The sequence below is a fragment of the Phoenix dactylifera genome, chromosome 3, assembly GCF_051530095.1.
Source record: "Phoenix dactylifera cultivar Ajwa chromosome 3, Ajwa_hap1_PhDact_Kaust_v1.1, whole genome shotgun sequence".
Taxonomy (NCBI): domain Eukaryota; kingdom Viridiplantae; phylum Streptophyta; class Magnoliopsida; order Arecales; family Arecaceae; genus Phoenix; species Phoenix dactylifera.
In genome coordinates, this window is record NC_143192.1 from 32,798,255 (window position 1) to 32,859,202 (window position 60,948).

General features: G+C 37.0%; 3 protein-coding genes and 1 non-coding gene across 12 annotated transcripts in view; 2 read left to right on the forward strand and 2 right to left on the reverse strand.

The window, feature by feature from the left end:
* LOC103717439 (uncharacterized) overlaps positions 1–7,230 on the reverse strand; it is a 15,442-nt gene extending 8,212 nt beyond the window's left edge. Inside the window, exons 1-4 of one of the 4 annotated variants that reach the window (XM_088718025.2) lie at positions 6,837–7,219; positions 5,882–6,276; positions 2,881–3,112; positions 157–224 (exon numbers count right to left, since the gene is read on the reverse strand). In XM_088718025.2, coding sequence (XP_088574151.2) covers positions 157–224; positions 2,881–3,031 — 219 coding nt within the window. In that variant the 5' untranslated portion in view covers positions 3,032–3,112; positions 5,882–6,276; positions 6,837–7,219. Of the gene's footprint in view, positions 1–156; positions 225–2,880; positions 3,113–5,881 lie in introns of all 4 variants that reach the window. The other 3 variants (XM_088718027.2, XM_039123720.3, XM_088718026.2) reach the window with 3 other exon arrangements.
* Positions 7,231–25,362: 18,132 nt separating this feature from the next.
* Positions 25,363–25,434, reverse strand: TRNAW-CCA (transfer RNA tryptophan (anticodon CCA)). The gene has a single exon. It is a non-coding gene; the product is annotated as a tRNA-Trp (tRNA).
* Positions 25,435–34,137: 8,703 nt separating this feature from the next.
* Positions 34,138–45,886, forward strand: LOC103717440 (UDP-N-acetylmuramoyl-L-alanyl-D-glutamate--2,6-diaminopimelate ligase MurE homolog, chloroplastic). 6 transcript variants are annotated; one of them, XM_088718030.1, is made up of 7 exons: positions 34,138–36,134; positions 37,479–37,595; positions 37,745–37,920; positions 41,523–41,615; positions 43,076–43,221; positions 44,345–44,561; positions 45,682–45,886. In XM_088718030.1, the coding sequence occupies exons 1-4, from the start codon at positions 34,217–34,219 to the stop codon at positions 41,547–41,549; spliced, it is 2,238 nt and encodes a 745-aa protein (XP_088574156.1). In that variant the 5' UTR covers positions 34,138–34,216; the 3' UTR covers positions 41,550–41,615; positions 43,076–43,221; positions 44,345–44,561; positions 45,682–45,886. The 6 variants fall into 6 exon arrangements, with proteins under 6 accessions (XP_088574156.1, XP_088574157.1, XP_088574154.1 ...); XM_088718031.1 differs by lacking the exon at positions 45,682–45,886 and adding an exon at positions 44,783–45,191; XM_088718029.1 differs by lacking the exon at positions 41,523–41,615 and having other exon boundaries at positions 34,142–36,134; positions 44,345–44,412; positions 44,497–44,561.
* A 5,437-nt stretch (positions 45,887–51,323) lies between these two features.
* On the forward strand, positions 51,324–59,260 carry LOC103717427 (U-box domain-containing protein 33-like). The gene is made up of 9 exons (XM_008805808.5): positions 51,324–51,918; positions 53,941–54,062; positions 54,293–54,414; positions 54,565–54,669; positions 55,631–56,105; positions 56,649–56,789; positions 56,981–57,508; positions 57,660–58,427; positions 58,875–59,260. Exons 1-9 carry the CDS (start codon positions 51,711–51,713, stop codon positions 59,061–59,063), a joined length of 2,658 nt encoding a protein of 885 aa, XP_008804030.4. The 5' UTR covers positions 51,324–51,710; the 3' UTR covers positions 59,064–59,260.
* The last annotated feature ends 1,688 nt before the right edge of the window (positions 59,261–60,948 follow it).

The window sequence follows — 60,948 nt, forward strand, 5'->3', positions numbered from 1 at the left end:
ATACTTATGGCTTTTACAAGAAATACAAAATAAATAGCAAACTTTTTTAGGTTGAAACCATTGACCAAGAAGAAATCTATATATTTTCAATCAATTAACAAACTCATAAAAAAATTCAAGTACTGTTGGAATTCTTAATAAAATGACTAAACTTACATCTTCAATTTCTTGTTTTTCCTTGGAATTGCTACAAGAATCAGGTACACTTTTCGAATATCTGGTGCCTGTCAAAAATATGAAAAGTAATTATGAGGATGACAATAAGAAAGAACTAAAAGAAAACTGAATAAGGTACTGGTATGATACAAGGCTTGATACAGCACTGTACGGACACATGGTATAATTGCTGTCCCATCTCTAACAGCATATGATGTGTCGGTACAGGGGAGACTGGACCAACCTGACTTGTGCCAATACCCAATAGGTATGAGGTCAGGTACTGAGACTGAAAACCTTGATGTGTAAAAACCATGACCAACATGCACATATACATTTGAGAGTAAGAGCATAATGGTCAAGTAAAGTCCAGAATGGACCATATTTGCCAAAAGAGTAAAAGCGACCACTTTCTGCAAATGTACGAGTACAGTGAATTTTTATTTTTTCTGCAAAATTCTCTTGCAGCTTCAGCCCCTCTAAAAACTATTGGTCTTCTGGAATTCAGAAGAGCACCATCAAGCTATTAGTAAATATCAAGAGGCAGCATGTATTACTAACCATACAATGCCGACTTTTCTCAGTAAGAGATATATGTTCATTCTTGGATTCAATATCTGATTTCTTAACAGCAGCCTCTTTATATATAGATTTACATATGGGGAGCAATTATGACAACTAAGAAAACACAGAAATCAACATCTTCAATATGCATGTCTCCTGCAAATATTTCAACATATTTCCAAAAAAGTGAATGGAAAACCGTTGTATGAGTTGACTGGTTCCAAATGAAATGTTTATCATGTCTTGAATATGCAGGTGTTAAACTTGGGGCACACCAAATGAAAATAATTCGTCCATGGCTTTGAACAATGTTATCTAAATTTTCAACTGATGGTGGTGCTAGTTTTAGAAATGCAGAGGGAAAGAAAAAGCAGATGCCAATAATAAAATATTTCACTGTTTATCAGGGATCCAACTTCTTGCTGGAGCAATAGAAGATCATTGTCTAAATAGTGGTCTATGCAGTTGAAGATGTGGTTATGGATGAATATGCAGCCATTTGGCCAGCCCATGTCAGGCTCAAATGTCAGTTCGATGCAAGTGGCAGTATACTTGGTACTCAAAAGCATCCAACAAGCTTAGGCACTCACATACGCAGCCCAGTCCAGGTCAGGCAAGATGGTGTGTGGGCTAGGCAGTTCCAAGTAGGGGATATGGCAAACCAGGCATGAGGTATAAGATAAAGTGCATTGCTCTTCTTTCTTTGAAGGTTCTGGTCAAACAAAACTTTAAAAGCAATAATGGGTGTTTTTGAATAGCAGAAGCAAGAGCAGGTAGAAGTGAGAGACAATGTGGGATGGCAAATGGGTGAGACTATTTTCCTACCCTCAACACCTCTTCCTCTACCTTCTCTTCTCCTCCTCCCCCGACACCCACCTTCTATTTAGTTTTCATATTTTTCTGAATATTTACTGATTTCTTTCTAATTTTCTACTCCTTTTTTATTTTTAATAATTTTCTTTATTTATTTGAATATTTTTAAAACAAAATCCACCTAAGCACCCACTTCAGTGGCCATATACCATTTTTCAATACTTTGTAGAGGATGAACCTTTAGAACTATAAATACCTTGAGAAAACTTATTATAGAGGTATCTCCATGTCATATACATACATACATAAGAAGATAGACAAAAGAATACTCTCCTTATAGTAGACTTTACTCTTCAATTCAACCAGTGGAAAATAAAGACATACACCGAGCTACCTAGAAAATACAAAACTATGCGTCATGGAGGTTATTCCCTAAGTCACAAAGGGGTCCAAAAAGAGATCATTATAGTAGCTCAATACAGTGTTTTATATAATTTATGGTTCACACTTGTTCTAAGATGTGTGTATCATATGATTAATAGTGTGCATCCAAAGGCTATGCACTTCTTTCTAGTTTATCATAATATAACTAATGGCTGCCTCTTCTTTGTGCCCACTTGATACATAGGTAAATGACCTCCAAAGCACATGATTTTCAATTTGTAGATATTTTTAGATGTTAGATCATGATCAGCAGATTTGGATCCTCAATCTGAAACACCTGTCACAATTTTTGCACCATTATGATTGAAGCCTAAACCCTAGTAGAAGAGTAGTCTGCAAGCATGTATATCTAGTAAATATTTGTGCATGCAGGTAATGTCAGCAGAAGGAATTTGTCTTTTTCTGTCTAATAGTACAAATTTTACTGTCATTTCTATAAACAGTAATGTACATCTAGAATTACAGTAAACTGTTTGAACCACACAAAAATCAAAACATATTTGACTATCAGAATCCATCAAATGCCCAGTTGATGATATGCATGTTAGCGACAAACAAGATCCAAAATGCCAATTACACCGCCTATGCAACCTAAACCTTGATTTGGGATATCAACAAAAAAAATACTCCAACAAAAATGAATAAGAGCCTTAAACTTCTTTTCTACTCAAATTGCAGCTAAAGTTGCATATAAAAGAGCATCTTCAAGTAATATAACAAATTATAATTGTACTGTTATCGATGTTAAATGAGCACTAAAGAAAGAAAAGGCATAAATCCACAATTTTCAAACAACTAGAGTAAATTCAAAATAGAATGGTGTTCAACTTTATAGATCTCTGCATAACTTAAATATGGAAACCAAACATTATACAAGCATGACTACCCAGTAAAAGATCTTACCAAAATGTCTACCACTCCCATGTTTCCCATCTGAAAGTAACTTCTGACTTGAATGACCCCGGTGGAAATCAAACATGCTAATCAAACCCCGCATACAGCCTGCTTTGTCCCTTTCAGATCGTGCAGCTCGCTTGTAAGATCTCTTTGCCATCGTGGACAAGTGGGGCCTTAGCTCCTGCTTTTATTGAGAGGTCATGCCAAAATATATGGAACCATCAAACAAGATCGGAATCTGAAAGAAACCACATAATGAGATTACAATATAGAAAAGATTTAGCCAAATATCATATTTAGCCAAACATACCCATTGGATAAACAAAACATGTTGGATTCTGCACAAGCATATGCTCATATTGTTTCTCAGAAAGAAAGTTTCTCAAGGGTTTCGAACACAAAGAAATATGGTGGTCACAAGACAAACCAGCCACCATGCACCAGTATAAAATATAAACATACTTATAGTTTTGTAGATCCAAACCATATGGATTAGTGCTTCAACCAGCTTGGTTTTGAATCGATGCTTTTTAAGTTTGATTGCCCTTGTTTCAATGACATGCCATCAAATAGGCTTGAAGATCATATATATTTAATACTACTCCTTTTCCATCTTTTTTAGGATTTCCCTTTATGAATTTTAAAGAGGATATGTAACATGGTAAACTGGTTCAAAGTCCTTTATGGATATAAAAACAGCATCTTATGTTTGCTCTAGTGTCTTTAAATATGGTCTTTATGGAGTAACAAATTTACATCAACTATATTAGATGAGTCTGGTAAAATATTTTTTCAGAAGTATCTTTTTTCTGTGGTTGAGTGTGTATCTTTCTTTCCTTGACTTCCTTTTTACCTTCTTTTTCATTCACCATTTTTAGAAGTTTAAATTCATTATGGCATACATACAATTCGTACTCAGAAATCCACATCAAAGTGTAGCAGTTTATTTTATTTCCAAAAAAAATTAGTATTATCTAGTAAAGTAATAATATGATTAAATGCTAAACAAGAATTATAGAGAAATCTTTAGTTGCAAAGTCTTAACTACCATTTGCAATTAAACACAGAAAATGGAAGGTAATCTAGTGGGGATAGAAACAAAAACAAGGCCTCAACAAAAGTGGTGGCATATAACGGCTTTAGTATCCTTTATCTATTAAACAAATAAAAAGGAGACAAATATATAAAAATATGAGAAATAACTAAAATGTGATGGATGAAGTGAAGTGATTTGTGAATGTGGTGTGATACTCACAAGGTTAAAGGCTTTAGGTCAAGGGGTGCTAACTAGTTGAGTTAAGCCTAGTATCAGGCTGCTCGAGCTGCCTTGTTATATACTTGGATTGCTCATGCTTGGCTTGAGGTCCTGCCGAGCTTGGCTTCAGGTGTTTAAGGTCAGCTCGTATAAGCTATGAGCTGAGCTTTTATCTACCCAGACCGAGCTTCCCTAAAGTTTTACAAGCAGGCTCATGTTCAGACTTGGCTCGTTTATGAGTCAAGCTTTCAAAATTTGTGCTCTGCTCATTTATCGACTGAGCTGAGCCTGAATGAGCTCAAGCTGAACCAATCTTGAGCTGCTCATGAGCAGCTGCAGACCTAAAGGGGTCAGAGCACACAAGATGAAAATCATAGAAATAGTGACAATACATTAACAGAAGCATCATAGCTATACCATTTGAGGATAAGCAATGGATAACCAACTTAAAATGGGTTATCAAAAATCTGAAACCTTAGTAAGGAGAGCAGCATGGAATAAACATAAGGGTCAAGAAAGAGGGGTTATAGATATGAAAATCTAGTCAGTAAAAAGTATCATAAAGGCTTGCATTGTTAAGATGTAAACCTTGATAGGCATAAATAGAAAGGATCCATATAGCTGCAGATTAGGGATAGGCTTGATGCCTACAGCTTTGAATTTGAGATGCAATGTAATGGATATAAACCTTTTTAGCCACTTTATGTGATGAAGAATGATCAAATCCTTCATCACTATTTGGCACTATCAACAACAGGTAGTCCCTTCACCTTGACAGTTACAGGCAGATAGGGAGCAGAATTTGGTTCCAGACTACAATCTATAGCTAATCCATCCTAATTTTGATCTGACTGCTGACAAATTTGATGAATATGTGTGTATATATACATATGCACACACACACACACACACACACACACACACACATATATATATCAATTTATATAAAGTGCAAATTTCTTTTTTCTTTTACTTGTTTCTTGATAAATTTTGCCTGTGATTGACAGAATTATCAAAAGAATAATACCAATTCTCAGAGAAAAGGAAAAGCAAATTTTATTTCCTGAAGCTGATCTTGCAAAAATTCATTTGCAAGATAACAGGCTGTGCACAAGTATATTAGCCTTAATGCATCCTTTTAATTGTTTTTATATCTGTCATCAGGAATGTACTGTGCAACATCAAATTTATGTTTCTGCAAGATTTCTAATGCTAGCAATACACAAGGACAATTACAGATGCTACCAAGCACATATCCTTATCCATCTAAATAAGCCATTGATATCATTTTCCAAAAGATAATAGAATAATATAGTATAACATAAAAAACAAGGATGGGAGAATGAACTCTGCATTAAATTCCCAGTAATGCCAAAGAAAAAAGAAAAGGAAAAGGAAAGAAAAGGAATCTTCAATTCCAACAACTCTTATATCCCATATTTCCATTAATTACTCATATATACAGGTTCCATTTAGGCCATCAATATGTTTTAATGGTAAGTTAAGGACCCTAGCAAGCGATTGGTATTATTTTTTTCTTTTTTAACCAGCTTTTAATATTTGCTAGACCTTGCAAGCATGAAAAAGAATATGATAGTAGATTCAGTTATATGATCTAATTTCAGGTATTCATTCCATTACCCAAAAAATCAAAAACGAAGAATATAGAATTGCATGACGAAAATAACACTACATTGATTAGAACAGAGAAACAGGAAAGAGGATTATGGAGCACATGAAGAAAAGAAGTACCTTGGACTATGAACGCGATCAGAATGGCAAGGAAAAACTGTTCCAATGGCAAGTCTGGCAGAAGAAGGACAAGAAGGCATCAACTTCTAATTTCAAGACGTTTCTCTCATCCCAACAGCTAAAGTTATGGAATCTGAGCTGTTTTTTGTTCTCTGATGGGGAAAGGAATCGAAACTTTCTTCCACCGTAGACACAACTCCACACGTTTCTCCCTTTCCTTTAATCAAATAAAAGCCACCGCAGCCGATGCAGAGCTTTCGGCAGCTGCACCTACCCTTCAAAGTAAAAGCAATGGCCTCAAACAAAACCTCCAGTACCCATGGCAACAGAGGTACGAAATCCAAATCCCAATTCCACTCTCTCTGAATCTTTAGAAGAAAATTACGAATTGGAACCTTCAAAGAAAAGCAAGAAAGCTAATCAAAGCAAGATCTTTTACACTCAACATTTAAAGGGGTCCTGTAAATGACCTCTATACATGCAGTTTGACTCCAAACAACAACAAAAGCTCCTCTTTTTTTTTTTTTGTTCAATCGATTTCAAGCCATATATGCCATCAATCACTATTAAAAACACAGAATTCAGAGAACTACTACTCTGTTTCCTCTGATTCCCATATATGAAGACCAATTATTGATGTAGAACTCACAAATAAGGGAAGAAATCGTCTTTTTAACTAATTACAAGCATCGACATCATCAAAAACTTTTCAAAGTCATCAGCTTTCAGGCTTTTATCCATTAAGAAAGGAGATCCAAATACGCTCCTCCTCCTTTTCCCTCCCTTGAACTCACCTGAATCCCAGCCCACAAACTCTTAACACTAAAACTACCCATCAGGCTCGAAACTTTTCTCTATTTTTTCCTCCAATCTGGAGGCTAAGAAACGGACAGTGGCCCAATGATCCAAGATATCTATCAAAGAGTCAAAAGAGAGACGAAAAAAGCTCTTTTACCCGCCCTTAACGACGCCTTTTTATCTAGTGACGCCACGCAGCCGCCATCAAGGAAAGAGGATGGGAAAAGGTGGGCAGGAAACGTAGGAAGCCTCTGCGCTGCTGCTAATTGCATTCTGGAAGGTGCTTCTTCGTTAGATAAAAGTTCCGAGGATTTCCACCATCTCTTCCTCTCCTATCTCTCTCTCTCTCTCTCTCTCTTCTTTCTCAGAGAGCTCCAAGCCTCCAACGGCTCTCTTCTCTCTCTCTGTCTTCTCTCTCAGAGAGCTCCAAGCCTCCAACGGCTCGGGTGGCCGAGCGTTTGGACTTTTTTGGGTGGGTATTCTCTTTCTTATTCCTTCTGCGCTGTTTCTCTTGCTTCCCATTTTTTATTTTTGTGGTACAACTCTTGTTCTCTTTTTCAACGTCACTTCAGTGGCGTTTTGGGGGGGGGGGGGGGGGGGGGGGGGGGGGGGAGAGAGAGAGAGAGAGAGAGAGAGAGAGAGAGAGAGAGAGAGTTTGGTCCAGACTTGGATTTTATTTTGTTCCTGAAATGCCCTTAATGAGAGGTAGGAGGGTCTTTTTAGAGATTTACTTTTCCAAAAAAAAATATTGATCTTACACCCCTGTTAGCTGTAATTTTGATATTATTTTTTTTTCTTTTTGGAAGAATGCAATATCTTTCACATTGGCATATTCATAGTTTCATATGCTACCAACCTAATGGTTTAAAAATTGCCTAACCAAAAAGTAGTTACAAAATTGGATAACTTATATTTAAATTTTATATAATTTCTATAAAATTACTCACTTTAAATTTCACAATTTTTTTTCATAAGTTTACGCAATTGGATTTGAAAACTTGTGCAAAATCAGATCAAAGTAGGTAAGTTAGCATAACATAGGTTGAGAGCATTCACATTTGATAGTTTTCTCTTCTTTTGTTTAGAAATTAGAACGGCATGTTTCCAATCACATTCATTAAGACACTAAAATTTGATATAAAGAAATAAAATTTATCAAAAATATAAATAATAAATTTAATTTCATCTCAAAAATAATTATATATGTGTGTGTATGTGAATTAAATTATGTAGTTGGATGCATGCTCGGTAAAAAAGTAGAAAGGTCATTTGGGGATGGCGGGCTCCTCGCGGTCGGCGTTTATGACTCCAAATAAGAGACCAAGAGCAGAGATACAATACTACAATTGCTTCGAACTAGCTGATTTAGTTGAAACATAAAATGTTAAGCTCTCTTATATGTCGCAATTTGGATGCATACCACAATCCTCTTTGTTGTGCATGCTGTGTTGCCTTTTTTTTTTGATAAATTGGCATTTCACGAGGTATTGCGAGTATGCTCTGAAGTATCAAAATACAAAATACGGGCTAAGTCCTGCAGAATGAGGTGTCGCCCTCCCATAAGGAAGCTCCGATATGATGTGTTGTAAAGGAGGCGACCCAGTCTGTCATCCTGTTTCTCTTCCGTAATACATGTGTAACTCCAAATGAGCCAAGGCATGATGTGTTGCCTCTAGAGTAGGGCTACTGACATGTCTCAAGTTGGAGTCATAAACTGGTTTCAAGATTTGGTTTTCAGCACATGAGATGCATGTGTAAAAGATCTCTACACTAGATAGTTGGGAGTCATAAAAGAAAGAAAAAAAAAGAAACGAAAAGAAAAGAATAAAAAGCTTAATTCAACCAGAGAGCAAGTATGTTAGGTAATCTTTTTGCTTTCCAACGATAAAAGATTAATCACATGGATGAGTAAAGAACCATCAAGAAGTCGTGGTTAAATATTATAAATAGAAGCAGATGTAAACATAATGCATATGAATGAAAGGAGGATAGCTGCAATCCTCTATGAACTCATTAGGTTCATGGAAAACAATTTATTTAATTAGAATATTTTTTGAAAAGCTGATACTTAAATATATTATAGTGATTTTGGCATATTTGGTTAACCATAGAAAATGGCAAAGGAAGCACACTTTCGAAATAACTTAAATTTGGTTGAGTTTTTTTTTTTTTTGCTGCATAAAATATCTTTTATGCCTTTAATAAATTGATAAGTAGAAGAAATGACATAAGTTAAAGTTAAGAATATTTTCAAAAAAAAAATTTACTTTGATTTTCAGCTCATAGTAAAGTAACTTTTTCTATATCACATAGGTTCTACTTTACATGGGATGTGAAAAATTTATTCAACTTTTCCATCTCTCTTCTTTAAAATTAAAGGAGTGTTATATTCAATCTTTGTCCATTCTTAGGTAATTCATCGGATTTGTTTCATCCTTCTCTCTCACACACGCACACATGCACATAAAGAAAATAAGATCTAAGAATATTTATTTATCACCTGTATACAACTCGAATCCCATACATCCTCCACATGAGGAGGAAGACTCAGAGGTGAGGTGGCTTTGGAAGTCTAGAACGCTTTAGGCTCCTGTTTTTGACTAAAAATAGAGTACGGTATGCAATGGGAAAGCGAGAAGTATGAGTTAGGCTGCTTTTAAGCGAGATGGCCCCCAGAATTTCAGGCATGTGTCCCAGCTTTGCCTTTGATTCTGCTCCTTTTTCTTTGTTTTCTTTTTGTTTTTCTTCTAGTTTTCTTCTGCAGCTTCTCATCTCACCTTGTAGTTCCATGCAACAGCAGATAAGCATAAATAGTGGGAACGTTTTGACAGTAGATTATAGGGGCATTTCACTATAGCTTCACTTTTAGCCCAAGTGGTTCATCTTGGTTCACCTATTGGCATCCCTGAGAACTCCTATGAGTTGTTGGTGCTGGAACTCTGGCAGTGATCAGACTGCTTGATCCACAGGCCATTTTTTCAGGTCATGCACCCATGATAGGGTGCATCTAAACACCCAGACTGAGTCTGTGGCCAGTCGGCATGATCGGAGGAGAACCGGAGGCCAATACTATTCCTGTTCCTACAAATGAAGATTAAGGTGGTTAACACTTCACAATTGAGGTCCAATTCTAATATTGATCACCAAGTGACATCTCAACCTCCAATTATATGTTGTTAGTGCGATGACTGCCGGCCTACCATGTTTGATAGATTTAGTTGATTGTTTGACGTGGGAATTAAGATGCAGATTAGATTAGTAAGAGTGGGAGTGAGGCATCAAAAAGGTTCTTTTCATTGATGTTGGCTTGTTTGCAGGAATTTAATTTATAGACGTAGAACTTGAAACCATATTTGTTCTTGGAATAATGTTGAATGCCGTCATCAATAGGTGGTCCTCCTTGGTTGACATCACCTATCCACAAATCCAACCGAAGCATCAATTTTAAACTAATTAAACATATCTTATGCTATATCGGAACATATGATACATTGGTAGTATGAAGTGATAAAAGTGTGGATATTATAAACTTCACAATTACTAAGCTCGGTCTTGACTCTTTTGTCACAAAGGAGAAGGTTTGATCTTTTTTCTCCCAGCTCTATGCCTCTATCCAAGATGAGGTCATGGCGAGACGAGATATTTATCATTGCAGTAGGTGTCAAGTGAAAGCGTAGTAATGTATGCAGTTGAGACATCCTAACAAACCGAAAGATTTTAATTTTGTTCCTATACGACTTGATCAATTCAATTAGACACTTACTATTTATTTTTATTTTTCAACTGTTTGACAATATGAAAAAAACCAAAAATTCTTTATCCTCTTCTTCCATCTATCCAAGGGATGGAAATTGCTCGCCGTTAGCTGTGAGGGGATGGATCTATCTTATTATACTTTTCACAATGCATGTTGCCACCTCACTGGTGCTTCTTAATTCTTTTGTCTTTTGCCATGATTGGATATTGGTGTGGTAAACTTTTTTATTTGAGAAACATGGATGTGGAAGACTTTATACTAAGAACCCATTAACAAACCATGGTTCCAGTAATGATGCCGCTATTCATAAATATCCTTATCTCCATGTCCCTTTGTGAAGTCAGAAAAGAACATAAACAGAAATTTAAAGATGGCACTGCAATCTTAAAATGGCCAATGGTACACTATTACCTGCTATAGAACTTCAAAAGGTTGTTATGAACATTTATTATAATTATAATAGTAAAGTTGCAGTACATACTTCCAAGAATATCAATAAATAAAATTTAAGGTATACACCATGAAGACAATAATGATGTCGAGAAACTTTAGTCACATTCATTATAGCCTAAACTATGCCATTATTTGAGGTGAACAAACAACAGTTGTTGGAAACCGGCAAAGATCAATTTAAGTGATTCATAGCAACGCACCCAAGTGTCGATAAACCAAACCAACCACATACTAAGAATGTTCTTTATCTCCTCACGGGTTGACGATTACATTGAAGGGAGAATCAAGTTATTTTTCCAAGCAAAACTTTTAATTACCATGGCACGACAATCATTTTTGAGAAATGTCATTCTTCTGATCTTGGTCTGGTCTGATTTGAGCCAAGAAATCTGTTTGTGAACCGAACCTGGTCCAATGCTATTATTCTTTTAATCTTTGGTATGTCATGTCTCTCCAATGCCATTATTCACCATCTTCCATCCACTCTGTGTCATAACCACCCTCAATCACCACACACCCCACATTTCTAACCCACCCACTTCTATGCTTCCAGAGGACATCATCATCATTTCCACACCAAACTTATGTGACCAAACATCATGGAAGGAAGGGGGAATTATTCCATGAATCCATCTCCTATGGATCCACGCTTCCCCACAAAGTAAAGGTACTGCTTCAGGGAGTGAGCTTGGAGCATTTTGTGGGCTCTGGTACCAGCGAAAGTTTCGGATTTGGCTACGTCTAAAGGGTGACGAAGAAGGACCATCTTAAGTTTGTGGCATGCGGCACATCTAATGGCGGACCCTTCCACTTTTGAGTCCATCAAAAAGGCAACGTATTATTAGCTGTGACAATCTGACGAGGGCTCTGCCACTGTTTGCTCCTGCAAAATAGTGACGACTAATTAATCCCCAAGTATTTGATTTGTTCTTTCAGTATCAAAAGAAAGTGCAGCAACCTACCAAATGCATGCCTTCTAAAGATACAAAAAGTTCTGTTGTATGTAGTAGTATTTTCATATAAGATAAAAGAATAGTGTAACAACCCAGTATTTCACCCAAAATAGCTAGCCAAAAATTACTATTTGGATTCTTTGGTCCTGTATAAATACCCAAGATTTACCCAGCAAATGACCGATGTGGGACTAAACACACGCCCGCACGGGTCTTCACATACTCCCTCCGTTCAAGCCCTGACGTCCTCGTCAGGCTAAGGGTTCAAATCTATTCAAATCTAATCACAAACACCACGATCTGCTCATGATTAGCCCCAATGGATCCGTGCTGCAGTGTCCCCTAGTCCACATAGATTATGCGCCGGGTCCGCCCTGATACCATTTGTAACAACCTAGGATCTCACCCAAAATGGCTAGCCGAAAGTTACTATTTGGGTTCCTTGATCCTGTATAGATACCCAAAATCTACCCAGCGAATAACCGATGTGGGACTAAACACACGCCCGCACGGATCCTCACAAATAGTGTCTTCCATTTTAATCCCCACATATCTGATTTATTTTTTATTTTATTTTTTTTTTTTTGGGGGGGGGGGTATGGGCTGCTCACACAGCTCTAGCATGAGTAAAACCAGAATAGTTTAAAAAGAGAATGTTGCGCAATGGTAGAGGGGCAGCAATATAACATGTCTATAGAGCCTCTTTCAAGTGTTGAGCAGCAAAGGAGACGACCCAGTCCGCATTTCTGTTCATCTCTCTAAACATATGTACGGCCCGGAAGAAACTGCAACCCCCACCATCTTGCGAATATTCTCAAGTATCTAATTTGTTTTTTCAATGTCAAAAGAAAGTGTAGCAACTTACCAAATGCATACCTTCTAAAGATACAAAACGTTTTGTTGTATGTAGTAGTATTTTCATATAAGATAAAAGAATAGTCTCTTCCATTTTAATGAACTCCAACACCTTGAGGCCTTATTCTATGCAATTGAAGAATCATTTCGCTGGTAAATTTTATGATAATGGGAACAAATATACTTCTATTTTGTAATACGCACTTGCTCCTTTTTTTTTTTTTGGGTTTCCCCTCCCTCAAGAACTATCGTGGAGAGAGATTGGCATTTTTCTAGTGAAAAGATTGAGGACGGTTATATACCATACAGGTGAATGCTTATCTTGAATTATTTGCACATATTTCTAAAGATCATATGTATTTTATGGTAGTATTTGCAACATTCAATGGAATAGGTGTGGCAAGTAATATTTAATAGGTGGATGACTCATCACTTTTCACAAATTATGGCATAACAAAATACTTTTTTTTTTTGAAAAAATACAGCACTTAATGTTAGATTCCTAATTTACTACTAGTAGACCCTACTGCAATATTCAACTGCAAGAAATACTTTGGCCACCCTTGCCATATATGCTCAGTTACTCAAAGCCGCTGTCCTTATGTGAAAGGTGAAATGGCTTGGCTTCCCTTGTATCTGTAGCAAGAGTAAGATACGTGGCCGCGGGAACGGTGGACAGCACAAATTGAACTTCTCTGGAAACTGCAAACATTAAAAACGAACATGTAAAAATTTTGACAAGAAAACGAACAAATATAAAAAAAAAAAACTTAGACCTATGCAAACATATATTTAATCCTACATTAGTTATTCGCTGGGTAGATCTTGAATACTTATATAAGATTGGAGAACCCAAATAATACCTTCTGACTAGTCTTTTTGGATGAGGTCTTAAGTTGTTACAAATAGTATCAGAGCAGATCCAGCCCATAGTCCATGTTGACTAGAGGGCACTGTAGTATGGGCTCATTAAGGCTGACCAGAGGCCAATCGTGGTGTTTGTGATTAGATTTGAATGGATTTAAACCCTCAGTCTAATAAAGATGTTAGAGCTTAAACGGAAGAAGTATGTGAGGACCCATGCGAGCATGTATTTAGTCCTATATTAGTTATTTGCCGAGAAGCTTTTGGGTACTTATACAGGACTAAAGAACCTAAAAATTACCTTCCGACTAGTTATTTTTGATGAGATCCTAGATTGTGACAAATGAAATCAGAGCTGATAGAGTGGGTCCAACCCATAACCTATGTGGATTAGGGGACACTGCAGTATACATCCATTGAGATTGACCACGGGCTGATTGTACTGCTCGTGATTAGATTTGAATAAATTTGAACCCTTAGCCTGATGAGGATGTTAGGATTTAAACGAGGGGCGTTGAGGCTTAAACGAGAGAAATATATGAGAACTCGTGCGAGGGTGTATTTAGTTCCACATCAGTTATTCGCCGGAAAGATCTTAAGTACTGATACAGAACTAAAAAATCTAAAAAATACCTTTCGACTAGCTATTTTGGGTGAGGTCCTGCATTGTGACAAATTATATCCGTGCAGATTTAGCTCATAACCTATGTAGACTAGGGAACACTGCAACATAGATCCATTAGGGCTGACCATGGGCTGATCGTAGTGCTTGTGATTAGATTTGAATGGATTTGAACTCTTAGCTTGATGAGGTGATGGAGGACCACTGCGGAGGAAAATAGGGAAAGAAGAGGAAGAGGAAGAAGAGAAGAGTAGGAGGAAGAAGAAGAAAAGAGAAAAGGAAGAAGAGAAGGGAGAAAAGGGGGCTAGAATTTTATTCAATCATTCAATGCTCTAATTCATGAGAGGGGTGGCCTTTCTATAACCTTACATTAGGTCAATCAATTGGTGACATACCAAAATTGAACCTTCAATCAGTTGACAAAGTCAATTGATTGATTACATACCAACATCGATCCAATCACTCAACCCAATTACATGACTTAATAGCTAACCCAATTGACTTGACCAAAACAAAAGCAAATGACCAAATCGACTCAAATGCAGGCAATAAAAATAAAACAGACTCAAATGGACCCAATCTAGGCCTGACTCAAATCGGTGGCTCAAGATCATCTCCCAGCCACAATAAAGTAAATTTCTGGTGTAAACGCGAGCGAGTTGCTCTGATGGTGCGATCGTCTGAACGAATAGTTCTGATGCCCCCATCATGAGGTCGTCAGAGATTAAACGAGAGCAGTATGTGAGGACCCGTGCGGGCGTCTGTTTAGTCCTATATCAATTATTCGTTGAGTCAATCTTATGTAAGGATCAAAAAATCCAAATAATATCTTCCGACTAACTATTTTGAATGAAATTCTAGGTTGTTACAATATATACATAAAAGATTCCTACTAAATCAAGTTATGGGGCTAGCAGTTTCCTCCACTTGTTTAATTTTTATCAGCCCTCAGCTTATAGATCAACCAAAATCATAACCAGAGAGCAACCAAAGCGTCAGAGCTACTGACTATAAAAAAAGACTAAGTCGTTGTTGCTATCTGAAGTCTTAAGGCCAATTAGAGTAGACTTCCGAAGCACAGGATTGAGACACGCTACCTAGTGGCTAGGATGTTAGCGTCTTAACCTGCGTCATTTGTCTTCTTTTCCATGCATCCATACTCGAGAGATGCCCATATCCCAAGTCGCTGTGCCGGATATATAGTAGTTGATGCCTCACGCTTTCTTTTCTGTTTCCTTCTTGTACGAAGAAATGATGGGCCTAACCTCCACGTTCCTCTTAGCCTTCACCTAATGTGAGGAAACCAATGCCTTTTGGACCATTTAGGTGGCATGGTCGGTTGGGCACTGTTGCTTTCTGACAAAGATTCTATTGGATGCCGCCCCACGCACAAACTTTTGTCTCGGCTGGATTCCACCTCCTTGGCCTCCCTTGTGGAATGCCTGCCAAAAAAAAAAAAGAAAAAAGAAAAGAAAAGAAAAAGGGAGAACAACAATCTATCTAAGAAAAAAATATATATATGATGAGGTGTAGAGAGGTGACATCTGATCGCTTCCCGTATGGACCTCTAATTAAATCAATAACATGATGATTGCAATGACATGGTAAATATAAAACCTTATCTAAAAATAGTTGCTAAGAAAATATTATTTGGATGCTTTAGGATATAATCGAACTGAGGCTAAACGTAGAGATGACAATTGGGTTGGATTAGATTATATATGGCTCGGGTCAGAAAATTCCAAACTTGAACCTGATGTATTTATTATACATATTAGAATTTGAAACTTAAACTTATCATGTTTAATAAACAGGTACCCGACCGACCTTCTTAACTTATTTAATAAACAGATAATCTGCTTAACATGTTAACATGTATAATATGTTAATGCGTATAACCTATATAACTTGTTAACCTGTTGACCTATTACCTATTTAATAAATTGGCAATTTGCTTAATCTACTTAATTCAACTCGACTTGATTATTAAACAGATTAAACGGATCGAGAGGTTAGAACTGAACCCAACCTGATTATTAAACAGTTTAAATTGGTCGATTTATTTAATATATGAACCTATATAGCCCAAATCTAAACTTGCTTATTGTAGATCAAATACAGGTCGGATTATATTTTGCCAGTCCTAGCTAAGTGCACGCCTATATGAATCCTCATATACTTTTCTTGTTTAAATACTAACATATTCGATCGGCTAAGAGTCCAAATTTAGTCAAATCCAATTATAGATATTACGATCAGCTTGTGGTCAGCTCCAATGAATTCGTATTATGGTATTCTTTCGTTTATATATAGATATGAGCTGGATCCGCTCTGACATTATTTGGGATGATTTGAGACCATACCAAAAAAGTCAGCCAAAAAGCCATTATTATGTTTTTTTGGTTCTTTATAAATATCGAAAATCTATCCGATGTATAGCTATTGTGGACTAAATACATGTCCGAATGAATCCTCTGACATGGATAGGTAGCAGGAAGAGCCAATTGGCAGATTACATTCCTACACTGCCATTTTACCGAGAATCTCAGGACCACTGGTCATCTGATTCGCTCGTCTAACATATCTTGCCTTCATTTTAAAATGGAGAAAGAACTGCAGACTCTCCACTTTTCTGAGGGACGAGGGTGTGGTGGTCTTCAATGGCATCCAAGTGGGTCCTCACCCGGACTCAGCAGTTGTAAAAGGAATAAAGTTGGAATGCTCAATCATGGAGATAGAAGTTTGATATCTTATAATACACATATGTCAAGATCTCAACACTACTAGTTTTCTATGGGGATGATATCTAGCCATCTAATAAGATGCTAATAAAGGAGATCTCATCGAGCACTAAACAAGAAGATGATATTTGCTCATTTCATCACTCTAATCATCCAATGATAGGATGTCCATATAAAATTTGATTATTACAAATTCTTTGAATTTCTTTATAGGTAGTGAGCTTTTTAAAATTTAGACGAATCCAAGGTCACTTCAAGAACATTGAAGTTGGAAGAATTTGACTGAGAACATGGCCTTGCAATAATTAGCGGGCTAAAGAAGTAAGAGCCAAGAAATGAAATCAAACTAATGCAAGACATCGTATTATGATGCGAGCATCTATTTAGTTCTACATTATTTGTGTGCTGGAAAGATGTTGAATACTCGTATATAGCAAAAAAAAAAAAATCAAATAGTACCTTCTAACTATTTTTTTTTAGATGAGATCCTGAATCTTTACAAATTATGTATGACCAGCAGACACTACAGCAAGAGTCCTTTTGAGACTGACCATGAATTGATCATAGAGTTTATGATTGAATTTGATTGGATTTGAACCCTGATGCTATGGCTTAAATGGAGGGATCTAAATAAATACCTTTTAACTAGTATTTTTGGATGAAATTCTAGGCTGTTACAGTTATATTTATAATGCATAGAGTCAACACTTATAATGGATTCTATCATGTATTGACAATTTAAGCTATGGATACAAATGGCTATAAAAAATACAAATTATCAAAAATAAATAAATAAACAAGAATATACTAATTAAGAAAAAAAATTAGATATAGAGATGTAGACCATATTGTCCACAAAAGTAGATTTCGCATTTCCCCCATTGAATGATTCGGCACCAAGGGTCCCAACACGTCTACCCTCTGAGATTCAGTTACATCACAACCTTTGTGAGAACGCGCTCCGAGCTACAAATATTAAGAACACGCCCCTTGCCACAAGAATTAAGATGTAGTGGTATTTTGCAGATAAAAGAAAGAGAAAAAAAATAGAGGGCGTTTGCGAAGAGGAAAAGAGAGAAACAGAAATATCTTGTTCAGAAAATAAATAGTGAGGGATGCGTGTCTGAATGAAAAGAAAATTCACATATTTATTGAGTCCTGGTTAAAGGTAGAGACTACTCAATCCAACGATAGCAATTTTTCAGATATCCAACGCAAAAAATTCACATATTTATTGCTAGTTTCTAATAGATAAAAAACCCCCTGAAATTAAGGTGTTTTCAAACACCCAAAACGATAGCACATAACGTCATGCACCATGTACTCAGAAGAAGGAGAAAACATTAAAGCAACAACTTAGGAAGTAGTGATCTGAAACAAGAACTAAAAATTGCACAGTTAAGAAAGCCTCCGTGGACTAGATTCTGGAGAAGAATTTAAATTATTATCTTTGGAAACCGGACAGTGGCCTAGTGGTTGCACCCGTGATCAAATGATGGGGTTCTCCAACCCAACTAGATAATTATATCAGGTGGTGCCCCCATGTTGCTCTAAAAGGAATCAGCAATAAAAGAGAAATTAATTTTTCCTGGTCAGCATCTCTTAGTCGATTCCCTCAACATTCTGGTCGCCTAAGGAATCGACCTATCTTTTACAATCTACCATCAAAAAACGGTGGCCCATCCTATGCTGTTGTTTTACGATGAATTAGTGTTGGTAAAACTATATGAGAAGTGCGAGGGCTTCGCGTGTTTAGTTTCGCATCAATTATTCATTGGGTAGATCTTGGGTGCTTATACAGGATCAAAAATCCAAATAATACCTTACGACTAGTCTTTTTGGATGAGGTCCTGAGTTGTTAGAAATAGTATCCGAGCGGACTCAGCCTATAATATATTTCGACTAGAAGACACTGCAGCACGAATCTATTGGACATGACCACGGGCCTATCATGGTACTTGTAATTAAATTTGAATAGATTTGAACTCTTAGATCGACGAGAACGTCAAGACTTAAATGAAGGGAGTATGTGAGAATCGCACGGGCGTGTGTTTAAGCCCACATCGGTTATTCACCGGGTAAATCTTGGATATTTATACTGAATCAAGGCACTGAAGAGAAGAAACAAAGATGATATTTTTGGAAATAATTAGATGATGAACTGCGAAGTATTCACTCGCCACATTCGAAAAGGACTGAGGTCTTAGCTTCACAATTTGCACCAAGTGGAAGCTAGAAAAGTTTGATAACGGGCCTTATGAAAATCAAATAAGGCGCTCAATGTTGCGCTACAGTGTTAAATCGTCAAAAGCTTGAAGGCTTGAAGCCAGTAATTCCATTCAGAAAATTAGATAAACAAGACTCTCTAGGGTCCCATTTGTCTCGCTGGCTAGACCACTCATACCCAAGCTTAATGGCGCTCTTTCTTTGGATGTCACTTGTCATGCCCGGCCATCAATATCCAATATGGTTTGGCCCCATAAATCATGCAATGCCGACTAAAATTTTTTTAATTTCAAAAAATAGATCCTCCATGCAGTAATGAATTGGCATTAGCAAACTAGAGCATCGCTAGACTCCATAATAATAATGTGAATAACCATATTTAGTATTAATGAAGATCATCTAGGTTAAATACTCAAGTATTTTTATTATATTATCTTCAAATAACTACAAGACTATATAGACTTTGATCATTTCATTATCAAAATTTCAGTTAAGATAATTATGACTGCCCACTAATCTATCACACCATCTAGAGCCAGTCTATGCTACTTCTTAACATCAGCAGAAGGACAAGAATATGAATAGTGAGCTAACAATCCAGTGAATTAACTCTATCCCTTCAGTTGGATCAAAGCACATAGAAAAATACTTAGATAAATACAAATAGCATTATAAATTATAAAAGAAAATAATTTTATAAAATTCAAGAAGGAGTTTCACAATTGGTATGTAGGTGTTCAACAACTTGATGATTCATGTTTCAAAAGACTACTACAAAAGCCATAACAAGAAAATAAATTTATTGAGAAAATAAATTTTCAAATTTTTTTTAAAGTATTTACAATTACGCTCTTTGTTAGACCTTGTGACCGGAATGATGATTAGTCCGATAACAAGACAGCTGAAACGGCATTTAGTCCTGTGGTATGGTCTCGAAATCAATTTTAATCTTATGATGGAGGCCCAAAACAAATTAGTTTGTGAACATGTGCTAAGCTCAAAACATAGTAGGACCAGAAAATAATCCATATCCAAAATGAACCTTTCAACCATATAAAATGATTAAGTTCCAAATACTCATGAGCTTTCAATTATATTTCCAAACATCAGTAGTTTGCTTGTTACAAACTTTCAAGTTCTAACCAGCCATTAGTTTCTTAAAAGCTCATAACTCCAAAAGTACATTTCCAAATGAAGTGACCTACAAAATTCATTTATAATTTCAATGCTTGATCTGTGATATAATAATTGTATTCATATGAAATACCACAAGGCTTATTTATTAGTTTCAAACATCTGCTTGTCGGTAAGACTGGGTTCAAAGGATGTAGCACCATTTAATTTTTTTACCGTAAAATTATAATCAAGTACAAGTAGTTAACTGGATCATGTATGTTTACATAAACACAAGGGAAATAGTTTTCACAAAATACATGTAAATATTTTTCCCAACATCATTTTGATAAGTAATCACATAAATGAGTAAACAATCATCTAATGGAGAGTAATTATTCATTTCATATATATTTTTCTATAAATCACACAAGAAATTCAAAATTTTAAAATTTTCTAGAGATGGTAGAGTACTTGTAGGCAAGAACAATGAGATCTAGAGATTTACTCTGATAGAAAGGCTATGCACAATGTGCAATATAGTTATATCAAACACCCAACCTTTTTTGTGACACCCTAAAGCATGATCCCCCTACCATCCTATCCATTCCTTCCTTTACCTTAAGCATAGTGAAGGTCTCTCTAAGTTGCGTGACCCTTCAGGACTCTGCAACATAGGATCCTTCTAGTTTAGAGATGGTGTCCCTTCATTTGCAAGTCAGTAACTCAATTTCTGGATGGTAGAGCCTAAATCTAAGCAACCCTCTCTTTAGCCTATTTATGAAGTAATCCCCTAATCTACACATTGATCAATTACTCTATTCCCAAGAATCCTAATCCAATCATTAATCAATTCTATAAAATAAATATTTAGCCAACAAGAAAGTTTGGACCCTCAAGATGGGTGCTCCTTATAGATCAAAGGACTAGTCTCCAATAAGAGAAAGAGAGAGAGACTGTTCAGATCATTCATGTGCAAAATGAAAGGTACGAGACAAAAGGTCTTAGGAAAAAAAGAGAGATTCATGAAGACAAAGAAAATCACTTATCCAGGGGTGCAGAGGAGAGGAAAGGCCAGTAGAGTAGAAGATAAGGCATGATGAATGAGAAATGGAGAGAGTCGATGACAAGAGAGAGGAGACGGTAGATTGGTTATGGTTCCAAAAAGACACTTAGAGGCATCATAAGGGAGATACATGGCGGTGTTACAGCAGAGATGCTCGACGATGTCACACGGGGAGATGCTTGGTGGCATTGCAATGTAGATGCTTGAAGATGCGCAGTGCTGCCATAGGAAAGATGCTTGGGAAGACTCATACACAGGCGGAGGAATAGAGAGAACAACGTGTTGGGGTCACTCGAGGTGGAGAGAGAGAGAAATATAGAGAGAAAGAAAGTTGAGAGGAAGGGAGGCATGAGATGCCAAAAGAAGAAGAGGGTTGGCGTGGAAAAATAAATAAATAAAAAAAGAATGAATGAAAATAAGAAAGTAGGGGCCAAACCCTACTTTTTTTTTTTTTTTGCTTTAACAAAAGGGGAAGGGGGGAGGAAGGGACAAGCCCACCCTCGCGTAGCAGCCCCGACCACTGGGCCCCCACCCCGCCAGGAGACTGTTCGATGTGGGTACACCGAGTCGTGTGTTGGGCACCCCGACCTATTTTACTCATATCCTCCCCACCCGTGGGCCGGCTCGGTTACCCGACCCGACCCTCCGTGTGAGTACGTCACACCTGGTACCACCCAGGCTACCAGCCGATCAGTAGCGTTTCCAGACCCCGTGTCCAGGCGTGGGGCATCCGGTTTCCGAATTTAATCGACGCCTGCGCGTTTCGAACCTGGAACCACTTGGTTGGAAGTAAACGCCCCGTTCCAACTGAGCTACCACCTTGGTGGCGGCCAAACCCTACTTCATTGTTGCATACTTGCATGGAGCATCTATTTTTTGAAATTAAGGAATTTTGGCAAGCCATCCATGTTTTATGAGGTCAAACTCTATTGGATGTGTAGCCATTTGTCACATGCTTAGTTCATGCTAATGGATCAACACATAACAAATTAAGTGGTATCAGAGTATACTCAACCATGGCCCATAAGACTAGGATATATTAGCATGATCATATTTGGACTAACTATGGAGTGATCGTGGTGTTTGTGATTAAATTTAATGAGATTTGAATCTTTAGCTTGTCAAGGATAACATAGCTTAAATTGAGAGATTAAATGAGAGCATGTGTGGGCAGAGTTTAATCTTGCCTAGGAAGGATTTTAGATATTCATATAGGGTTAAGAAACTCAAATAATATCTTTCGATTAGTCTTTTTGAATAAAATTGTAAATAGTTAAATCTCTCTTTTATTCAAATTTTTAATAAGAATATACAATGAGCTATTATTCTACCTCACTAGACCTTATGCCCAATGAGTAAGAAATAAAGCCAGGAATCGCCATCCCATATTCATCTGAGATAAAATCAAATAGTGTGACACAGGACTATAGTTGCTTGATTAACTTTTATTAAACATTAAGGAAAATAGGCTTGGGGCATCAGAAAGGTAAATACCTATAATAATTGAATAGAGTATCATTCTTTTTACAACAGATTGCACTTGCCAATTGGTCATTGAGGAAAATAGGCTTGGTACATCTTAATCTTCCTAATATGAAATTGCGAATTTTGAGCAACTGTAAACATGGGATGCCAATTGGTCAGTAACATGCCGGTTGGCATCATAACTTCAAACTAAGATCACAGGATTCATGAGTCTTCTTCTTCTCTTCCTTGCTTTCCTCAAGATTCTCATAGTCACTTCGCTCGCTCGATCCATCAAATAGCTCTCCTTTCCTGTCATGAGAATAAAGATAGGTCCGATCCAAAAGAATGCAAATATGGCTTTTGCTGTCCCAATGCATATCTGATTCATATGCATCATGAATTGCAATTTTCTAAAGGATAAAATTTGCGAGCACTCGCATATTGGTCATTGAGCAAGAAAGAACATTGTATTAGTCTGGGAATATAATTCTCAAATTTATTCTTAACATATTGGTCATTGGCATCATAGATTCATAGTCATCCATGAAGTGCTTCTTTCTCTTGGATAAATTAAGTGCATCACATATGCCAAATACTAGTGCTAATAATAATACTATAATGGCAATTGCTTATGCTAACAACAATAGCAAAATGAATGGAAACAGCAAGAAGAATAACCATCAAATATTGTGGCCCACAGAGGAATTGCTTCCTGTTTGAATGCCACATGATGCTTAGAATCAATAAATTCTCATTTCAGTGCCCTTGCTTTTTCCTCTTCAACCTTTGAAACTGGAATCCTTTTCTTGTTACCCATCAGAGGTGCATAGGAACCAGCATCATTATATAAGTTTGAACATATGAAAGAAAAGCTACTCTTAAATACTTAGATGACCAGACAACTGATAACCTAGTTCAGTGTAAAAGGAATGCATCTGAATACAAATAGTAGGCATAAATGAAGAAATACAGGATACAAACATTGCTTAGTTCCTTTTTTAATATGTCTCCAATTCAACCAAATTCTGTGGTCTAAGAAACAAAAATCCAATTCCTAACTCCATCAGAAAAGCTTAAAGTATGTAATGCGGAACGTCTTCGGTGTATTAATATGATAAATATGGCATCACATCCTCACATTCTGAACATCCTTTTAGAGAGGCTTCCATGTAATTCATCAAAAATCCAGATCTAGGTTCAAGATAAATTGAAAAAAGTTAAGGAAACATAGATGTCCTTGATTTGATGGGGAAACAATAAGAAAAAAAGAGGGAAAATGGATGCCAGAGATGTACAGTTCCAGTACTGGCATGTGGCTCTCTAGAGACAGTGTGGGATCATATTTCTCTTCTTCTGCAAGCACAAGGCATCAGGAGAAACTAAGGTACAGAAATTTTATGCTTGCCAAATCAAAATTGATTCATAGTTCTCCTCTGAGTGAAATATACCACTGGGGACTGGATTGAATCTGGAAATTTATTGTTTGAAGTCTTCATCCTGAATGAAATTAGGAAAAAGTAAAGCTTATAAGTACATCACAGTACTGTTTTTTAGTGCAATTTCCTCTAGTCAGATGACAGAACAAGCATGTTATGACTGCCTCCATCTCTTTGGTAAAGACCATAAAAACGTTCATCTCCTAGTTTCAGTGAATGTGCCTCAATCTCATGTAATTTGTCAGAGTTAGAGGTCTTGACTATTATTTTCTCAGCAATGGGCTTCTTTCATCAAGGAAAGCCCTGATATCACCTTCCCTCCCTCCTGAGCTGTTAGCAAATAATCTAAAGCAACACTGAAGAAGTTCAAAACAGAATGCAACATGCTTGATATCTATTTCATACCATTTGTTGCATTCCTTCGGCCGAATTCGAAGGCCATTTTACAGAAGTTAATTAAAACAATATATTAGATAGAGCTTCTAAGTGCTCTACTGAAAACTAGCACTCAAAATAGTATCGCAAAATATTCGTTCATCGCTGTAGATAATCAGATGCAGGAGAAAGAATTCCACCAGTTAATCTACCACAATATTATCAAGAACAGAAGCACATGATTTAACATTGCAATGTCTTTGTATATTTAAATTAGTTCCTTCTTCCTTGCACAATGTCACCCTGAAGAGAGTCCAGGACCATCACCAACCTATGTACTTAAAACTTTTCATCAGTCGAACTCTGTGTTCAAGTTCTTCACTAATCTGACTTGTTTTATCATCTGATGACATGATCGAACATTTTTTAGATCTGGATTTTTTTAAAAAAGATGGTCTAATCATCTTATGGCATGAAAAAAAAAAGACTTTATCATCTTATGCCATGATCAAATCTAGATGTTTTCTTAAGAAAATTAAAAACTGATTGTCTGATCAATAGTTTTATCATTTGATGGCATGATCAAACTTTTTTAAGATCTGGAATATTTAAATAAAATGATTTTATCATCTTATGGCATGATCGAATTTTTTTTCACATCTAGGACTTTGGTAAAAATAAAAGTTACAGAACCTTTTTTTCACATCAGCAATTTTTCGCACATTTTTAAAAAATAAAAAATGTGGCGGCGGGATTGAACCCGACGTGAATCGAACACGCAACCTTCTGATCTGGAGTCAGACGCGCTACCATTGCGCCACGGATCCTGATAGGAAATGGTTAGGTTTAAACATATTTAACATTTAAACCTGTTGATCTGAGGGCCACTTGCAAGACTCTAGTTACGAGAATTCAGTGAGATTAAAAAGAAACTTCCATTTACTCATATTAGGCAGATGATGAGTAGCATATCTTTGTATCTAAATGAGTTTATATTTCTTGCATGTGGTGTCTCACACTTGGAAAACTGTGGTACACCGATAATTATGTGGGATCCAATTCACTTTATCATATAAAAAATCACTTGATCAATAATACTTTTTTTTTCCCTTTATACAAGGGAGCCTATAGCCCAAAGAAAGAAAAAAAAATTAGTGTCTTACATACCACAAAGGCAATACATCAACTAAAATTTTATAGAACCGAGGATTGATACGGATAAGAAACCTCATGATAGTTATTTGCTTGAGTTGCTACTCAATCAGCAGCTTAATTAGCTTATCTAAAATATGTGATACGTGAAAACTGATTGTGGCATACTTTCATAGTCAAAATCTTTCAACAATGGATTAACATGCTATCTACAAGAAGGATAAAAATTTATCCATGAGATAATAGCAGCTGAATTCCCTTCAACCCATACCTTTACGATAGCACTTCCTTAACTCATAATTATTTGCAGAGTTTAGGTCCGATCCAGCCTTACATATACGGAAATCATGATGTCAATCTTAAAACTTTCATACCATAGTTCCTTTGGAGGCTATTCTCACCATTTAAAATTTCAACTGCATGGTCACCAATAAGTTTTCTGCCTTTTGACAATAAAATGATTTTGATATTATCTTCTAAATATTTTCATATAATCTGGAAGAATTCATTGATCTTTGAGTACTATAATTTCCATGCAATGGTGAATTGAAGAATAAGAGTAACAATTGAATGTCCCAGGCTGAGCACGTAAATGCACTGAGACATAAAACTCAACACTGAACCCCACCAAATAGGATTAAAGCAGCAAACTCGCCACCAAGGTGGTAGCCCAGTTGGAACGGGACGTTTACTTCCAACCAAGTGGTTCCAGGTTCGAAACGCGCGGGCGTTGATTAAATTTGGGGACCGAATGCTCCAGCCTCCATGCCTGGACACGGGGTCTGGAAGTGCTACTGATCGGCTGATAGCTGTTAGCAATATATCTCCTAACTAAATAAATAAATCTATAAATTCAATTAATAAAAAAATCTTAAAGGAAATAATATACATGCATATCATTCGGCATCCAAATAATTCTATTTTAATACAAAATAAATCTATTCTAGCACAAAGTAAATCTATGCATTTAATAAGTTTATATCATAGAATTTCAAATCCTACCAATCTACTAATATTAAATTAAAAATAAAGGTAGAAGAAAGTAGCTTGATTGAAAGCAGGTCGAAGCGCGTAGACGCTGTCCCAAAAAAGTATTTGCCCCCACGTACGGGTCACCCGGCAATCCTTCTCGGAGATACGACGACCCTACAACCTCTTCTTCGGCACGTCTCGGAAGAAGTCAAAGCGAACCCGATCGGACTTGCAGATCCAGCAAAGAACGGAATGAAAAGAACTAAATAAACTGAATAAAAAATGTAAAATAAAATTTGGAAGTGGCTAAGAGGGAGAAGAATTTTTTCAGAATTTTTCCACTATTTTTCTGAAATTTTTCGTGTATCAAAAGAGATGAAATAGGGGGTATATATAGGGGTTTTACGCAGGGGCAAAATGGTCTTTTTGGCGGACGCGTCCGCGCCTTCCGCGGACGCGTCCGCGCTCTTCACGCGAACGTGGGCAACGTGCGCCTGTCCGCTGGCATGTTCCCATTTAAACCAAAAACGCCCGTTGGGCGTTTCCAATTCAAACGGGCATGCCCGTTTTATTTCTCAAACGCGCACGCGGCCCGGCACCGGCCGCGTGCGCATTTAATTCCTTCTTTGAAAATCCCCGGTTGTTTCCGAAACCAAACGCGTAACGCCCGCTGGGCGTTACCTTTTTGTTTTCCCTCTTAAACGCGCACGCGGCCAAATTTCGGGCCGCGTGCGCATTTAAATTTTTCCTAACAATCCCCCACAAAAATTTAAATAATTTTAAAATCAAAATAAATTGCTGGATATCTTATATTATGTAATAGGTGTAGGTACCTTTCGGTTTGAACCTTCACTTAGTAACAATTGATTACATCTGTGGAGCCAAGGTGGTCTTAACCTTGAACCTCGGTCCATGGCTCAGATTAAATCAACAGCACACATAATATAGCCCGATCTGGGTTCTAAGCGGGTTGCGCTATTATGGCCATGCGCAGGTATCTATCATGTGCTTTTTAGGGAATCGCCCATTTCCCATAATCGCGGCCTCACGATTGCACATATAGGTGAGTCCTAATAAGGAAGCTAGCAAGGAAGCTCCTGCCTCTTGGGTCTCGGACTCATTAAGAGTTATACAAACGAACTCATCCTACCGCTTGCTTTTATGAGCACTAGCGCCATAGGGATGAGGAAAACATGAAATAGTGCTCCTCTTAGTCACACTCCGGTTTGTTTCTACCCATTGAACCTTTTAAGGTTGGGTTCCCACCGTGGTGATCTATCTTTATGGGCTAAGCCCCATCCCCCTCGACGACTCTAGAACCACTGTTCTAGATAAACCTTTTGTAAGCTGATCAGCCAAATTATTTTCTGATTTTACAAAATTCAAGGCAATAACATTATTTTTCAATTTATATCTCAATGATTTATGACGTACTTTTAAGTGCCTGTTCATTTTTACATTGGCATTTTCTTGGTTGCACTTATCTATTGCAGATTTACAGTCACAATGTAAGGAGACAGGTGGTAAAGGTGACTCATCTACAGGAAGGTCTATAAGTAGATCTCTGAGCCACTCAGCCTCAGTGCTAGTAGTGTCTAAAGCTATCAGTTCAGACTCCATGGTACTCCTAGATATTAAGGTTTGTTTGGTGGATTTCCAAGACACAGCAGCACCTCCTAGGAGAAAGACGTATCCTGTGGTGGATTTAACATCTAAGGTATCGCTGATCCAGTTGGCATCACTATAGCCTTCTAGAACAGCAGGAAACCCACTAAAGTGCAAACTATAGGACTTGGTACCCTTAAGATACCTAAGAATTCTCTCTAATGCTGTCCATTGATCTCTATTTGGATTAACAGTATATCTACTAAGTCTATTTACAGCATATGCTATGTCTGGCCTAGTGTAGTTTGTTAGAAATCCTAGTGAGCCTATGATTTGAGCATATAGGCTTTGAAGGATAGGAGTTCCTAAGTTCTTCTTAAGATGTGTAGAGGGATCAAAGGGAGTAGAGACAGGCTGACAATCCGAATAATTAAATTTATTGAGTATCTTGTCAACATAATGACTTTGGGATAACTCAATTCCATTTGCACTTCTAATTATTTTGGTATTTAAAATTAAGTCAGCTTGTCCCAAGTCTTTCATATCAAACTTATGACTTAAAAATTGTTTTACTTCATCAATTATCTGAAGATCTGTCCCAAAGATCAGTATATCATCTACATAAAGGCAAAAGATCACAAATTTGTGTCCAACTCTCTTATGATATACACATTCGTCTGTGCTATTGATTTCAAATCCAAATGTCATTATGGTTTCATCAAATTTCAAATGCCATTGCTTAGGTGCTTGTTTAAGACCATAAAGAGATCTGACTAGTCTGCAAACTTTATTTTCTTGGCCTGGGGTTTTAAATCCCTCTGGTTGGTCCATATAAATTTCTTCATTTAAGTCTCCATTTAGAAAAGCTGTCTTAACATCCATCTGATGAATCACTAATCTATGAATGGAGGCTAATGCTATAAGGACCCTAATAGTAGTTATCCTAGCTACAGGTGCATAAACATCAAAGAAATCTACCCCAGGTCTCTGAGTAAAGCCCTTGGCAACTAATCTAGCCTTAAATTTATCTACAGAGCCATCAGGCCTAAGTTTCTTCTTAAAGATCCATTTGCATCCTATTGTTTTACAACCAGGAGGAAGATCAGTCAATTCCCAAGTATGGTTTTGGATAATTGATTGCATCTCATTGTCCACAGCTTTTCTCCAAAAAGGTGAATCCAAAGATTTCATTGCGTCCTCAAAGGTAGTTGGAGAGTCTTCTATTAGGAAGGTATAAAAATCATCTCCAAATGTTTTCTCTATCCTGGATCTTTTACTCCTCCTAGGTTCTGCTTCTACTTCTATTGTTCTTGTCCTTATTCTACTAGAGCTACTAGCTATACCGCTATCTACTCTAGTCTTAAGTGGAAAGGTGTCTTCAAAATATGTTGCATCTCTGGCTTCTATGATAGTGTTGTTACTAATATCATTTATTTCTGAACTTATTACCAGAAATCTATTGGCATTACTATTGGCTGTATAACCTATGAATATGGCATCCACTGTTTTAGGGCCTATTTTCTTTCTCTTAAAATCAGGTATTTTTACTTTTGCCAAGCACCCCCACACTTTTAAATAGCTAAGATTAGGTTTTCTATGTTTCCAAACTTCATATGGGGTTAGATCATTATTTTTAGAGGGAATTCTATTATGGATATAACAGGCTGAAACAAGAGCTTCCCCCCACAAATTTTCTGGTACTCCTGAGCTTATAAGCATGGAGTTCACCATATCCATTAAAGTCCTATTCTTCCTTTCTGCTACTCCATTTGATTGGGGAGAATAGGGTGCAGTCACTTCATGAATGATTCCATGATCTTCACAGAATTGAGTTATGTCATTTGATGTATATTCACCTCCCCGATCTGATCTAAGAATTTTAATTTTCTTTTCCTGTTGGTTCTCAGCTTCAATCTTAAAAATTTTAAATTTGCTGAGCACCTCATCCTTGGTTTTAATTAGGTAGATGTAACAGAACTTCGATAGATCATCTATAAATGTTACAAAGTATCTGTTACCTCCCCTAGAAGTTCTACCAGAGTCACAAACATCACTATGAATCAACTCTAATAGATCAGAATCCCTATTAACAGATTTAAAAGGCTTCCTAGGGAGTTTGGCTTCTACACAAGTTTGACATTTCTCATGGTTCTTGAGATCACTTTTTGGTATTAGATTTAGGTTCATAAGTTGCTTAATTAAATTATAATTTACATGACCTAATCTACCATGCCAAATAGAAGGAGGCTCTATATTCATAATCAAAGGATTTTCATTTATTGAAGGAGCTATTACATTCAATTTGAACAATCCTTCACTAAGGAATCCTTTTCCAATAAACATAACACCATGAGAAATTACAATCTTATTGGACTCAAAGACAAGACGAAAGCCTTGCTGGACAAGCAAAGAACCACTAATGAGGTTTCTCCTAACAACTGGAACATGTTGGACGCCGTGCAGTGACAGGACTTTTCCAGAGGTAAGCTTTAAGTCCACACGTCCTACTCCTAACACACGTGCCTCCGAGCTGTTTGCCATGATCACAGCTCTTCCACTTGAGATCTGGTAAGAAGAAAACCAGGAACGATCCGAACAAATGTGAATACCAGCTCCGGTATCAATCCACCAATCTAGTGCTTGTAAAGTCATGTTAACTTCAGGAGTGAAGGAAACAGACCTGAAAGCTGTCTCAGAGGAGCCAGCGCCGGAAGTCACCATGTTGACTTGAGCACTGGATGTGTGTGGACCCTTCTTCTTAGATTGAAGAGGTGCAGTCTTCTTATAGAAGCACTGTGGAGACAAATGGTTGGTCCGACCACACACATAACAGAAACGAGCACCACCTTCCTCTTTCTTCTTCTTCTGCTCCTGGGATTGAATAGGCTTCCCATTGTAGTGGTGGTTAGGGTTTCTAGGGTTGTAGGGTTTCTTCTTGAAATTCTTACGGAAGGGTCGGTTCTGATTTTTCTTAGGAGGAGCTTCTACATTATATGCATTATTTTTAGATCCAGTAGAGGTATTATTTCTGAGCCTATGCTGCTCTTCAATCCTAATGGAGTTTAAGACTTGGGTTAGGGTGAGAATTCCTTGGGTATGGCTCAGGGTCTTAGCAAAATCAGACCAGGAAGTAGGTAGTTTATCTATCAAACAGGCTACCTGGAATGATTCATCCAAATTGGTTCCATTAGCCCTAAGCTGGTGGATCAGGGTTTCAAATTCATGAATTTGGTCATTCATAGGCTTTGAGTCCACCATCCTAAACTTATTGAAATCGGAGGCCTTGAACCTCTTTACCCCAGCATCATCAAGACCATATTTGCTATCTAGGGTGTCCCAGAGTTCTTTGGCACTCTTGGCTGTGTAATAGATATCATACAGCCTCTCAGAAAGAGCACCTAGAATTCTATGGATACAATGATAATCTATCTCATCAGGTGTCCTAGAGGGTGTGCTAGTGGAGGCAGAATGTTCAGTGTTGGAAGAGGTAGTTGGGTTGGACCCGTTATCAACTTCGATCGTACTTTCACCTATGGCTGAGATTAACCCTAATGTGGTGAGCCAGAACCGCATTTGGTTCTGCCACCTCCTAAAGTTATGGCCATCAAATTTTTCAGGTTTGGCACTAAGATGGTCACTAGTGTTTGAGGCCATAGGATCAGGGTTACAGAATAGTGACAGAAACCTGATTGAAATCAAAAAATCTATGTCAAAAGATTACAGTAATATTTATATTGAACTTTGGATGTCTAATTGATATATCCAAAAAACTAATAGCCAGATCAGCTCCAGATCGGTGGTGGAGCACTAGGCTCACTTAAGTACCAGCCTTTCTTAGGCACGTATGCCTTTTTGACAAGCTTTTCTTAGACACTATTAGTTAGTGGATATAATCACTAGAAATCACACAAATTCAATATTTAAAATAACCTAAATGCAAATTTAAATTAGATATTGTGGATTAACTAATTTCAAAATTTTCCGTTTGAATTTTTCGAATTAGCAATGATTGATTACTAATTTAGTAGTAGCAAATCAATTATTTTAATTGAGATCTAAAATATCAATTTAATGAATTATATGTTAGATTTGAATTATTGCCTTATTGAAATAATTGATTACTAATTTTATGGCAAATCAATTATTGTAATTAAGATCTAAAATGTCAATTCAGCGAATTAAAATATTTATTCCTTTATTAGAATAATTTATTGAGATCTAATAAGTCAATTCAATAGATTAACTATTATGTATCAACCAATTTCCGAATTTCCCGTTTGAATGGGATCTGGAAATTACTCCTTGAGAAGTCCAAATGGAGGTATAATAAACCTCTTGGAGGTTAACCAAATTATTAACTCTTTAGAATAATTTATTATTGATGATGTGCTAGCAAAAACAATTATTGCAATTAAAATCTAATATGCCACAATTGCAATAAAGAATTTAATTAATTATATATTACTAACAAAAATAAATACTTCTTTGGATTGTTAGCAATATATCTCCTAACTAAATAAATAAATCTATAAATTCAATTAATAAAAAAATCTTAAAGGAAATAATATACATGCATATCATTCGGCATCCAAATAATTCTATTTTAATACAAAATAAATCTATTCTAGCAAAAAGTAAATCTATGCATTTAATAAGTTTATATCATAGAATTTCAAATCCTACCAATCTACTAATATTAAATTAAAAATAAAGGTAGAAGAAAGTAGCCTGATTGAAAGCAGGTCGAAGCGCGTAGACGTTGTCCCAAAGAAGTATTTGCCCCCACGTACGGGTCACCCAGCAATCCTTCTCGGAGATACGACGACCCTACAACCTCTTCTTCGGCACGTCTCGGAAGAAGTCAAAGCGAACCCAATCGGACTTGCAGATCCAGCAAAGAACGGAATGAAAAGAACTAAATAAACTGAATAAAAAATGTAAAATAAAATTTGGAAGTGGCTAAGAGGGAGAAGAATTTTTTCAGAATTTTTGCACTATTTTTCTGAAATTTTTCGTGTATCAAAAGAGATGAAATAGGGGTATATATAGGGGTTTTACGCAGGGGCAAAATGGTCTTTTTGGCGGACGCGTCCGCGCCTTCCGCGGACGCGTCCGCGCTCTTCACGCGAACGTGGGCAACGTGCGCCTGTCCGCTGGCATGTTTCCATTTAAACCAAAAACGCCCGTTGGGCGTTTCCAATTCAAACGGGCATGCCCGTTTTATTTCTCAAACGCGCACGCGGCCCGGCACCGGCCGCGTGCGCATTTAATTCCTTCTTTGAAAATCCCCGGTTGTTTCCGAAACCAAACGCGTAACGCCCGCTGGGCGTTACCTTTTTGTTTTCCCTCTTAAACGCGCACGCGGCCAAATTTCGGGCCGCGTGCGCATTTAAATTTTTCCTAACAATATAATGGGTGGTGCCAGGTGTGACGTACTCACACGGAGGGTCGGGTTGGGTAACCGAGCCGGCTCACGGGTGGGGAGGGTATAAGTAAAATAGGTCGGCGTGCCCAACACACGACCCGGTTTGCCCGCATCGAACATTCTCCTGGCGGGGTGGGGGGCCCAGTGGGGGCTACTATGCGGGGTTGGGCTTGTCCCCCCCCCCCCCCCCCCCCCCCCCCCCCTTCCCTTTTGTTTTAGGAAAAAAAAAAAAAAAAAAAGAGCAGCAAACTCGAGCAGAATATACCTCTAAATTTAACATAGCTTTGAGATAAACAAGCCATCTTTGTGACTGTTATAATGGCAGGTTTGGTAGATCCGTTATAATAGAATAACGCCATATGTATTGAATCGTTCCGTTATGCGCACGCTCTTCTCATCCACAAAGGCTTAAACCCTCACATCCTGGGCCTTAAACCCCTTCCCATCTCTCTCTCATGGCTCTCCCTTCTCCCTCCCTCGCCTCCTTCTCCTTCCCCCACTCTTCTCCCTCTCCCTCTCGCCCTCTGCTCTTCTCTCGCTCTCTCGCTCCCCACCATCTCCTCCTCTCCCTACGCCGCCGCCCCCTCCTTCTCCTCCCCGCCTCTGCCATCGGCCCCGACGGCAAATTCCACTCCTCTCCCTCCGACGACGACCCCCCGGAGGCCCCCGAAGACACCTCCCATGGCGTCTCCCGCCTCCAACAATTCGAGAGCCAGGTCGACCGAGCCCGCCGCCGCCAGGATGAGCAGTTCAAGAAGGACCAAGCCCTCTTCCTCTCCGCCCTAGCCAACGAACAAGACCCTCCCGAAACCCCCGCCGCCGACGCCGCCAACGCCGGAGATCCCACCTCCTCCGGCGACGACCTCTTCGGCGACATCGACCGCGCCGTCGCCCTGAAGCGCCAGGAGTTCGTCCGCCAGGGCCTTCTCGAGCCCAATCCCCCCAAAAAGGAGCCGCCTTCGGAGACCGTGGAGGGACTCGACGAGCTCACATCTGAGGAGGTTGTGGACCTCGAGGAGATCGGCGAGCTCCAGGGTCTCACCGTCATCTCCGAGGACGAGCCCGTTGAGGAGAATCCCACCAAATTGCTCGACCAAGAGGAGGACGATGCCTCTGCCGCGCGTGGCTCGGGATCGAACGGAGCGCCATTGCCTCCGGAATTCGACCTCGATGTGGATGCATTTGGCAAGTCCCCGAATCGGATTGTGGAGCCCAAGTTCAAAATGACGCTGGCCGAGCTTCTGGATGATAGCAGGGTCGTGCCGGTGTCGGTGTACGGCGATTTGGAGGTCTTGATCACCGGAATTCAGCATGATTCGAGGGAGGCCACTGCCGGGGACCTTTTTGTCTGCTGCAACGGTTCCACCAAGAGTGATGGGCTTGACACTCTCACTGAGGCTGATAAGCGAGGAGCTGTCGCAGTGGTGGCTAATAAGGAGATCAATATAGATGAGACACTGGGCTGCAAGGCTCTTGTCATTGTGGAGGACACCGATTTGGTGCTTCCCGTCCTTGCTGCGTCCTTTTACAGGCATCCATCGAGGAGCATGTCAGTGATTGGTGTCACCGGAACTGATGGCAAGACCACGACGGCTCACTTGATCAAAGCCATGTATGAGGCAATGGGGTTGAGGACTGGGATGCTGGGCACCTTGGGGTACTACGTGCAGGGGGACTACAAGTTGGAAGCTCCAGACACGACCCCTGATGCAGTAGCAGTCCAGAAACTGATGGCACAGATGGTCCACAATGGAACTGAGGCAGCTGTCGTGGAGGCTTCCTCTCATGGGTTGGCGCTGGGGAGGTGCGATGAGATTGACTTCGATATTGCTGTCTTTACAAACCTTACAAGGGACCACCTTGACTTCCATGGGAGTGAGGAGGAGTACAGGAATAGCAAGGGCAAGCTGTTTGCGAGGATGGTTGATCCAGAGCGGCACCGGAAAGTAGTAAACATTGATGATCCAAATGCACCATACTTTATTGCACAGGGGAATCCAGATGTTCCTGTTGTGACTTTTGCAATGGAGAACAAGAATGCCAATGTGCATGCTTTAAAGTTTGAGCTTTCAATGTTTGAGACACAAGTTTTGGTCCAGACACCTCAGGGGATACTGGAGATTTCATCGGGGTTGCTTGGGAAGCACAATATATATAACATTCTCGCAGCTGTCGCTGTTGGAATTGCAGTTGGGGCACCATTGGAGAACATTGTGATGGGGATTGAAGAGGTGGATGCGGTTCCAGGTAGGTTTGAGCTTATAGATGAGGAGCAAGCATTTGCTGTAATTGTGGACGATGCTCGGACACCTGATGCTCTATCTAGACTTCTAGATACTGCAAGAGAGCTAGGCCCTGGGAGAATTATTACTGGTATGGTGTTTCTCTGCATTGTTATTTCAAGCATTTTTCAGACTCATTTTATTAATTTTCCCACTTCATGTTAATGCATGGAGTTGGCAACTAGAGTGTGATTGAAATGCTTCTTTTAACTTTTGAGAAATATACCCTAAAAAAAAAAATCTGTTAAAGAGCAACCGCCATCATCGTCCTATCTTTTTTGAGAAGAGATCATCATCATCATCCTGTGATCCAAACTGTTTCTTGTCAAATATGGGTGACCTTGTAAATTTCAAAGAGTTAGAATGAGTATAGGTGCTTCTGACCCCGACCCTTGTATCTCCATTTCATTACTCAATGAAATGATGTGGTGGACCTCCAACTGTTTCGCTCAAGAAAAAAGCTAGAATGAGTATGCAAATTTCAAAGTTGACATTAAAAGTGGATACATCACTTGATCCATGTCAAAGTAAAGAGTAGTAGATTCAATCTAGTTTGTACCACATTTCAAAGAGTTTTAAGGTGTATACATGCATGCAATTTCAATACTAAAATGTAAGATGGAGGTTATTTTGTGGATGATCTCTAAACAAAACATGGATAAATTACATACCATACTTAGTGTTATATGATGTTCATTGGTATTTCTTAAAAAGAAACATCAAACATAAGTTCATCCAACTTCATCTTTCCGATTTCCGCCATTCACCACAGATGGATTGATGCTGCAGCTAAGAGCCTGAAGAGAAAATTTGGAAATATGCTTCCAAATCTACTCAAAGCTCCTTTAACAATTCTAGTGTCTTTTGTTAAACTGGATGAAAGTGGGGACAGTTGTTGTGATTTGTGAATGTTCTTTGTTGTCAATGGGACAAGTACTACTCCAATCAATGTGGTGATTTAGGAATATTAGTAGTAAACGTTAAGTGCAAAATACTCATGAAGAAAAAAAAATAGCTAAAAGAAAGAAGAGAAAGGTAAATACTGCTCATAGCTGATGTTCTAGTTGAGCACATGATGCCTAAAAGAAAGATAGAAAGATTACAATAAAATTTCTGAAAGCATAGCAGGGAATTGACTGGGAAATTCATGGGGATCTCTAGAACTTATAAGAGTCTGAAACATGTATCTGAATGGTCCATCCATTAAAGGGCAAAATAAATTTGATTGCATCATGTGAGATTCATCAAGCCAGGTTTTTATAGAAAATAAAGGGCTGAAATCATTGAGATATATCTTTTTTAGGGATAGCATGTAGTGGCTAAAAGTCTTGAAATCACATTGAACATTACTGTGGACTAAAAATTGGTAATATTTTAGTGGAACCTTGTATTATGTTAATAAAAACTTATCTGCTCACTGATGCACAATGTACAGTCTTTGGATGTTGCGGTGAAAGTGAAAGAGGAAAGAGACCCTTAATGACAAAAATTGCGACAGACAAAAGTGATGTGGTTATGTTGACATCTGACAATCCAAGGAATGAAGATCCGTGTAAGTATCTTAGACTGCAAGCTGAAAATCTGAATTTAACGAGATCTGTCTATGTATTTCCTAAAAAAAGGAACTGTTTGTAAATTGTTGATTTTATGACCAACTTTAGTTTGAGTGTTAATGTCTGCACCTTGCTTTCTTTTGACCAGTGGATATCTTAGATGACATGTTGGCTGGTGTTGGATGGACCATGCAAGATTATTTAAAATATGGTGAAAATGATTACTACCCGCCCCTCCCAAATGGCCACAGGCTTTTCTTACATGACATCAGAAGAGTAGCTGTAAGGGCTGCTGTTGCAATGGGTGAGGAAGGTGATATAGTTGTAAGTTCAGCATGCCCATCCTTTAAGTTATTTTCTTCTCCAATTTTACCTGAAAATAACGAAGCCAGAAGCAATCAACACTTTTATATAAAACATTTATTGAAAAAATTATTAATAACCATATTCCAGAAACTTAACCTACCTGCCTATCAGGGATCAATTTTATACATTCTTCCCTTCATTCCCATCTCCTTGATGCAAGCTTTTTCAAATTCTTTCTCGCTTCACTGAGGTAGTCATCTTGGTTATTTATTACATTGTTTTTATAAAAATCCATCATGCATCATGATCATATATTTATGCAAAATTGTAAATTTTTTGTGTTGTACTTAGGTATGAACATGTATTTAAATTCTTCAAGCTTGTCTATCAATATGCATATCCATCTACCTGATATAATATTACAACATGCCTTTAAGATTTATAGTTTGAACAATGATATAGAAACTACTTCCAGGGTAAAATTAAGTCTGAGTGTAATATGAGAAGTTATTTAGTGCAACTTGAATAATCTCATAGGTAAGATCCTAGATGTCTATAGAACTTTGAACTTCAATAGTTACTGATACTGATTCTACTGCTTCACATGAAGAGCTTACGTTGGTGATGTAAAAGTGAATAAGTGGCAGCAATGTTAATTGGTTGTGTGCTTCTTGGATTTTAAAGGAAAAAGCAGCTGGGTCATGCGTATATGTGTGTGTGTGTGTGCGTGTGTGCACATATGTGTTTGTTATATATCCATATATATATATATACACACATATGTATATACACACACACACATATATATATATGTCCATATATATACACATACACACATATATATATATATGTCCATATAGTTACACACACACATATATATATGTCCATATATATATATATATATAAATATACACACACACACACATATATATACATATATGGATATATATGTATATATGGACATATATATATTATTACAATCATAATTTTATATTATTATTATTCCAATAATAGTTATATTATGATAATGTACGATATTATTATTATAATAATATTGTAATATAGGATTAGTTGTAGCAATTATTAGATTATATTATATTCTATTATATGATCATATTATAATAATATTATATTATTATTATGTATATATAATAATATTTAATAATAATATAATATAATCTATTATTAGATTAGATTCTAATCCATTATATTATATTGCTGTATTAGATTACAATATTATTATATTATATTATATATATATTATGTTATAATTATAATAATATTATATTACATTGTAGTAATATTGTACTATTAATAATACATTACTATATCATATCATATTATATTATATTATTATGCTGTAGTATTCAATATTATGTTACACTATATTATAATAATATTATATAAAATAATTATTTTTAATATATAATAATGTATAATATTATGTTGTATTATATTCTACTATGCAATACTATGCAGTATCCTTTATTGTCATTTTGTTATACCAAAAGCACTTTCTCATTTTGGTTACTAAACATATGTTAAAGTTTCACAGTACTTTAAAAATATAGTTATCAAACAACAAATAGCTTTTAATAAAAACTCTACCTCCAAAATTTCTACTTTTTGAAAGCTCTACTTCTAAAAGCTCTAGAAGCTCTATTGCTCTACTACCAATAGCAATCCCAAATGGGGCCTAAGGATATAAACAGAAGTAGTGAGAGGAGTAATGAATTGCCACAAACTTGTTGAGCACTGTAGCACATCTAATGCATGGCAAGATGTTATAGAGAAGAAGAATCTCAAAGGGAAGGAATAAGAGAAAGCATATGTGAAGTTCACCAAGAAAATGCTTTGAAAAATTAGACATAATCCTCTCAAACTTCAAAGTTCATGCTTCCACATAGAGCTATGCTCAAAAATCCAAAAATAACTAGGAAAGCATGTTAATAAGTCCTAAAAATCATTCTTAAATTATCTGTGAGGATCCCAGGACTCTTAATATGATTCTTTTAACTAAATATGACTTGACCAAAGACTCATAACCAAGCTAATACTCAACAATTTTTAGAATATAAACTTGCCTAGGTAGTTATGACTTCTGACTCCTGATTCTGACCATGGCCATGTTGCAAGGGTGGTTCCATGTCAGAAATCTAAGTACTTCTAAACTCTTTAACATGACACAGGGAAATTCTGTTTTATGCTAGGTGGATGGGTGGTTGTACATGAGTAAGTGGGAAATGCGGCAATGTAATTTTACACCATGTGGCCATTTAATTTTATGCCACATTGAGGAAGTGACACATGGCAACAAGGGATCTAGGATCATGTCTTTGCTGAGTTCATGTCTCGTGCATAGGGAATTTAGGGCATTTCATTGCAGAATTTTAGGCATGTGGAAGGAGGAAGGGCATGTGTATATTACTTTACTCAAGCTTTCCCACTTTATATTGGAAGAAGTATCAAGAAAAGATAAATTGAAGAGGGCTGGTGCTTGGGGCCTCCCACCCTTTTGGTGGCTACAGAGTCAGGTCAGATGTATGATTTTACAATTTAGCCCCGAAAGTGTTTCAACATGCCTTAGGACATTCAGGAGCTTCAAATTGTTGTGAGGCCTCATTAAAGACTTCAAATGAGACTAGCGGAAGGGTTTGTTTGCATAGATCTATTGTCTGCAGCCTCTGTATGCATGGAAGCATCTTTGGCAAATAAATAAACTATTTTCCCCTTTCTGTGCTATAGAGTTACTCTTGTCAGCTTCAAACTTCTGATTTTGTACAAGGACATGAGACATGCCTTCATGTTGGAGTTCTTCCACGTAGAAGTACACAAAGTGATTATTTTTCTCAAATTGCCTTCTAAAGGCAAGGTCGTCATTCCTGACCTCCAGTCTTTGTATTGGGCAGTTGAGGATCATTGGAGATTATGTAAGGTTTGATGGAATGCATAAGGTGCTCCATTGACTCCTTGTGCTTAAGAATTTTAATCATCTTATATTATTATGCAAGAGATGATTATTTTGCTGTTGTCTGGAATATCAGCTTATTCAGTTTTTTGGACTGCCAATCTGTTTGATGAAATCTCTCATTTTCTTTCTGCATTGCTATTGGTCATGCATTGATGCATTTTCTGGGACACAGTGCATACAAATTTCAACCTGACATGACCTAGTCAGGAATTTAGCTTATCTACTCCAGACTGTGTAATTACTTGTCTCCAGGTATTGAGTGCTGGTACAACCATTAAGACCAAGATAGCACATTGTGCTTAGAGTAAATGAATCTTTTTGTTGAGCCTTAAAAAAATAATATGCTTCCCTACATCTTCTTTAATTTTTGAGTAATCAAGATAATGAGCACTCATATATCAGCGATTAGAAAGAAGACTATCTGTAGTTTCAAATCAAACTCATAACTAGGAGTGGCAGTCGTTAGGGTCATGCCATGTTCATGTTAGGCTAAAAATTCTTTAACCTATACACAACCTGTTTATAATCAGATTGAAAAGAACAAGCCTATACCAGGCCCATTTATTTTATATAATCTTGTGCCTAACTCACCAACTCAATTAGCGCTTTGCTTGTTAGTTGTGTCTCTTGAAAAGTGAATATGAAATAGGACCAAGAAGAGGAGATCGATGGTTGAGCATCAATGTAAAGTGAAAGAGAGGGGGGATAAAGTGGAGAAGGAAACATGATGAATCCTTAACAGGTTTTTTGCTCCACCTTTTTCTTTAGTATTTTATTTTCTCTTCTTAACCATCAATCATGATATTTCTGAAACACCCAAACCAAGCCTTGACCAGGCCATGGCCCGTCACACTATTACCACTATCTTAGGGGACTAGTGTTGGGTTTCAAGGGTTTGTTCAGTCGGTAGTAACCCATCATGTCTGGTGACCAAACCTGAGTCTGATCCATCTATAATCAAGTTGGTCTGAAGTAACCCAAGCCCAATCTCCTTATGCAATGCCCTCACCCCCAAACCTGTTTACTTTTGGTGGGCTTGGGTTGCTTAGCAGGATTGCAGAGAAGAACTGGTCATACCAACGAGTGGTCTTAATAGATATCATGATAAGTATAATATGTAAGCCTCTAGCATCATATGGATGCATAATGATAACTAATTAGCTTTCAATTATTGATAGTTCTAATATGTGTACTATTTCATAGAGCACTTCTTAGAGAGACCTCTTGAGAAGTGCTGTTAAGCCAGGTAGACATCGTTGATCCATTCCCTAGCGGTTAAACTTCTGGAGTCAAAGTGACAAATTAACATGATATCAGAGCTTAGGTTGCTGAAGCTCATGAGTCCAAATCCCGTCTAGTTTAATATTTAATTTTTTTTGATAAAAAGGTCAGTAGTTTTTTTAATTCATGTCAGGTGAGTTATTTAGTTCTCCCAGTTGTCATCATAATTCATTTCAATTGTTGCCTTGACTTGTTTATCCATGCATGTTTGCATGTTTGTAGTCTTGGTTGTACATTGTCTCGGGGTAGTTTTTCCTTTCTTTCTTTTTTTATTGGTTTTTGGAAGGTGTTGAGTTAGAATATACATTGTTTGTCCATTCCCTCATAGCTTGAATTTTGGGGTCAACATGGTTAGTTAATAAAAGATAATCAGCTCAACACACAAATAAACCATTTTGATTGCTATTCATGGATATAAGAGAAACATCTGGATCTTATTATGGTGAATATAACTTCTGTTTCATTCCTGCACCATTAGTGCAATTAAATCTGGGAATCTGGAGAAAAGCCTTTTCTCAGAAAATTGAAAAATTGAAATCAAATGAAATGAAATATGGAAACAAAAGTCATAGTCTTAACGTTGGCACTTAAGGAACAAAACATGAGTTATTAAGTTTAATAAATACAGTGAAAGTTAGCTTTGTCACTGAGACAGGCTTGCTTTGCTGCTCCTTTCAAATAAATGTGTTTTGCAGTGTGGTAAGTATTAGATGCTTCCTCAGATGCTTTTCTTTTGTGCAAATTTGTCTTTCTTTCTTTCTTTTTCTTTTTTTCAAAACTTCTGCAATAGTAATCAGTTTTACCACTCTCTACATTTTTTTTTTCTAATTCAAACATCTATTTTCCAAAACATTCACTAAGCTGTTTTTCATATGTGTCCTGCATGATTGTCACCTGATCTTACAAGAATGCACGCTTCAGGTTGTTGCAGGCAAAGGCCATGAAACATATCAAATTGAAGGTGATAAGAAGGATTTTTTTGATGATAGAGAAGAGTGTAGAGAAGCATTGCATTATGTTGATGAACTACATCGAGCAGGAATAGACACAAGTGAATTCCCGTGGCGGTAAGAAATATATCTTTGCATATGAAGCCTTCATTGTGATCTTTCCATGGGTCTCTACTTTCACGAAGTTCTTTCAAATTCATAGATGTATGGATTCATTCTATCTCCTGTTTAAAGTTTCTGCTTGTTAACAATTCATTAACAATTGAAGTAGCTTTTCTTGACAATAACAATATCTGTGCTTCAAAATTTAATGTTCAATCTGCAATTGGTCAGCTCAACTTGATTTTCTTTTTCATGGTTGTTAGTTGAACATGTTGTCTGAGAGTTATCATATAATAGAAAGAGAAAATGGAAGTGAGAAACACTTATTTTCTAAGCAAATTGTATTGCATGATTTTTCTTTAAATTCTATTCATGTTTTGTCAAACAGTTTTTTTGCTTTTGTGGTTCTCTTGGATCTGTCGATCTAATCTTATTTGGTTATTTATGCTTATGTTGAATGGAGTTTTGTTACAAAAGCTTTGCTGTGTTCTTCTCTCTCGTGCGCGCGCGCGCACGCACATGCGCTTTTTGCTTTCTGCTTCACTTACACTGTTTTGGTGAATATTTAAAATCAGGTGTGAATTTTACAATCACATTCTCCTGTTCCCATTACAATGCCTATTAAACTCAGTTTATGGGCTCAAAATAATGCTTACACATCACAAATAAATTCTAAAGCACCTGCCCAACCACACAATCAGTGCAAGCACATTTAGTACATGACGGGCAGAGGAAATGTTTGAAAATTTATGTGCTGCATGCCAGTTAAATTATAAATATTTATGTGATGCATGCTAATTCAAGAAAAGTTATACATCAGTTGAATCTCTTAGCAAACATGCTTTGATTGACAATACAGTAACCTAGTCTTCATAAAAGTGGCTCAAAACAGGAATACGATGTAGAACCTTCCTGAAGGATTCTTGTCTGATTGCCATATGTTGTTTCATTTTTCATATAGGAACTGCAGGAAGTTTCATTTCTTCATAACCTTATTGTTAACAAAGATGTAGTACTGAAACATTCAAAAATTCAAAGTTCCTACTCGCATCAAGTTCCGGTTGTTGTTATCATATTATCTATTGAACTAAATGAATTGACTGTCTGAAGTTTGTCTTATTTCTTACATCTGCCGCAGGCTACCAGAGAGTCACTAGTGTTTCCTCTAGAAGATATTGGACCTTGGTACATATTTGCATTTCAGCAGTAAGACTTCGGTAGCCCTGTCTGTTAGTGCTTCTGGAATGATAAGCTGGTAGCATTCTAATTATCAAGCAAGTAAAATAGCAGGCTGATGAAGGCACTCTGCCAATGTACATGATTAACGTTGAGCTATCTAGCCGGGGGACTACCAGGTATTTTCTAAGTAACTATTCCTCTTCTCTGCCCCTACCCCCAGCCTCTTCTCCTCCTTCTCAAGAGCAGGTAAATAAGGAAATGTTGTAGTCGTTAAAAACTAAAAATAAAAGAGAAGTGACTTAAAAAAATTGATTTTACTTGATTGATATGGTTAGCCTATTTTCATGGGCATGACCCAGTCTTTTTGGGTTTATACTAAATCTCTTAATGCTACCAGGAGGATGGTTCAATTTCCATCTCACATTATTAGCCAAGCTTTCTTCTAATCCTGATCAGATCCAAGTAACAATACCCAGTGATCTCGTGCTAGTGCAGTTTCTCCTGGTCCAACAGTCGAAGAATCTTCTCACTCTGTTTGTTTGAGCCTCTGGTCCATATCTGAATTTTGCTGATGCTACTTATGATGCTTGTTTTTTGGTATAGCATGTAAATGGACACCGATGAATCAAAGTTTTCTGACAAATAGTTCGAGCTAAAATGATGGTCTGAGTTCACCTGGTCTGTTAAAGCAGCTGCTGATCTTAGCCAAGCAGCATGTAACACCACAATTATAATATGATATCACAATTCGTTTCAGTTGTCATAAATGTCAGCATCTTTTAGTCAAGGTATAAGCCTTGGGATCATTTTAGCAACCATGCCATTTAATGACTCATGAAGTGACACGAAAAGAAGGTTAAAAATTATTCAGTTAATAACCGTTACTTAAACATTATTTTAAACCTCATACCACCAAGATATGGGAGGTTAATGCTGCTTTCAAGGCTTACCATCAGGCCTCCACTTTTTGATCCTAGTTGGGTAACACATTCGAAAACTGTTATCATTTCTTTGCATTTGATACAAACTCTGCGTATCTGGTTGCTGCGCCCTCTGTACGGCTGCATAGTCCAGTACTAGATTCAAAATCTTCGCCTCCATTTTCACCAGGTTGTAATTCTATTTGCTTATTTCTTCCCAACCTCTGAACCTCACCAATTGGACTGAAATGCTAATAATTTGATCAATTGCCTCTACTACTATTTCTTTCAGTAGTTCTTCCCATGCTATTATATTGAATTGACTAATTGTTAGATATGCTGATCTCAATGTTTCTTTATAATTTTTAATTTACAGATGTTCCAATGATGACCAATTTTGCATCTTCATGCCGCTCCAACTCTGCTATCAAAAGTCTATTGATGGCCTGTACATTTATTTGTAATTTCATGTAAGTGATGTTTCCCAGTGTATGCTGTATCATTGTTTGGTTCATTCTGCTGATCCTGTCTAAATGAAATAAGGCTTGCGTTTTGTATTAATGTAAAGCCATATTATCCAAGGATGCGATGAGGCTCTGGTATTTATCATAATGTTTTGCATCTGGGTAGTAGATGTGCATCTTTTTTTATGGCATTTTCTTCAAAATTTGAATCAGAAGATAAATCTTTTTTCATCTTTCATATAAATACTGCATTTTTTCCAGGTGCTCATGAAGTAGTAGCATATTTTTATCGTGTGGCACAGGCATTCCTCAGTGCTAAGTAGCTCATTCCCCTTGAGCTATATAGCTGCATGTAATTTAAGTTGTGTTCATCCGTTATTATGGTGGCTCTATAAGTGCTACTGGTGTTTTGGCAGAATGTATTTACATTATAGCTATATAAATTGCTGTTTTTACCATAAAAAAAAAAGGACTTGGGGTTGCGTGTCAAAACAAAAGTAATGATCATGTGAGGAATAACATTATATTTATACATAATATAATTTTCATTGACTAAATATATGAAAACTTGTTTTATATTTCTCCCCAATGGCTTTCTCAGCTACTCAGGACTTGTGACAATGTATCTATTGTTCTTTTCAAAGACTAAAAATATAAAAACTTGTTTTATTGCTCTCCAATAGCTTTCGAAGCTACTCAAGACTTGGCCTTGCAAGGTAACAAATACTTTACATCAGTCTTTAAATAATAAAAATCACTTTAAATATGCAATAAAGCGACAATTTCAAAGTCTAGCAGGTCGACGGTAGTATCTCACCTTCTATTTGCCGACTGGCCATTCTTTCAGTCAAAGAGACAGCTTCTCTTGACCATCCTGCGATGGGCTTATTCCTACCTGCCATGATAGATTCAAATTACAAGTCACAAGCTAAGTGACCTTCGGCCCCCCTCACAACTCAAGAAGTGATAGCTCCCAAAATTTATTTGTTTAATGACATGGATCGTTTTATTATTGGACATTCAACCTCCAAGGAGCTGCAAACACCCAAAAAAAAAAAAAAAAAAAAAATTGCCGACTCACCCAGCAAATCTGGCATCTTTGACCAGCGTCTTTATTATTGGTTAAGACTGATTTATGGACTTGGTTGGACCGAATCTAAGCTTGAATTGAAAATTACAGCGTTGAACTACTTTACCACCAACTCGGTGTCTGCAGGCATTGTCAGTATCATTTATAACTCCATTTAATACATCCGTAGCATGGAGCTCGATGGTGACTTGGACTTGTCAACATCAGACTGCTTGACCCAAATAGACCATTGAAAAAATCCAAGGAGTGCTCATCAAATCTGAATAGGAGTACAGATAAGGGGCATCCACATGTATTGCTCACTTGTTTTTACTTGAAATTTTGCATCAAATTACTCATTCGTTTACAGAGACTTAGTGCAAGCTATATGCATTAAGGGAACAGATGCTGCAGCCCGTATGACCCTTTGTTTCTTTTCCTTTTTCACGCGAAAGGAAATCACTCGATAAGACAAACAAATATAGCTTTTTACAAGCCAAACCTGGTTGGTTTATGGATCATCAAGTGGGATCCACTAGTTTTATGGTCCGAAGGGCAGAAATAAACAATAGAGTTGTGGGGCCGGGCCGGGCCCGGGCACGCTCCAAGTCTAGATACATGGTAGGTTCAAGCGAGACTTTTGGGAGAGAAAGAGACCGCAGTGGGCCCCAAGAATCGAACAACGCGCTGTCAGAAAGTTGTTGGAAAGGCAAACTTGAATTTCCCTTTCTCTTTCCAACTTTCTATCCATCTAACTATAATTTTTCTAATAAAATAGTACATAGATAGTTAGTTATGTTATAAAAAAAAATATTCTTCCAAACACCTCTCATCCTTCAATTCTAGCGGTGGTGGGATACATTCATAGGTCACGCGATCCAATTAAAGCAAACTTTGCTCCGTTGATATGCCGGCACTTTTAACTTCATGGATTAAAAACTAATTATAAATTTTATAAATATTTAAAAGAATAATTACATTATTTTTTATTTTTGAGAAAGCTATTACTTTTTTTTTTAATGTTTTAGTAGAAAAATATAGTGATGCAAGAAAGAAAAAAGCAATTTATCGTATAACCTGTGGTTATTCGTCCTTTAACCTTTATATTGCAAGTTGTAATAATAATTCAGTAAACAAGGAACCGTTTGTTGCTTGATATTTTAGTGGATGTTAGATTTTTGAGAAATTAGGGGAAAACTATTTCGCAACTAAGGAGAGAGTATATAGGGTAAAGTTAATTTATAAATAGTGCTATAAACAAGTATGTATGATGCACTTTTTGCAAATCCTCAAACATGTTTGAGCCATCCATAATTTTGTATATAGAGGCCGCAATGGCAGAAGGAGGTAGTTGAGTATGGATGTTGTGTACTCGCATGCAACAGACTCCCCAAAATAGATTTTTTGAAATGCATATATCTGATGGTATAACAACTATTGGAACAAGATTTCTAGAGCAATATAATTATAACTCTCAACTCAATAATTCTCACAGATGAAAAAGGTTTTCTTTTTTTTTTTCTTTTTTTTTTGAGAATTAGATTGAAAAAAATGCAGCCTAAATTGAGATGAGACGGGACTTGAAACAAAGTCCTTGGTTGATTAAAAAAATAATATAATAAATTTTGGTAGAAATAACAATGCATAGTCGAAGATGCTGGAAAGGCAAACTTGGATTTTCCTTTCTCTCTCCAACTATCTATCTATCTATAATTTTTCTAATAAAATGGTACGTAGATAGTGAGTTATATTATAGAAAAAAATACTCTCCCAAACACTCCTCATCCTTCAATTTTAGCGATGGTGGGATACATTCACAGGTCACGCGATCCAATTACAGCAAACTTTGCTACATTGATATTTTGGTACCTTTAACTTCATTGGTTTAAAAACTAATTATAAATTTTACAAATATTTAAAGGAATAAATTCATTATTTTTCATTTTTGAGAAAGCTATTACTATTTTTTATTTTTTTTATTTTTTTAGTAGAAGAGTATAGTGATGCAAGAAAGAAAAAAGCAATTTATCATACATCTCTAAACTTGTGGTTATTCGTTCTTTAACCTTTATATTGCAAGTTGTAGTAATAATTCAGTAAACAAGTAACTATTGGTTGCTTGATGTTTTAGTGGATGCTAGATTTTTGAGAAATTATAGGGAAACTACTTCCGCAACCAAGGATAGAGTATATAGGGTAAAGTTAATTTATAAATAGTGCTACAAACAAGTATGTATGATGCACTATTCACAAATCCTCAAACATGTTTGAGCCATCCATAATTTTGTATATAGAGGTTGCAATGGCATAAGGAGGCAGTTGAGTATCGATGATGTGTACTCGCATGCAACAGACTCTACAAAATAGATTTTTTGAAATGCATATTTTTGATGGTATAACAACTATTGTAACAAGATTTCTAGAGCAATATAATTATAACTCTCAACTCAATAGTTCTCACAAATGAAAAGGGTTTTCTTTTTTTTTTTTCTTTTTTACTTTTGAGAACTAGATTGAAAAAAATGCAGCCTAAATTGAGATGAGACGGGACTTGAAACAAAGTCTTTGGTTGATTAAAAAACTAATATAATAAATTTTGGTAGAAATAACAATGCATAGTTGAAGATGTTGGAAAGGCAAACTTGGATTCCCCTTTCTCTCTCCAACTATCTATCTATCTATAATTTTTCTAATAAAATGGTACATAGATAGTGAGTTATATTATAAAAAAAAAACTCTCCCAAACACTCCTCATCCTTCAATTTTAGTGATGGTGGGATACATTCATAAGTCACGCGATCCAATTACAACAAACTTTGCTACATTGATATTTTGGTACTTTTAACTTCATTAGTTTAAAAACTAATTATAAATTTTATAAATATTTAAAGGAATAATTTTGTTATTTTTCATTTTTGAGAAAGTTATTACTATTTTTTATTTTTTAGTAGAAAAGTATAGTGATGCAAGAAAGAAAAAAGCAATTTATCATATAACTTGTGGTTATTCATTCTTTAACCTTTATATTGCAAGTTGTAGTAATAATTCAGTAAACAAGTAACCATTAGTTGCTTGATGTTTTAGTAGATGCTAGATTTTTGAGAAATTAGGGGGAAACTATTTCTGTAACTAAGGAGAGAGTATATAGGATAAAGTTAATTTATAAATAGTGCTATAAATAAGTATGTATGGTGCACTACTTGTGAATCCTCAAACATGTTTGAGCCATCCATAATTTTGTATGTAGAGGTTGCAATGGCACAAGGAGGTAGTTGAGTATCGATGATGTGTACTCGCATGCAGCACCCTCCACAAAATAGATTTTTTCAAATGCATATATCTGATGGTATAACAACTATTGTAACAAAATTTCTAGAACAATATAATTAAAACTCTCAACTCAATAATTCCCATAGATGAAAAGGGTTTTTTTTTTAGAACTAGATTGAAAAGAACGCAGCCTAAATTGAGATGAGACGGGACTTGAAACAAAGTCCTTGGTTGATTGAAAAAATAATATAATAAATTTTGGTAGAATAACTTGAACTGCACTCTCTATAAATAAAAAAAAAATATGTACGCCCAAATCTCTATATTTCAAATGTGAAACTCGTTTCATTATGAATATTCAACACATCTACTCGCCAAGTTTTTTGGTGTAACGTTATTTGAATTAAAAAAAATTCTACTTTGGAGGGTACACCGCTAAAGTAGTGACCTTGCATTCCCTAGGTAATTGTTTCCCCAAATAATCATGAATAAACCTGCTGATTCATGGTTCATCGATTAGTAACTATTCATTCACATATTTTATAATTTGTTCATCTAGAGTTTTACGCGATGAGTATCCCTCAGTGAGTGACCCATATGGTGTTGGATCTGGCGTTGATAACAGATGTTATGGATTTGTAATTCAAAACTTCTAGCTATTTGGTTGGAGAATTAGCGTACAAAACTAAATCTACATGGCATTTTTTTTATTAGCTATTATAACACAAAACTAACCTTAATCTTTTTACAACCAATTGTTCGATTTGGGCCTTGCATATAACTCGTGCCGTCATGTTGTTGTCGAGTGTAAGATTCTCATAGGGCTCGTTTAGTTCGCATGAAGCATTTTTCCTTCTAAAAATATGATATCTAAAAAGTAGATTCTTAGAAAGCTAATGCCTGAGAAAGTACTTTTAGTATATTTGGTTGACCATAAAAAAGTGGCAGATTTTCAGAATGCTTATGTTTGATTGGTCATCTATTATTTTAGAAAAATTATATATAATTTCTATTATATTCATAATAAAAATTAAATCTTTAATATTTTTTTCTATAAACTATGGAATCATATTTTTTTAGAAATACAACTTTTCTATTTTTTTTATTTTTTATTTTTTATTTTTTATTTTTTTTTTGGGTCAACTAAAAGAGCCCAGATTGGAACCTGGGAAAGAGAGGCGAAGGTGAGCATGGCCCCTCACGGAATATTACCGTGCGAAGTTCGGACTCCTCCATTTCCGTGCCAGTTGACTTATGACAAGAGTCAACCCGGTTTCTTCAGGCGGCTCCCGGTTTTGGAAGCCCACTCGAACTTTCCAGCTCCCTTCCTAAAATCGCTCCAAATATCAACCTACAACAATCCATCGACTCCAACGCCAAAGCAAGAGCCGTCGCAAGCCGACGCTAAGACGAGGGCGAGAGATGGCTAAGATTGCAGCGACCGATCTTGGAGCGAAAAAAAATCCCACTTTTTAATTTTCTTTGTCATTTGCCCTGTTTTCCCCGATAAGGCAACCAGCCGTTCCTTTGTTCCTACGAGAGAGGGAGAGAGGGGGAGAGAGAGAGAGAGGGAGGGTAGGAGGAGGTGTTTTTCTTCGTTGTATGATGGCCGTGGTGAGCCCGGCGGGGTCGAGCGGCGTGGGAGAGATCGAGGAGGCGCCGGCGCCGGCGGAGGAGAAGGTTTATGTGGCGGTGGGGGAGGAGTTCAAGGCCGGAAAGGCCAACTTTTCCTGGGTGCTTCGGAGCGTCTCCCGGGACGCGAAGATTGTCATCGCTCACGTTCACAGGCCCGCCCAGATGATCAACATGCGTACGCCCTGCTCGCCTTCTGTTCGCCTATTGTTGACTCTTGTGATTTCAAGAACAATTTAGGGCAAAAAAAATCTTTTTTTTCCTCTCCTTTTGGATGGATCATTTCTTGCATGTATAATAATTTGCTGAATAAACATGAATTTATAGCTGAATTTGATACAAACATGGCATCTTTTAGGGGATTCGTTCTTTGATTTTAGGACTTGGTGGATGTCCATGATTGAGTGTTCGAACTGAGTTCAATTCCTTCTCTTCTTCTATGTATAGTTTGGTTGATTAGCCATGTATTAACGAGTCAATTTGAGGGGAAAGTGCACACCTTTTTATGGAATTCTTCATAGATTTGGGGACTGCTGAATGCTCTCGTTTGAGTGCTCCCACTCGGATTAAGTCATCCTGTTCTTCTAATCCATTTTTCTCTCTAGGAGAAGAAGTGGGGAGAAGTTCCCCATGTTTTGATGTTATTTGCATTATTTGTTGGGTAAATCATGAATTTATAGTTCAGTTTGACCTACACCGTGCTGTATTTTTTTTAATTCTGGTATTTGATGAATACACATTATATGATCAGGTACTCCAACTCAATTAAATTCCCCCTTCAATTCTCAATTCTTATAATAAAAGAAAAAGAAGCCATAATTTTTCTTGTTGTAATAATTTGATGGATAAACCAAAAATTAGTAGTTGACTTGGTTGAATATTTATGTCATATTAAGACTTTTCCCCCTTAATTTTAGGCTTCAGCAAGTTCCCATGATTTAGCACTCCCCAATTTCATCTGTTCATCACTCAATTCCTGTTTGGATAAAAAATATATATTTTTAACAGAATTTGATGATTACCCATCATCAAAAGCTCCTTTTTTTGTGGTCAAGTTTAAAAAAGCTCCAATTTAGTCCAATCCCTTTCTTCCATCTCCTAGGAATATATTTAAAGAAAATAAAATTGGCTTTCCCCCTTATGAACAGTTTATTTTATATAATTTTTTTGGATTGCCCACATTTAGTAGTTGCACTTTGGTCTAAAGTACCCTTTTAGTGCACATGGCAATATTTTAGTAGAGGCAAACTATGCTGACATAAAAACATAGGAGGCACAAAAGCAACAGAAAATAACTCACAACATACAAAAAGATGGAGAGAACCTAAAATTAGATTTTAACTTAGATAGATTTTACATTGACCAGTTTTTCCTATTTATAGATGTGGGACCTCCTTGAACCTATCCTTGAATACATCCACATTTATCCTTTTCTAATCAGTAAGGAGATTCTACAAGTGTGGAAAGGAAATATTGGAAATTCTCTTATATGATTTGATTATACAATTATTGGGCATATTAGACTGGTTGATGTGAGCGTTATTTTATCATATTTGCAAATTATGAATGAAGAGGATTCCTGGTAGTCTGGTGAAATCTGGATTATGGGAAAAAATGGTTAATTTGGATACTCTACCAAAAATGCTTTATGATTGATTCTTTGAAATAAATCATGTGAATTTCTTTGAGCTTTTTTCCTTTGGCCTGGAAAATCTCATGGGCTTTAAACATTGGCTTCATGCAATAGGTCTCAGCTGCTTCCTTAGCTATTGCATCACCTTTCTTATTTGTTCATTGTATAACTATACCATTCATTGAGTATCCAAAACTTAGTACTGTAATGGCAAGTTAGTTCTATTCCTTTCTTCATGTTTCAGTTAGTATTTAGAAAAGAGGGAAAAATGAAAAAAACTTCGTTGATAGCCCATGATTTTATACTTGGTTGAAGTGGTTGATGATTTAGGAACAGAAAATCCCTTTTAAATCTGCTGTTTGGTGGGGTTCCACCATTTTTCTCAAAAAAATAAAAATAAAAAAAATGCTGTGCCTTTTTTTTCTCTACAATTTGGTAATTACCTACCAGTAGAAAGTAATCCAATTCAGTTCAATTCTCAATATTTAAGTTATGGTGGATACAGTTTTGTATCTAATTGCTTTTATTAGCGATACTCAAGTATTTTTGCATTCATTTTGACTTCAGTGGGGGGCAGATTTCCTGCAAGCTCACTAAAGCCACTGCAGGTCAATGCATACAGACAACTTGAGAGGGAGAAGATGAATAGAAGTTTAGATGGATACATTGCTGTGTGCTCACAGCTGAAGGTGCCATTTGATGCTTCTTATCTTTTTCTTTTTCTTGATATTTTATAACCACCAAGTGATGCTACTCAAATGAAAACCAAGGCCAAGCAAATGGTCACTCCTTTTCTTTTTCAATATGTTTTTCTTCTGAAGCTTTAATTCAAAGCATTTCTAGTACATTTCCAATACTATAATTACGAAAAGAATAGTAATGTACCATCACATTTTAAGTAAATTTTTTGTTGTTTCAGGTAAGAGCTGAGAAATTAGTAATCGAGATGGACAATGTCGGGAAAGGGCTGGTAGAGCTTATTGCTCAACATGGGATCACCAAGCTTGTCATGGGAGCAGCAGCAGACAAGCACTATACAAAGTAAGAACAATATGAGATTAGTCTGCACAGTATTTTCTAGGAATAAAATTCTTATAAGTGAAGAATTTTAAACTCATTCTTATCGATTAAACCTTGAACTAAGCTCTATAGTTTTGAATTCTTGTTCGATGCAACATCTTTGAATTATAGGAAAATGAAAGTGCCCAAGTCCAAGACTGCAATCACTGTTAAAGAAGAAGCTGATCCATCATGCAAGATATGGTTTGTTTGCAAAGGAAACTGGATCTGTACCAGGTATGATTAATATTTAAAAATAGTTTTCTTGTTAATGTACTAACTTTTGGGTAAGTATATCTATCCAGATTGGCAACTTCTGGTATGTTATGCATCCTGAAAGGTATGCAGGATATAAGTAGTTATGTTGTTTAATATTCCAGATCTGAAAGCATATGTTACACATCAACCACTGGTTAAGTATTGAACTATATATGAGATCCATAAAACCCATTGATCAGGTGCTGTTTGTTTCCCCTTGTTGTCCTGAATGATTAATCTTTGAATCTGTCAAATGAGATTTTTCCACTCAAATTGTTTTTATCAGTTTGTTGCGACCACTTAGAAACAAGTACATATTATCTCTTGTCAAACAACTTTTCCTGTTCTCAGTCTAAGTTGTTGGTTTTTTGGCTTTTCTATCATTTATCTGTTTCCAAGAATAAACAACAGATACTCTAAAATGTGTGTGCTTGTTCCAAGGTATTAGATTGACAGTAAACTCACTTCTGTCTGATGAAATTTAAGAAAGTTTTTTGCTCATGTTTCTATATGTTCTTCACTGCAGGACTGCTAGTATATAGATAAAACCATGTATAAATGAGACCTGCTGTCTGCCTGATCATAAGTCTAATGCATAAGTATCTCTGAGTGTTGCCAATCTCTATATCATCACAGCATGTTCGTTATCGGTCACTGCTTGACATTGCAGTGTAGGAAAAAGCAAGAAATAAACATGTACATTCGTTTCTGGTGATAAAAAAAAGATTTCTTTGCAATTTCACACCTTGAAAGCATGACAGTGTTGTTATAGTTAATGAGATATCCATTACTGAAACTTCCAGTACCTTCCCTCTGGCAAGCCAAACTAAATAAACTCCATCTGCTTTCCTTATTCTTTAATGTACACTAATCTTTTCATATGTTTAATAAGTTTAACTGTGTCTCATATTTGTGTGCACTGCAACCATGTCATTAATAGGGAAGGAAGTTTAGATGCATCTGGGATATCGCAATTACCCACAGCCAGCTCTAGCTCAATATCTAGCCAGTCTGAACAGTTGAGATCATTGTCTTTATTTCAAGAGCATTCTGGATTAACAAACAGGCATGCAAATCCTGTGCAAGATCTTTTCAGGCACAGGTCAAAATCTGACAATTATGGTTCTCCTGATGGTGAAATTTTGGGAGTGGTATCCCCGTTGGGGCCCATTAGAACATTGACTCTACACAGCAGGTTAAGCACAGACGGAAGCTCTGTTGATCCATGGGAAGGGATTTCAAGGAGTTCTCAGAGTTCTGACCCTTCATCGTGGTCAACAAGTGATGGATTACTCAGCAACTCTGGTTCATTTTCACTGCCTAAGGACGAGGAGAGTGAAATCGGGTCTGTAATGTTACCATCAGTGCATGAATCCAACGAGGATCTTCAAATTTCATCTCCACATCACGAGCTGGTGCGTACTGTTTACTTGTTTCCTAATTGTTCATTGTCTTGAGGGATCAAGAAATGGACAAGCTGAAAATTTGATATTTTAGTAAAATTCTCATGTAGTTTGCAATACTTAAACTGTAACCAGTCATAATTGGTCTCCTTACCCATCAACTGGTCTTCTAGGTTTCATAGTGCATTACTCTCTTGCCTAAATTACCTTTTCTAATAGTTCAAAACTAAGAGGGTTCACAACCAATTCTAAAATCTGCTAATCTGCTAATTCTTTCATGGAGCCCTCTCATGCTAGACTTCTGCTTCATGGGTAACCCTATTTTCTGGTAAAAATGCTTGAAGGAAGGAAAAGAAGTGGTCATACTCTTTAACAAACTGCATTAGATGATCTCTTAATCCTTTGTTGATTGTTTTGAATGCAAATCTTTATGAAATAAATCTCCATGCGGGGGCTAGAATTTGATTGCTCAAGTAGGTGTTTAAATAACTGGTAATCTAACAAATTATGGATGCTGAAATCTCTGATCTGAAGATGTTTATGTTCTTTTTGCAGGAAGATTTGGGTATAGATGCCGATGTATATGCTAAACTTCATCAAGCCCTAACAGAGGCTGAGAACTTAAAAAATGAAGCTTATGAAGAGTCACGCAGGCGTTGCAAAGCTGAGAAGGATCTGGTTGTAGTTCTGCAGAAAGTAAGTCTGTTATTTGTATAACCTGTTTTTTGTGAAGGCGACTGCATCATGAACAAACCATGCGTGATAATTGGATCATGGTCATGAATATGATCTCATGCAGTTAATTTGTAAAGAGCTAAGGAATGTTAAAGTAAAATAATCTGGTAATCTAGTATGTCTAGCTCACCAATCCCAGAGTCATCTTGCAGGCCAAAGCATCAGAGGACTTACATGCCAAGGAAGTGAAACAAAGGAAAGAAATTGAGGAAACGCTCGCAAGAGAAAAGCTGGAAGTAGAAAAGCTCAAAAATCAGCAAGATGAAATAAATGAACGACTCCAAAAGGCAAATGAGCAGAAGTCAGCATTGGAACTTCAGATTGCTGATTCTGATTGTATTGCCAAGGATTTAGAAGAAAAACTGTCAGCAGCCCGATACCTCCTCCATTCTCTCCAAGCAGAAAAAGAGGTGTTGCAGCGGGAGCGAGATGTTGCAGTTAAAGAAGCTGAAGAGCTACGTCAGAGGAGAGAGCAGTCGATCACTGGTAATTATGAGGAATTGAATGTTGAGTTTTCCTACTCAGATCTCGAGCAAGCAACTCAAAATTTCAGTGATTCACTGAAGATCGGAGAAGGTGGATTTGGAAGTGTGTATAAAGGTTTTCTCCGCAACACTGCCATGGCTATAAAGATGTTGCATCCTGGAAGTCTGCAAGGTCGATCAGAGTTCCATCAAGAGGTAATCTCAATTGTTCAACTGTGAGCTCAGAATAATTCATTATTGCCGATATGTACAAAGCTTTTTCCTTTTTTGGCTCTTTATTGAGGTACGAACAAGTGTTTAATCTTGTATAATTAAAAGGTGTGCTCTTCTTATATTCTCATTGCAGGTGGCTGTTCTCAGTAAGGTGAGGCACCCAAATCTGGTTACACTTATAGGAGCATGCTCAGAATCTTGGGCTCTTGTGTATGAGTTCCTTCCCAATGGAAGCCTCGAGGACCGTCTTACCTGCATGAACAATACCCCACCCATCACATGGCAAGTCCGCACCCGGATTATTGCTGAGATTTGTTCAGCTCTGATCTTCCTACACTCGAATAAGCCCCATCCTGTGGTTCATGGTGACCTCAAACCTGATAACATCCTTCTTGATGCCAATTTTGTTAGCAAGCTTGGTGACTTCGGCATCTGCCGTCTTATCATCCACTCCAGTACTACCACCGCAACTCTCTACCGCCACACACACCCCAAGGGCACGTTTGCCTACATGGATCCTGAATTTCTTGTCACTGGGGAGCTCACACCACAATCTGATGTGTACTCCTTTGGGATCATAATCCTACGACTCTTGACAGGGAGACCTGCCTTGGGCATTGGTAGAGAAGTACAGGAAGCCTTGGATAAAGGATACCTACATGCGATGATTGATCCCTCAGCAGGGGACTGGCCTTTTCTGCAGGCCAAGCAGTTGGCCCACTTGGGTGTGAGATGCTGCAAGATGAGCCGGAAAAGCCGTCCAGATCTCGTGGGGGAGGCTTGGAGGGTGGTTGAGCCCATGATGAAGGCTGCTTCATTATCTGTGTCACCATCATCATTTGGGTCATTCTCAGATGACAATAACCGCATCCCCTCCTACTTCATCTGTCCAATATTTCAGGTTAGTCGTAGTTAGTATTGTATGCAGTTGATTTAAATACTACCAATAAATCAAATATGAGGAATCAGTGTTTGGATTGGGCTGCTTTGCTCCAAGAATTTGACTCATGCGCCATATTCCACTGATCCACTTTGTTTGATCAATGAACGACCTCCAATGGGGGATTCTGCTTCTATAACTATGTTGATCACTATTAACCAGGTTGGCTAGAGAAGTGACTCTGTGTTCATGTCAGATATCTAAAATTTTGGATGCTAGTGCACATTCATTATTTAGCTTTGGTTAGCTCATAAGTTTTTCTCCCCTTGTCAATGGAAATTATATATGTTTTAATCATGGGCCATGTTTTTTCGGAGTCCTTGCTATCAAAATTTTGCTAACATAGTCCCTTCTTTAATGGTTATTTGTTGATGCGTATTTTCTTTTTACAAATGTGCATAATTTCAGGAGATCATGAAGGATCCACACATAGCAGCAGATGGCTTCACATATGAAGTTGAGGCTATAAGAGGTTGGATTGATGGCGGGCACAACACCTCACCCATGACCAACCTAGAACTTCCCCATTGTGAGCTTATTCCAAACCGTGCTCTTCGTTCTGCCATTCAGGAATGGCAGCAGCAGCAGCAGTTGTGAATTATTACTCATTTGTAATATCTTTAACCCTCTTCATTTCTCAATTGTCTGTACATGTATTCAGATCCCAACCACGAAGAATATATTTGTGTGTACTTGTATGCCTAGCTAGATATCCTTTCTAAATCAATCCAGGAGTAAAAGGTGTAACTGAATTCCTTTTGTTTATGTAAATTTTTTAATTTTCTGCCCTCCTACATATGTTTGTGTCATTTTGTTAGTCTTATTATCATTTTTATGCATGGTCTGAGACCAAGCAACAATTTTCTTAGTCAAGAAACCGTATGGAAGTGCAAGTTGCAGCTAACATGTTCCCTCCCCTAGCTTACTATAGGAGTTAGATTATGGAGACCAATATGCTGGATGCTTATGATGGTGCAAAAAGCGAGATCGAGATTATCAGAAAGGAATTAAGAATGAGACCAAAATTAACTGAGAATTAAACTTGGATGGAATATGGATCCTAGTGACTTGCTATCCTCTGGGAAGCTCATAACTTTTTTAAAGAAATAGTTAGATTTTTTTCCCCCCAGGTTTGAACTTAAAATTTTGGCTAGGTCATGCACCAAAGAGAACACTGCCAATGGCAGCTAGCGAACCCAAGTTTGATTAATAGAGGCACAAATTATCAGAGACCAGAAACTTTAGTTACATTCGGTGCAAAACAATAATCAATTATAATCTCTGATCAAAACCATTAAACATAATGTGGTCATTATTTTTTAAAGAAATATAGTTAGTTATATTATTCATAATACATTCAATAATACAAGATGCCTCTTACCCAAAAACCTAGACGTATGTGATCCTTGGTCCTGAGACTTACCATGGACTTTTTTTTCTTCAGGGTATTTTTCTTGAACAAAGTACACCAACTTTTTGCGGTTGTCTCCTCTCCTCTCTTATCTATGCACCCTCGTGTTTTTTCAAGGGGGAGTATGCCATACTTTGTTGACACTGCATAATTATAATGCTACGATAAAATGAACTCTACTTAGATCATTTGACGTACTAGTTGACAACTTTTCATGAGAACTAGATACATTTTCAATAAAGTATCAATTATCCTGCAGAAGATACTTCAGGCATCCATGAAGTACACTTGAAACTTTCATCGGGCCTATAACCTATCACGCCTCGAATCCAGGGCGTAACAGACGCCGCATGCCTGTATAAAGCAGACTATACAAGTATGCAAGGCTACATATCATATCAAAGCAATAATAATTTCTAAAAATTTATTTAATCAAGAACTTATCCAAATGGTTCTTACAATAGTTCCAAAATGATATAAGTCAATATTTGATAACTATTAATATAAATTAAATAAAATATTCTAACTAGTCTGACTAAAACTCTAATAACTGAAAGTATTTTCAAAAGAGCTAGTGTGCTTTCCAAGTTTTAAGTAATTATGCATTCGGATATGAAAAACATAGAAACTATAATAATGAGCTACGCTAGCCCAATAAGCAACATAATACCCCAAAGTAGGATCAAAGCACGCCAAATAATTAACTAAAAGCATAAAATATTGATCGAGAAATAAATCATTTCTCAAATAATATATATATTTTTTTCAAGTATACTATTGTTTTCATAAAAAAATACCAGAAACTAGATATCCGGCTATAGCCACATAACCCAGTGGTATAGATCAAAATGCACAAAGTGCCAAACTATTATTAACCACCGGTGGTACAATGTTCCAAATGCTACTATTCTAGTCACCGGTGATGCGGTGTTGAAACTAGTTTCTCATAGATTACAAGTCAACATGGCCCATAAATAGTCCTCATTGGCCGGGCCAGATCATAGCCATGCTGAGAATGCATATATATACAAAACAAATTTTGCCCAATCATATTTTTCAGATTTTGAAACA

Bases quoted from the DNA above. Each gene is read 5' to 3' on its own strand.
- LOC103717440 (XM_088718028.1), top strand. From the start codon at position 34,217: ATGGCTCTCCCTTCTCCCTCCCTCGCCTCCTTCTCCTTCCCCCACTCT. The intron at 37,596-37,744 runs GTAAGTATCTTA...TCTTTTGACCAG, and splicing joins TCCAAGGAATGAAGATCCGT to TGGATATCTTAGATGACATG. The intron at 37,921-43,075 runs GTAAGTTCAGCA...TGCACGCTTCAG, and splicing joins GTGAGGAAGGTGATATAGTT to GTTGTTGCAGGCAAAGGCCA.
- LOC103717427 (XM_008805808.5), top strand. From the start codon at position 51,711: ATGATGGCCGTGGTGAGCCCGGCGGGGTCGAGCGGCGTGGGAGAGATC. The intron at 56,106-56,648 runs GTGCGTACTGTT...TTCTTTTTGCAG, and splicing joins CATCTCCACATCACGAGCTG to GAAGATTTGGGTATAGATGC. The intron at 56,790-56,980 runs GTAAGTCTGTTA...GTCATCTTGCAG, and splicing joins TGGTTGTAGTTCTGCAGAAA to GCCAAAGCATCAGAGGACTT.